Source organism: Rhea pennata, chromosome 18 (genome assembly GCF_028389875.1).
Source record: "Rhea pennata isolate bPtePen1 chromosome 18, bPtePen1.pri, whole genome shotgun sequence".
In the NCBI taxonomy this organism is placed as follows: Eukaryota; Metazoa; Chordata; class Aves; order Rheiformes; family Rheidae; genus Rhea; species Rhea pennata.
In genome coordinates this window covers 4,115,685-4,184,770 of record NC_084680.1, presented here as the reverse complement: position 1 = coordinate 4,184,770, position 69,086 = coordinate 4,115,685, and the positions used below count along the sequence as shown (strand labels likewise).

Below are 69,086 nucleotides of genomic sequence, written 5' to 3'. Positions count from 1 at the left end.
CCGTGGCCTCTGAAACAGCTCTTTGTCTTCTGGAGATGTTCACTGCCACTCTGAGCTGTGCTGCTGTTAGTGGTGCTGGCACATGGCATGGATGGTCTCTAAGGCCTTTCTCCCCAGACAATCTCTCTTGCTCAAGATCCTCAGTTAAGACTTGTATGAGAATAATGCCAGCAAAGAAGACCAGCAACCGCTTGACTAAGTCTTTCTCCTGGCGGCGTGGCAAATGTTTTCTCACCCGGGCTGGGTACAGCACCTTCCTGGCTTTCCTGCTCCACTTTGTTGAAAGGCCTGGAGGTTTCCCAACAGTTCTGACACCAAACATCGGTCTGGATAGACTTTCTGATTTTTTTTTCAGCAGATCTGTGCTGGAGAAAATATCTTTTCCCATGTAAGAGAGCATGTCCTTAGCAGCCTACAGGAATAGCTCTGCAAGCTGGGAGAATTCTATAGAAATGTCTCTTTGCTCAAAGATGGTTTTAATTCAAAAAGCAGATTGATGAAATAATATTAAGAACTATTGCTAATAACAACAGCACTTTTATTCTTTCTTGTTAAAGCAAATAATGCAGAACCCCAGAGCTGAACTCCTGGAGTGATTTATGTGTCTTTTAGAAAGCTCTTCTTTGATTTCTCTGCCTACTCCTACCTGCGCTATAAATACTTACTTTGATGAGTGAAGTTGTCATGGGAGGAGCTCATCTGACTCACAAACTGCTCTGGAATGTCTCTACCCCCGGCACTAGTGTACCTGCCCATGGGCACACTGCTAACAAGGTGTAAGAGCTTGTTCCAAATTTTCTCTTTCCCAGTTCTGCTCCTCTTTATCACAAGACTTAGCTTCCAGACGTTTCAGTGCTTTTGCAATTGTATCCTTCCTTAAAGTTCATGTACCTGCTCTAGAAAACAGAAGCTGAGTCTGAGGACAGGCACACTGTCACCTTCCTCCCATGCCTTCCCAACCCATCTCTGGCCCTGGATTTGGGATACTCCCTCCATTTCTGTTATGACCCTGTGCAATCTCAGCACTATGCCTCAGCAAAACAGGCCACCTCAGCACTTGCTCTGGCAAGCTTGATCTCAGATATGCCCAGAAAAGGAAAAAAGCAACACTTGTCTTCAAGCTGTTCATGCTTTATGATGACTAAACAGAGCCTGAAAGGGCAAAGTGCCCAGGAACCTGCTGGAGAATTCTGCAGCTCTTTGTGGTATCTTTATCATGAAATTAGAAAATTCAGCTGTTCCATTCTGTTTGTAAGTGTAGGGTACCTCACACACTCACACCTGCACCAAGCAGGTGGGAATGAAACATGGACTCCTGCAAAAATATCTTTGACAATCATGCCTGGATCTCTAATGCAAAACCTAATAAATATATTTTAGCTCCAGAGGGCCAGGGGACAGAAATTGCTGCTTCCAAAATCACCTGACCGTTATCTAAGTAAAGGCTTATCATTACAAGGCAACTCCTAAAATGTAAGGAATTGATTCAGGCTGCCTCTTTAGCCACTATCTCTTATAGAAGCCGATCAGAGTGGGGTGAGGTGACGTGTCTTAACTCCAACAGCTAAAGGTGTGTTTAGTAGCAGCATCCTCACTGCACTCCCTGCCAGACCTCTGCCTCTCACGAGCAGTGCAAAATCCTTGCAAAGTCATCATGCAAGTGGTTTAAAAGAAGCACGCAATATGAAAATAATCTGTGAGGAGTGCTGCTGCTTTGCCCTGTGGTGTCTGTCTTTGGAGCCACTCTGGTCCCAATATGTGAATGAGTCAGATCAAGGATTAGTAACGAATCTTCCCACTCCCAGGCCATGGATTGCAGGCTGGCTAGGCTCAGGTCAGAGGGAAACGTCTTATAGACAGCTGCTCAAACGAGGTGCCAGAGGCGTTTGGATGTTGAATGAACTTTGGATGTTAGAGGAAGGCCAAAATCAAATAGTCAGTATTACTATTCAATCATCCCCTATATTTTAACCATGGTCATATCCAAGGAGAGAGAGAGAGATCAGTCAAGTTTCTTCCAGACCTGTCCCATCATATGAGCTGTTTCCATCTTGGTGCAGATAATAGGCAGCTCATGACGGACAGGAGTGCATCTAGGCAGCTGCACGCCAGCAGAAGTTGGCTCTGGCATCAATGGCGTCAATTTGTGTTAACTATCCAAAGGTATCTCAGTGAAGTTTCACTTCACTTGTGTATCTAATGTTTCTAATCCATCTCACTAGCACTACCCAGCACCTGGCGGTAGGGCTTGAATAATAACCCAGCCTCAAAATGAGCCCCAGAAACGGGGGTCTTTGCTTGTAGGGACAAATCCTTTTCTTATTGACAATCATCATTACCCATAAACTTATTATGATTACACAGGGATGTATTTGTAAGTCCCAGGTGTGCTTGTCAAAGCAGGTCACTGGATTCACCTCAAATAAGAGGAATGAATCAGCACTGCAAAAAGCAAATCTTCCTGCCCACCAGGTGCAAGGAGAGGAAAAACATTTTGTTGAACGGGACTCAAAGAACTCTGCAACCCACTCTAATTTCACAGGGCCCAACAGATCCCCAAAGCCAAAAAATAAGCCTTGGATGCGTCAGAATGCTCTGTCCTCCTAGCAAGCCACATTCAGAGGTGGAGGCACTGGTCTTTTGACATAAATGTGTAACCTGAAGGGCCTTGGCATAGATGATGTGAGTAATAGAATCAGTGCAGGGTGGGTTTTGCTGCTGAAAGGGGCACAGCTCTCAACACTGATGAGTTGAGGACACTGGGTCTTCTCATTCCAAAGTGCTCTACCAGGGTCAAACCTCAAAAGATCCAAGAATTGCAATGCTGTTTATGTTAAACGTGTTTTCAGGAAGAAGTAGAAACTCTCATTACATCATCTGAAATAATTGGAAAAACCCCAAGGTCTGAGACACACAAGTCCTTTTTTTATGCTGGAGAGATAAGCAACAACCTTGAAGCTAAGTAACAGCTTTTTCTCAAAGCGAAAGCTCATAACTGACTTGTTAAGGCCCTAGCAGCAGCCAGTTCCCAGAGAGGGACTGTAGGTAGGGCAGGACCATGGTCCTATTTGCACTAGCCAGAGCCTTGGCAGTACCCACCCGCAGCATGGGGCTCATTGGGAAGCTGGGCTTACACTTGAGATGCGGCAAACACTGGTCATGGAGAATCCATGGCCATCAGACTGGCTCAGCATTGGCTCTGAGGACCTCCTTGCCACCAGGTGAGCAGAGACAGTCCTAGTCTCATCTATCAGTCTGAGAAGAGCTGGTTGCCAAACCACTGACAAGCACTTCATAGCTGAGGTGTGACCAGTTCTCAGCGGCTTGGGAAAGAATTTGTGTGAGTGAGAGAGGACCCCTTTAAGGGTGGCAACCCCAAATGGTCCATCACTCAGAAACTGTGACCCTACCGGGCAGAATATAAGAAATCAGCTCAGGAAGAGCTAGGTAGTTTCCTGTGATACATCGAAAACAGTATGTGATGCTAAAGCCAGATAGTATCAGTTAACAGGAATACACACCTGCCAGACCCTTTGGTTATAGCCTCCAAAAAATTGCCAGGAAACTGAGGATCATATTGAGAAAATCTGGAAGCCAGGGAGGGCAGAGTGGAAACACAGTACTGGCATTTCTTGATTTCAGAGAGCTGCATCTTCAGCTCCTTTCATATCCGCACACAGCTCTTGTCAATTTGCTCAGGGAGTTTGAGGGGAAAATCATACATTGCAGGAGTATGTTTCTCTAGAATTTTGAAATTTCTTCTTGTAAGAACAGGCAAGACAGCCCATGTGTCTGATTTAAGTGAAGGTGGATAACACAGCACATTGCAGGAGCAGGAGAGGAGAAAATGTAGAGGTGAAATCGGAGGTTTCGGCTGCAGTTAACACTTTACCTTTTCTTTCAAATATCACTTGCTGGCCACACAAATACCTGCTTTGTACACATCTCATGGGGGTAAAAATGATGGAGGCCTGACTCAAAAAAAGAGCTGTGCAGTGCAGGGGTCTGGTGAAGCATGGGCTCTCTGCAGGTGAGTCCTTTATGCCACTTTATGGCATAGAGTAGTGAGGGTAGCTGGTGCTGATACCAGAAACTACAGGAGTCAAAAACCAAGCAGAGCTGGTGAGACATCGCAGGCCAGAGTGGTGAGGCCAGGAGCTAGGGTTGAGAAGAGCATTCTGGCAATGTGTAACACAGGCAAAAATCATCCCTGTTCTCCAGCCCAAATGCTGAGAAGCGCATCAAAACTATCCTGGCTGGGATCGGTCCCTCCAGGCATGTCCCTGTGGTAAAACTCCAGCGAGGAGCATCATCTGGATAGACCCAGATGTCCAGCTCCTGTAGTCCCAAGCTGCTCCTAGGAAGATGCTATAAAAGCATGACACCTTTATGGCATTTCTCAGATGAAGGAGGAATGAAGATGAAGCTCTGATGAAGGTTGCTGAGTGAGGACAGCCATAAGGCTTCAGAGCAGGGGTACTTGGGGGGTGAGATGTAGTGGTGGTGGCTTCCTTAGGAATGCTGTCAGCAGCATACTGACAGCTGAAGCCATTGCACTGAGGAGTACAGAGAGCTGCAGTGGGCTGGAATAACCTGGGGTCCTCCAGATTGCAGAAGGGTTGAGGTTGGAAGCTAATCCAGATTTACTGGTAAGGAAGAGCTGTAGGTGTCTCCTGGCCTCTGCTTGCCTCTTTCTTTAGAGTAGGAGGAATTTGGAAAATTTTAAGGCCTAAGAGATCCAGGGTTGTCCAAGTGTCTCCACTGCCACTGAGTGCTTTTCACACATTGCTGAGCAAGAAAGAGGGAGGAAGAGGTAGGAAAAGGGGACACCCCTGGACAGTCCAGCCACATACTACCAAGGCTTCATAGCTGCTTCTGGGCATCTGGAAAGGGTGATGCTGGGCTGTGCAGAGGGGTAAGCCTGGCCCAGGGAGCTGCACAGACTTCTCATGGCTCTGGATATGCAAGTCAGCAACCTTCCTGCGAGAGCCCAGAGCACAGGCCAAGGCACAGAGAAGAGTTTCTCTGTGGTGTTTCCCCATGCCTGGCTCCCTGGCAGGCTCTGCCCAGGGCACTGGGCTGGGCAAATCCCAGGTAGACTTAGTCAGACTTACTCAGGATGTCTAAATTAGCATAGATGAATCCCAGCCTGAGGGACTGGGTGATAAAACAGCTCAGGAACCTCAGTATTAATGAACTCAAAATAGCATCCGGTGAAAAATCTAGAGGGTGCCTTTCCAGGCAAGGAGCCCTGAGAGCATCTCTGCGATAAGCCCCATGTCAGAAGAAGAGCAGAAGCAGGTCCTGAGTCCCATGCTGCAGAGCTCTGTCCAGGCATGGTGACCTGAGGACCTCCATGGGCCCACATCTGTAGCAGGAGAGTATCAAGCCAAGGTGTGGGAAACCTGCTCCTTCCACAAGCGTTTCCAGGAGGTGGCCACAAATCTTTTGATGTAGCTGGTGTAAACTTTAATAACTTGTAAAAAAAAAATGGAACTGTTAAGAGAAAAATGTCAAAGGGAAGTGAACAGGGTTCTGCATCCAATATCAAAAAGTTAATCATATGACTAGTTTTAATGCTGACTGATTGCCTTTCCTTCTAGTTCGTCCCATCTGAGAAACCAGCCTATTTTGGGAATTACTTGCTGAGTAATTACCACTGCACTTACCCAGGCACACAGTTTACAGATGCAGGTGCTCGAAACTTTGCACCTAAATCCAGGCACTTTAATAAGAGACAAAATCAGAGATGCAGCTCCCATAGCCCTGGGAAGCTGCATCTCAGCACCTTGCAAAGCTGGACTATGCAGATGCCTAATATTAGGTAGTGGAATTAGATAAATTTTACCTAATCTTATCCCAGCAGAGAGATCCTAAGGCAGAATTAGATCAGGAGAGGGGTCTGGAGCAGGTCCTTGCCTGGTGAGCATTTGAAAGGGAACTGACTGAGAAAGATAATTGCAGAGGGGCAGCAAAACACATGGCAAATCGCCTCATTTGAGGTGTTTCCAAACCAGGCTCATACTCTACAGCTGTGCTGATGCCCACCAGGGAGAGAGGTTATGTCATGAGGCATTTGACTAACTTTCCTCACAGAAGGGTAGTGTTAAATTGGTGTGAGCTCAGTACGGAGAATAAGCACTGCAAATAAGACCAGTTGTGTGCTGGGCAGGAGAAAATTACAGCTGAGCTGTTGACAGGTGCCAAGGGGTTGCAGCAAACTGGCCGGAGGGCAGCTTGTGAGGCCACCGAGGCCAAGCCCGTGGCTCTGGCTAGACCGCTCTCCTGTGTCCCTAGGTTCAGCGGGGGCAACGCTGCAGCCACTCTACTCAACCTGGTCTAGTGCTTCACTGCTACCCCTACAACAGCTTCCTAAAGTTTAACCTAAAATCTCACTTGTTGGAATTGACTCTGTGCCCCGGCTGGCAAACTGAGCACTGCTTTCTCCTTCCTATCAGCCTTTTGCATATCTGAAACCTGTTACCGTGTTTCACCCGAAACTTTTCCTCCCGCTGCTGAACCCGCCTGGCTCTCTCTCTGCCCGCAGCTCGCTTTCCGCAGGTGGGACGGGCTCCTGCGGCTTGGCGCCGTGGGCTCCCTCCCCAGGAGAGCACCCAAATATGGCCACAGCGCTCCAGCGAAGCACTGCTCGCGCCAGCCACAGCCCCGCATTACTTCATTGCTTGTATATGCAACACACCTATTTATACATTTTAATGGCACGTTTGCTTTTCCCTCAGTCCCGTGATATTATTCCTTGTGTGGCACGGAAATTGCCTGCCCCCCCCCCCGGGCCCATTCTTCTTCCAGCCCTTTGCTCCCCATCCTGGAACAAAGCAACATCCTGGGAGCAAATCCCCATTTGCTCACTCCAGCCTGAGCACTGCATTTTGCATTTACATCCTGCTCAGCTGCGCCTTATTTCAGACCTTTTCTCGAATTTGCACAGAGCACTTTTTTTAAACTCCAAACCTGCTTTCCAAGACACTTGCAAGCCTCCCAGCTTTGTTCTCCCCGCCAAATTCAAGAGGTAGGCCAGCTGCCAGCTCTGTCCTCCCCATCATTCATGAAACCGTCGACTAGTGTCCCTCCAGGGCCAAACCCTGCAAAGCTCCTCCCAGTTCATCCTTGCAGAGTGATCATCAACAGTTAAGAGCTATTCTTTGAATAACTTGTTATCCTGGCCAAAAAAAAAAAAAAAAGGAAATTAGAATCTATGGACACAACTAAACTTCAAAAATGATACTAGGTGTTATTTCTCCCTTCTCTACATGCTCACAGGTAATATATTGCTCTTGTATTTCCCCAGGAATGTAAGGTCCGTATTTCCCTGTGCCTCCCTCCCCTGCCTGAGGAGAGGTGCTGCTTGTCCTTTCTCGGCCTTTCGGAGTCTTGCCGCAGCTCCGTGAAGGCTCAAAGGCCGTTGCCAGCTGCGAGCTGGATGCAGACAATTTCTGCCGTGTTCTTGGATGAATTTCATCATTCACCAGCTATTGGAAAAGCTCTAACTCACCTGAGCTGTCCTTGATCTGGTCTCCCCTGTTGCAACCCATATTCTTCCCCTGCTGTCACTGATATTAAAATCCGTTTAGTGAACGCTAAAGGGAAAAAAGCAGTGAAGCACTTAACCTTCTAGGGGTCACACTTAGCTTTCCCTTCCTCGGTGAAGAACTACCCTCCTTCAGCTTCTTGCTACCAGTGTATACAGAGACTGTGCCCCAGGGACACGTGGACAGCAGTAGAAGCAGGCAGGCAGCACGTGGGAGCTCTCTGAGATGAGCACCCAGCAAAGCCTGCGTAATGGATAGCAGCCCTGGCCTCGTGCCATGTGCCACCACCGGAGCATCTTCCCATGGAGGAAAGCAAGCCCAGGCAGGACTTTTGGCCGTATAGCCAGTCTTGGCTATGTCAGCCAGCATCCACCTCTGGAAACTGTTTTAAACAAGCTTGCTTGGATTAATGGAGCCAGCTCAGCTTAGCTCCTTTTTTAGGAGCATTTAAATACAAACTTTTTCTCCTGGAGAGAAATTTCAGCTAGCTGAAATTAGCCAGAGCCCAGTCAGAAGTCCTGCACGTGCAGGCTAGGGCCTGAGCAATGTTCACGGAGAAACACAGCAAAACTAAGCCCAGGCTGTGCTCCTGCGGGCCCCCGCACTGGGCGAAGGAGGTAACTGTGCCCCTGGTCCCGGGGTGCAGGGGTGCCCTAGGTCCTGGGGCCACGCGCACCCGGCACACCCCAACGGCTCCTAGCCACATGCTCAATGGAGAGCTCTGCAAGCAGCAGCCAGGGTAGGGCCTTGCCGTGCAGCTCATGGGCTGAGCTCCTCCATGCCGTGGGCACAGGACGCCAGGCTGGCCCTGGCAGTCCCTCTGCCATGGGCTCTGCGGGCACGAGACAGAGCTCAGCGCAGTTGAGATCTCACGGTTCAGCCAGAGAAGCCTCCTGGCCTCCAGCTTCATTGCGAGGAGCAGCTTTGTCCTGCTCCTTATCCAGGCACTGGGGATTCATGTTTGGCCTCGGGGCCAAGCCTCCCCAGCGCAATCTCTTGGTGTGGGTGAGACGAGCATGGGGTGCAGCCCCACAGCCCCAGGGGGTAGAGGGATGGGAGCGGTTTCACCCGATGTGTGGGCGCAAGGTGCGGCGATGGCTTAGCTGTGGGGAAGAGCTTGTGACTCAAAGACCTTAAGGGCCATCAGCAGCACCGGGAGGAGTAAGGATCACAGCCGGATGAAAGAGGGATGGGAAGGAGGGCAGCCAGGGGTGGGTCCATGGCAAGGCTAGCACCACGCTAGCTGCGTGCCCACCCCAGGGCACATTGTGGGCGAAACCACCCCAGCCAGGCTGCTCACGCACGCAGCCCCGGGCTGCTGCCCTGCCTGCCTCGGCAGGGCCTCGCTCTGCCTCGTGCCGGCCCCATGGCTCACGCCACCTCTCAGAGCGGCTCCTGCCGCCCGGCCAGGAGTCACCAGGGATGCCAATGGCTCTAGACATCGCCCCAGTGTCCCAACACAGCATCCCGCTGGCCACCTCCTGCTCTCGTTGTTGGCCTCCCCGCCCAGCACAGCGTCCATGCTCTGCGACATAGACACAGTTATTTCATATTTGTTTTTTATCCTCCTCCATCATTTTCATTCTCTCGTCCACATTAGCACCTCATCCTCACTACGTACCTATTTGGAATCACTCTGTGTTTCCCCTAAGGTAACTGCAAAAAAGTCACTTGGCCGAAGTACCACACTGCATTCAGGATCCACGCTACCCAGGTATGGAGTTACTCCTGATAACCTTGCAAGCCTCAGGCAGCCAAGGTCCCCACAGACCTGTGGTTGCTTGCCAAACCCTGAAATGCCCTTTCTGCAACTGTACCACTGCCATCAGTGTCATTGCCTGTCCTGACACCTGTGACCAAAAGCCATTTGCAGCCCAGAGCCCAGCAGGCCCGCTTTGGTGGGACCCCAGGGCCTCTCTGTTATAGACACCTTCTGAGCTCGTCTAACACCCTCAACAGCATTTTCAGCTCCCAGACACAGGCGGTGTGAGCACCCGGCTTTCAGCAGTGCCATGCTGCGCATTTGTTGGATCTGGTCCTCCTCTCCCATGCCTGTGCTTGCCATCATCATACCCCGATGAGCTACCAATGAACTCTTCCCTATGTCCCATTCCCAGACTGGGATCTGACTGGCTAAGGGATTACTTTGTCTCTCCAATGGGATTTTTGAAAATACTGTAGTACTCTCCTTGATAGGTAACACACTCAGGACCTCTGGCCTCCTCAAAAAAGAAATACATATTTCACTTAGGTGAACTCGTATCATAGAGAGATTTCTTGGCTCAGTCAGGCAAGTTTATCTCCAGGAAATGGGGCTTAGGAAGAAATAAGGATAATTCCCTTTCTGACATTCCCTCAGCAAGTTCACAGGGAGGTGTTTAAGGCAGGGGAGTAGGAAGTGTCTGAATGAGCAAAGGGCTCTGCTCTTCATGCTGTGTCCACACTACATTGATGTGGTCTAAAAGAAACACCCAGCAAAGCTCTAGCCCTTGCTCCCACCCCAAGATGCACAGCTGCATCAGTCTGGAAGAGGCACTTGGGAGGAAAACCCATTTCAAACATTTCAGTCAAATGGAAGAAATCTACTCTGAAAGATTTTATTTGTGGATTTATTCCTCACAATAGTTCTGGAAGCAGGATTTTGTGATGGAAGTCCTTGGACTTCCTTTATTAGAAAGAGGCAAATCAAACAACCAGTGCAAATGTCCTCACGTTTGATGTATATGGTAGTTCACAGCAAGTTGTAGAAGGGGATCTAGGCACAAAAACAAAACCTGAAAAAGCAATATGTCATAAATAACTCCTCAGTTTGCCTGCTCAAAACAAGGGCACGTGCTTCTGCAAAAGGTGCTTACAGGCAACATGCTCTCCTCTGGGTCTCAATGGTAAAGAACCTTTTTTGGCCTTGCAGGACTAGGAATAAGCCCAGGATTCCTGCTGTACTTGGCACAGAGAGCCCAAATTGTCTTTTCCAGCACGTATTGCATGGTATCTGTCAGTTGCTATTTTGGGCTTTCTAGATAATTAATGTGGTGAAGTGTACCCAGAAGCAAAAAGCAGAAGAGCTCTTAGGACAAGTTGCCATCTCCAGATCTAAACAATCTGGCAGTTATTTGTACACTACCTGGCACCATCCAAGCAGTCCTTGAGGCAAGCGCAAACAAACCTGCACAGTAGGAATCCTGCTGGAGGTGCCAAAGGTGAGCTAAGGCATGAGCTCAGAAGAGCTACAACTTAGGAGTTAATCCAAGGACACAAAAGAGTTTCATGGGAGTGCAGTCACATAGGAACTGGAGAATGCAAAGCACTGACTGCCAGGGCATTTGGGTGACAAAAGAGCCACAGATTCTTCTTGATCTCCCAGATATCCCCTTGGCTGTCAGTATTTGCCTCTGCTCTGCAGAGCCACCCACCTTGCACAAGACCTGCCAGGACTAATAAAAGTAAAGAGGTGAAGACAGTGAGGCCACAGAGGAAAAGAGACAAGACTGTGTACTGCTGAGACAGTAAACCCAAATGTGTTACTATTTCCTCCTTCTGTTTATATTATCCCACAGCATCTGTTCTCATCTCACAAATCCTTCATGACAAATATCCCAAACAAGCATGTAAGGAATAGATAAAGCACCCCTAAATTAATGGGAGGTTGCTATGGCTTCATTGGCCATGCCTCATTCACAGACCATTAGGAATGAGTGATGCATCTGGAGGAGAACAGAGCTCACACAGTGGAGGAGTCTGGGCTGTTGTCCCATCACCTCGAATGCTCTTACAGTGTGTCCACTGGGACGGAATTACAGCTGGCCTGAGAAAGGACACCATGACCACAGTCTGCTATAATGTACTCCTCTCTAAGCCCAGAATTCCGCTGCTCCTGAGAGCAGGATTTGGTCTCTGCAGTAATCCACTACTGTAAATTGACTTTGGCCACAACTTGCTTGCAGCCTGTTCTGGAGTACTGCTTGTCCCCTGTAGTGTAATAACTGAGCTGACTGGCTAAATTTTCAATATGGTTCTGGTCAGGATACAGCCCTTCCCTCCTCATCTCCTCTAGGAAGCAGTTTATGACATGACTCTTCTCCAGAAGAACAAATGGTACGATGTCTGCAGACTTCCAGAGAGGGTGGGCATGGATCAGTAAAGGCTGGATGATGTTCAGCAGTTCCTCAATTCCCCTTTGCTGATGCAGAAGCTCAGTGGATGCATTCTGGATAACAAACTTTGTTATTTCACTACCTCCTATGTTGCTTATTAAGATGTAGATGGCATTGAGGAACTCATTGGTTTGATTGGGTTCAAAGAATCGGCTGAGAGTATCCAGCAGGACTGGAGACATGAGTTCAACCTCATCCAGAATAAACAATGGTATCTTCTCTTCTATTTCAGCTCTTGTAACCAGGTCAGAAATCTTCTTAGACAAATCTATTTGGCAAGTGAGATCATTTACCTCATTTGGACAGTGATGCATCACAAAGTACTGAAGCACAAAGTCATTGTCCATGACAGAACGAAAATGTTTGGCCAACAGCCAGCCAACATGGCTCTTTCCGACTCCTACTGGGCCATTTAAAGAGATTACTAGAGGCTTATTGTGTATGTGGGTAGCCAGATAGTCTTTCAGCAATTCCATAATGTTTTCTACAGCAACACTCTGCCCAAATACTTCCCGGTGCATCGTTTTCTCCAAACCATCTAGATCATATTTTTGGAGGTTATCATCCAGGTTTTCAATAGCGTTTAGAATCTGGAAGAAGATAATGGCAATAAGCAAGAGAAGGCAGCGTTTTGCATTGCTTTTCTCCTCTGTTGGAAGATATCTTTTTGTTTTATCTGGATACAGGACTATCCTAGACTTCCTACGTTTCTTCTTCCGCCTGCGTTTACTCATAGCATACTGGTCCACAGATGTGTCAAAGGTGAAGTATTGTGAATTTTCAAAACTGCTCTGGTTAAAGAAGGACATAGGAGAGCTGTACAGGCTAGTTCGGCTCAGGGAAATCTGCCTTTGAAGCAGTCTTGTTTGGACCAGCTCTGAAGATTTTTCTCTAGGGAGCTCTAAATGTAGACGACTTTTCTTTTGCATCCGGAACTGTCGTCGAAGGCGGATGATCGCCCGCAAGGGAGAAGAAATAGAAGAGATTTTCTTTGGAGCAGCAGGGATCTTAGCACATTGTGCATCTCCTTTTGCATCGCTCTCAGCACTGGCTGTCTCTCCTTCAGTATCACTCTCGGTACTGGGTGTCCCTCCTTCCCCGTCACTCTGAGCACAGGGTGCCTTTCCATTTGTGTCACTCTCAGCACGGGGCATTTCTCCTTCAGCATCATGCTCAGCACTGGGCATCTCTTTTTCAGCATCACACTCAGTACTGGGCATCTCTTCTTCAGCGTTGCACTCAGCACTGGGCATCTCTCCTTCCCCACAGCTCTCCGAACACGGCACCTCTCCTTTTGCCTGTCTCTCAGCACATAGCGCCTCTCCTTCTGCATCGCTCTTGGCACAGGCCACCTCTCCTTCCACATTCTCCGTGGCAGAGGGCAGTTCTCCATCCACCTCAGCACAGGGCAGGTCTCCATCCATCTCGTTTTGTTCTTACAGCCCATTCACATCGTCTTCTCTCTGAAAACAAACCAGAAAAGGAAAATGTGAAATAAACCTTTGTAAGATCAGGAAATAACTGATCACGGTGTATAAGGACCAGGCTACTTAAATGTTAGCAGAGGAAGGCTTAAAGAAATTATGTTTGGATGCAGCCAAACTAGAAAGATACCCCACCTTTCTAATAGGCAGGATTATTTGTAGTGATCATCCAGGGCAGAGTGGCAGAGACCTTCAGACCAAAGCTCGCTTTTTAGAAGGTATTTTAAGCACATAAAAGTTCCTGGGACTGGCATGAGGTAAATGGGTAAAATTGAGATGCTAGCTCCTATCACAGACGCTACACATTTCAAACCCTGAACTTGGCTGACTTGCTCAAAAAACACCCAGGAGATCTGTGATGGGGCTCTCAAAGCTGATCAGCCCCTCGGAGCCCTGGCCTCCATCAGAAAGCTATCCAGTGATATCAGAAACAGTCAACATATTCAGCAAGAACCTAGGAAAGGGCTGAACAGTGGTGTGAGACAATTTGTTGTTGATGTGAAGCTGCTCAGGCCAGGAAGGGCGAGGGCAGACTGCAAACAAATGCAGGAGGGGCACATGAATGTCAGGGACTGGGAATACAAAGACAGAAGAAATTTAGTGTAAATAAATGAAGTGATGCATATGAAGAACGACAACCTTGGTTTCACAATGCAGAAGGAAGACTCAAAGCTGACTCTTCCCCAGAGCAAGAGCCCAGGGACATTGTATACACTGCCACAAACATACCAGCTCAGCCCTCAGCAGCAATCAAAAAGCAAAACCTATGTTAGGTGCAATTAGGAACAGAATAAAAAATTTGAAGTGGAAAACATGATTATGCCACTACACAAACAACTAGTTTGCCCAAATATCGGCTTGTGTGTGCAGGTCTTAGCCCTTGTTGGAGGAAGATGAAAGCAGAACTAGAAAAGGTGCTGAGAAAGACATTGGATGACCAAAGGCAGGGACTGGCCTCCAGACAAAGAAAAACTGAGCAACCAAAAGCCTTCAGCAGGAAAGAGATGGCAGAGGAAAATACAACAAATCTACAAAATTGTAAGTGTTGAGCAAGGATTGAGCATTTGTCCTCTTCTAATACAAGAACCAGCCCATCAGGCAAAGCTAGAAGAAGCAAGGCACAAATCAAAAATAAGGAGGGTAGTAGGGAAGGTATGGGAAGGTAGTTAATCTGCAGACCTACCTGCTGTGAATTCAAAGAGTCTACCCTGATTCAAAGAGAGACAAGGCGAGCACTTGAGGAGGGCGGTATCGGAGGTTACTAAATAGACAAACCACATCAGGCTCCCACCATCAACCAGGCAACTTGAGGAAGTATCGTATACACTTGTCCTCTGCTTGCCCCCTAGGCAGCCAAGCCCGGTCCTGTGACAATCAGGACGCGAGGCAGATGGGCCCTCACTCTGAACCAGAACTGCCATTCATTCTTATTTCCCTATGTCTGCTAATTGTAAGCAACACCCAAAACCACACCTGTGCACCAGCACCTGCGCACATGCATGTACACACACACCCACAAGGAAACAGTCACTCCACTACCCACAGAGAGAGACCTTTCGGGGTGGGGATGTGTGCACGGGAGTAAGTTGCTGTGGAAAAAATCACTCCTTCACAAATATGGCTGGTAGAAAATACACGTACGGCTTACCATGGCATGGCATGTCCTTGGCGGCAATTTTTCCCAGGCCAGGCAAGCAGCCCGGCTGGGAGGAGGGGGCACACCAGGCAGCCCCAGCCCACGCCAGTCGCTGCCGGAGGGGAGGTGAAGGCAGCAGCCAGGCAGCGAGGACTTCGTAGTGAGAGCAGCCGCTCAGCCCTCCCTCAGCCCAGAGCTCCCCGCAGCTCACTGCCAGGGGCACATCTCCTGTTGCCACCGGCCAGAGGAGCATGCACGCCGGGCGGCACGTCCCTCTGGGGTGAGGAGCTCCATGGCAGCGCCAGCTCCCCTGGCCAAGGCCCTGACCAGCGCGGTCCTTCCCTACCGCTCGTGCCTCTGTGTTCAAGCCCCTTGACCATCCGGCCATGCAAGACACCCCAGCACGTGCGGCAGCAAAAGTCTTCCCGGCTCTATCTGCTTCTCGTGTCACCACAGCAAGGCCCCAGAGCCAGAAGGGAAAGCGCGGAGACACGAGCATCCCAGGGAAGAGCCGGCTGTGGGGGAAAGGCACGGACAAACCTCAGTCAGTGAACAAGGAGGAAGAGGAGAGGAGATGCTCCAGCAGCAGGACCTGATGACAGGAGAAACAAACCTGGCAGGGAAGCCCCACGGGAGACAGCGCATCTCCATGTCAGCATAAAACCCAGCGAGTCCAGGCCACGCAGCGCAGGACCCCACGCCCGGCTATTTCCACACGCCAAAATGTCGCTGGTGACAGGTCTGTCCCCTGCCTGGCACAGGCTGTGCCAGCAGAGCTGTGTCACAGTGGGAGGGCATTTCCCGGTCACCTCCGGAGCTGACGCAAGGGGACAGTTAATTGCTGTGACATTGCCAAGCCCAAGAGCAGGAACGGGCAGTGCAATGAAAGCCACTTTCATCAGCCGCCTGGGAAAGCGACCCCAGGTTTTGCCGAAAGCTGAGTCTCCGGGGAGGAGGAGGAGGAAGAGGAGGTCCCGGAAGGGTTTTTATTAACTCACTTCGGCACAGCAGGAAGTGGCTAACCTGCCCCACACTAGATTTCTTGCTCAGGCGAGGGTTTTACTTCCCCCACCAAGGGCCTGACTCACGAGTCCATCCGTCAACACAGAGCACCGCGAGGGCGCCTGGTGGAAAGGCACGTAGAGTCGCCGGCACTGGGAAACGCTCCCAGCCACCTCCTCGCTCCGCCTTGGCTCTTTCCCAGAGCCTCCAAGCTGCAAAATGTTCAAGCACACCGAGCTGCAGCGTGAAATCCTTCGGCTCCTGTTTCCCCTCACCGAAATCTGGCCAAGGCGAATGGCTCCCTGACCACTAATTGCCATAATATAAGCAATGCCAAGGACCACGGCCCACAATTCGGCTGTGCCTGGAGCAGAACCAGACAGACAAGATCCCTGCAAGCAGCCCTAGAGAGGACGCAGCGCAGATGGGACAGAGGCCACTGCTGCTGCCGGGGATGCCAGTATGGGACCCCCCCCCCAGCTCCCCACGCACAGAGCGGAGTTTCACACTTGCCTCTTCTCATGAGTTTCCCCTTGTTCGTGCTCCGCAGATGCCTGAAGGCGACCAAGCGGAGGTCCTTCCCGAAAGCTCAGGGCAGACTATCCAGACGACCCCGCTGCTAACCGTGGGGCTCTGGAGGAGCAAGACCCCGGGGCCACAGGCACTCGTGCTGTCGTTCCCGGGCCGTGGGATTGCTGCGGTTTGCCTGGGGACCAGCTCAACATCTGGGGCAAAACACTCAGCTTCTGTCGAAACACATGGTTCACCTTTCTCAGTCCAAAAACAACACAGGTTCAGACAGGCCAGAGGAAACATTAAGGGGAAGTTATGGGATTTTATGGGACAGGGTTGCTGCTGGCAGGAAAAAATGAGTGAGCACAAATACTTCCCTGCGGATGCTGTTGTGCAACTTAATGCACTGCCCAGCTGCTGCTCCCGGGGCTGGCAGACGCAGGAAGCAGTTCAGTGCTGTCCCCAAGCCCCCTTTCCCACCACCGACAGGGTCCGTGGGAGAAGCCTGGGCTCCGTGCGAGGGAAAAAGAGCACAGGACTGAGCTCAGGGCCGCCCGGGCTCGCAGAGCGGGATGCTGATCCTTCCGAGCCGAAGAGAAGGGAAGCTGAGGGGAGGGACCTACTCCCGTCTCCAACAACAGGTAAATAAATGGGTCCAGTCATGCATATAATAATCCTATTAATGCCGTGAGTCAGTTCCTAAAGCTTGGCGGTATTTACTCAGGATCTGAATTATTTTGTAAGAGCAGCCCTTACTTGCACGATGCCCGACGAGGGCCGAAGCTGGCGTTTGCTGCTGAGCGAGGCCGAGCGGTGGCCCGAGAGGCAGTGCCAGCCCTGGGAAGCTGCAGTTTCAGCACCGCAGTGGATGTCTGGGGAATGCAGCAAGGAAAAGCAGTGGAAATTCAGTCCTCAGCTTCACAAGTGCTCTTGTAAACATCATTAGTCACTTCTCTGGGACTAGTTTTAACAAACTGTAGGAAAACTTGCACTTAGCTCTTGAAAATGGCCCTGAGAGAGCATTCAGATTTCCTCCTTTAAGTTTCCTCTTAGCATTTGCATTTATGTGTCACCCTCCTCCTGCCAAAACAAAGTTTCCACAACAAACGGTCCTGTGTGGGCAGAAGGAGACACACGCAGCTGCCCGGGACGGGAGAGGGAGCTGGGATGCGCCTCCCGCGTACCCCAGGTCTGCTGGCCGGGTGATGGGGCAGACCGAGGGCCATCAACCCTGGAGCAGCACAGCCCGGGCGGCCGAGACACGCCGAAGAGTCTGCAGGCAGACGCTGCGCGCGGGACGGCTTTGCCCGCTTCTGACCTCCAAAAACCTCCTCCGAGCAGGTTGCATTCACAGGTAGAAGTATCCAGCTCAGGTGACATGGGCCCAACACGTGAGCCCTCATCCACTGGAAGCAGGGCCCCTCCCAAGACCAAGCCCCACCACGGCACGTGGACGAGAACTGCCCCGCTGAGGCAGGATCTGCTTTTAAGGGCAGCCCCTCACTACAGTTAACCTGCAGCCGAGCTCCTTGCCAAGCAGCCCTTCGCTGCGGGGTGCAAGTGAAGGCGTTGTGCAGCTCGAGCGCTGCCTGCGCTGCATCCCTGATGCGAGGGAAGGCAAAGTTTGGCCGCAGACCTGCGCTTTGGGGTTGCGTGCCGGCACGGCGGCAAGCTCCGAGGTGGGAGGCAGGTGCGCTGGCTGCGGCGCGCCTCTCCCTTCGTTATCATCACGTTAATTAAGCTCACAGACAGCAGAACAAGGTGTTTTCCAAGGATGGCATCAGAAAGGAGGGAATCGCATCCAAAACCGCGATTGTTAGCACCCCTCGAGGGGAACGAGGCGATCAGTAAAGCTACTGAGATGCTTGAAATACCCAAAACATTAATTCCTCCAGCTGACAGCCAAAGCCCTCTGCCAAAACCAGGAAATTTCTAGTGGGAAAAGCTAAGCAGTAGCAGTTCTTCCAGCCGGAGGAGGCAGATCTGAAATGCTTCAGCCAAAGTGAGGGGCAACACCAGCTCTCAGGACGGCCCGATAGCGTCCCGAGCGCTGGTGAGGCGGCAGCGCCTGGGGCGAGCTCGTGGCTCCCGGACCGACCAGCGCCGGGAAGCCTCCGAATTACCGACCCGCAGCGGCTCCCCAGCTTGCAAACAAGCCCTTCTTCTGCAAAGCGCCGGGACGTGCTGCGGCCGCTTCCCCCGGAGGAAGCGCGGGGGGCGCAGGGGGTTCCCTTCGCCGGGGGCACGGCGCGGGGCGGCTGGCGGAGGCGATGCGAGCGCCCGCAAGCCGCAGCCCGCCAAGGGCCGCTTTCCACCCCAAATGCCCGGCGGACCTGCTCTCGGCCAAAATTTTTGCACTGAGACCCGTCGCGAAGGCGGTCGGTGAACAGAGAGAGCGGCAGGGAGGGCAACCGCCGCGCGGGCGGGAGAGGGACGAGACATGAGTGGTTCGGAGGAGCCAGGCCGGCGGCTGCGGGAAGCGCTGGAGGCGAAGCTGGGACAAGCAAGGCGGGAAGCCCGCGGCGGCGAGGAGGGCCCGCGGCGGCGAGGAGGGCCCGCGGCGGTGAAGAGGGCCCGCGGCGGCGAAGAGGGCCCGCGGCGGCGAGGAGGGCCCGCAGCCGCCATCGCCTGTGGCGGGCACGAGGCCGAGCCGCGTTTCGGCGGAGGGGCGGCGGGCGAGGGGCGGGCGACCGAGCGGAGCCCACGCGCAGTTACCGGGCAGCGTCTTCCTCGGAGCCGAGACAGGCCGTCGGCGCCTCCTCCGCGACCGCCGGCTCGGGACCGGCCGGCCGTCCCGCTAGCACGCTCTCATTTGTATAAAACCCCGGAGCGACCGCCGAGAGGAAGCGGCGAGGAGGAGTGGCCCTGTCGCCGCACTTCCTTCTGCCCCGGCGCGGCGGCGGCGCCTGGCTCCGGCCCGCCCGGCGCTCCCCCTCCCTCCCCGCTCCGCACGCCGGCCCCGGCTTCACCCGCCGCCGGCGCCCGCGAGGCTGCGGTCGAGATGAACGCGGGCCGGGCCGCCGAGTCCGCTCGGCGCGACCGCAGAGCCCCCTCCCGCCTCCACCCCCCGAGCCTCCGGACCCCCCCTGGCCCCGGAGCCCGGAGCCCGGCACGGCCGAAGGCCGCTGGAGGCCGAGGCGGTGCCGCCGTATGTAATAACGCGGTTATCGGCGCTCGGGCAGCCCCGAGGAGCGGGGAGCCGCGGCGCGCATGTAGACACCTTCTGAAAACCTGCCGCTTCCCTGCGGGACATGTTAAGAGAGAGGAAGAGGGAGAAGGAGGTGGCCGAGCCCGCGCGCGGACGGCAGGGCGATGCCCGCGCGTAGGCGCCTGCGCTGGGTGAGGTGCGCACCGGAGGTCTGTCCCCCCTCTCCAGCGGTCCCAAGGGCACGGAGAAGTTTTAGCGGAGACATCTACATCACGGACACCCAAAGCCTCTCGTGCTGCCATCCCCAGGAATCGTTCCCACAAGCAAAACGCCCGGCCGGAGCCCCAGGGGGAGCAGGGGCCGAGGCTGGGGCCACGCCGGGCCGGGGCCGGGCTCCCTCGGACGCCTGCCCCGCGTGGGGCGGCGGGGGGATTCGCCTAGCAAATTTTTGCAGGTGCAGGGATTTCTGTGGGTCACGAGGGGAAACGTCCCTCGCCACAGCGGGAGAGGGCAGGCGGCGGCGCACGGATCCTCGGCCTCGAGAAGCCACCGCGTAAAAAATGAAGCGTAACTTGCCGCCCCAAAGGAGTGGTGGAGGGAGGGAGAAGGTGAGAGGCAGCGGCTGAAGGCATCGCGGATCAAACCGCTCAGCGGCCAGGTACAGGGAGGGTTGGTCTCGCAGAGGTGGCGGTGGTGAGTCCCCAGCGCCGGCCCCAGCACCCAAGGGACCTGAGGAAAGCGCAAGGTGAAAGCGCAGTGGTGCTGGCCACAGGGCTCCTGCCACGCGCAGCCCGGGGAGCCCGTTGCCGTCCCTCGTGGGACAGAGGGTGGCCGAGGAGCTTCAGCGCGGGCGAGCGGAGGAGGATGCACGCAGGAAGCAAGGACGCTTGAGGCTCGCGGACCCGATCTGGGCCTCACCGCTGACCGGCCCCCAAAATCACCACCTCAGCGGGCAGCAGCCACCAAAGAAAAGGCCACCGCAGTGGCCCCCACAGCGAGACACCGTGTGTGCAATGGGGTGGGGGGGTCACGAGCGTGCCAGGCGGGGGTCGGGTCTCTTCCCCACTGCCCCATCCCCAGCTCACCTCGGGGCGTCTGTCGGGGCTGCCGGCCCCGGCCCTCGTCTCCTGCTGCTGCAGGGACGTGTGTGTCGTCCCGCCCCGGGACGGCTCCGCTGCCAGCCCCGACGCAGGGGAAGCGGCTGCCTGCCGGGGGCCTGCGCTCCCGGAGCCGCGATAACGCGGCCGCCGCGGGGCCACAGCCCTTCCTGCAGGGCTGGGCTGGCTGGGAACGCAAATCCCACGCAAACAGGGACGTTGTGCGGGGCCAGGCCTGCTCCAGCCCCGCGGCCCCCGCCGGACGTCCCCGTCCTTTGCACGGACCCCACGTCACTGGCCTCAAGCTCTGCTTTTTGGGGGCTCCTGCTGCTGCTTTTCCCAGGCACTTCCTCCTGGTCCTGGCTGCCACCGCTCCAGGGAGGGCAAATGTGGGGAAGGCAGGGACTAAAAAATAAATTAAAAAAAAGAGGAAATTGGGGGTGAGGAGAGGTGGGAGGCACAGCAGTAAAGGGAGCTGGTGGCCCCGGGTGGCTTTGGGGAGTATTTGGTACCACTGGGTGTTCACTACCCATGGGTTTTGGCCCAGCAGCAAGTGGCATCCAAACGGGGCAGCCGCCAACACCGAGCTGCCAGCCACAAGCTTTTGCACCCTTGGCCAGTTCCACGTTTTCCTCTGCTTCAGGGCACAGCACCTTTTTAAGAGCAGAGACCCGCGTTCAAAAGCTGCGGCCACTGTCCAACCTGGCTGCTCCCAGGCAGCACCGCGGGAGCCGCCGGCAGCAGCGGCACCTCGGAAGGAGGAACTCTGCGAAAAGGGGGAAATCCATCAAAAGAAAATTACAGAAGGCTAAACCAGTCACATGCTTGGAGCTGCTACAAAACCAGTGTATCCGAGGTCAAAAGAAATCTACCCTGTGGACAAAAGAGCCACGGCAGCACCCCATACTTGCATGCCTGCAAGCAGCTGGGCTGCTCAGCCAAGGACGGGGATGTCCTGAAACAGAAAGACGAGAACAGGAAATACTGCTCAGATAAGGGAAATAGGAACACACGAGCAGCTACAGCAGCTCCAACCAAGGAGCCAGCTGGTCCTGAGTCCCATCTCCCACACTGGCCATGAGGGGAAGATTAAAAAGAGCACGAATATATGGAGAACATATCCATCAGCTGAGGGACACCCCAAGCTGGATGAGCCATTATAGAAGCCTCAGTGCAGCTGCCCTCCCCTTATTTCCGTATGAACCATTTTACATTTGTGTACGCTGAATTTCTTCTGCCACCTTAGTACCTGGTCTCCCTCTTGCACAAGGTTGTTCTGCAGTTCTGCAGTGCCAGCCCTCATCTTTCCTACCCTAAACAACTTTGTACTCTAGCAAGAGACACAACTTTGGGCAAGTTTGGGTGTAAAACCATAGAGCAGACCAAAAGGATTTGGATTAGCAACTCTCTACATGCCCGAAAAATTGCAACCCAGCTCTCTGCCCTCGTCTTGCTGAACGGCACTAGTGCGAGTGGTGCGCAAAGGCAAACCGCGGGGAAATGAAGCTTCTCCCATGGTCTCGTCCTGCTGCTGGCCCGGTTGCAGCCCCCGGCCCAGCTCTCGGGCCACGCTCTGCCTGGTTTCACCGTGGCTATTTGCAACTATTTCCAACCTTTGTAAGCAGTCCTGCCTTAACACATCCTAAATAACCCAAACAGTTTATATGCAGAAAAAGGAACAGCCTTTTTGGGGGGGAAAATATATCCTGTTTGGTTTAGCAGGGACCATCTAAACAGTTTAAAAATAGCCCAAGGTAAATGAAGTGAACAGCTTTTCACGAAGAGAAGCAATAGCTCCAGCTTGCCCAAATGAATCGAGGCTCTCGAATCCAAATTCAATTCTTTTGCCCTCTGGTTAAAAAATTGATCTCTCAAAAAATAAAGAAAAAAAGAAATCCTCGTTTTTTTGGCAGCTTCTTTCTTGCCGCAGGCCATCCCCCGGGGTGTCGCTGGGGAGAACCAGATCGCTGCTGACATGCGAAGGGCGTTTCAGTGCCCGGGGACTCTGCCTGCTCCTTCATCTGCAGCGCAGAAAGATGCCCATTTGGTCCGACAAGGATGAGGCCAACGATGCTTCTCTCTATGCCTGCAAGGCTTTGGGGTAAAACTGTTTTTTACATTGGAAAAAAAGCTTTGAGGGGTCTGTGACTTCAAACAGGGAAAGCAGCAAGTGTCCTCAGCAATTCCTCCTCTCGCTGGCGAGAACATTAGGCAGTGACACATCATTAATGTCCCAGTTGTAATTTATTTTGTAAGCAGTGGTCACATAAAAACGATCCTAATACTTTCACACATAAATAAGCATTCACAGAAATAACTTCTATTGTAGTAACAGGAATGTTCGCAAACACTAGAGCAAAGCTAAAGCCATTTCTAAATGCCTAAGGAGTAAAGAGAGGAATTTTAAATGGGTTTTCCAGCCATACAACTTATTTTCCTAAAACTGGAGGCTATTTACAAAAGTGACATACCTGTGACTTTTTGCGTGGGTCTAAAATGTAGGGTTTTATGCTATGTCTTTTATGTCTGCTCTTGCCAGCAAGTGCCGAGAGGCCTTTTCCCAGCTTTCTCAGTTCTGTTTGAAATGCCTCATTTCCAGCTTGTTCCAATTAATTTTAAGACTTTTACATGCCCTAGAAGCTGTACTACTTATTACACTGCAAGTTTTCCTATTGTAATGCTTTGAAATTACCACGCTAAAACTCATCCAGTGGCTCTGACTCAGAACTCCCCCAAGACCTCCAGCAGGCAGAAGAGCCCTTTCTGGCCGCCTCCGCCGAGGCCGGGTGTGCGGGGCAGGGCAGCCTCGCGGCGCGAGCGCTCGCTGCTCGGCCACGGCCAGGCCAAGGAAACCCAGCCGACGCTACGCAAGCCAGGCAGCTGCAGCAGTATTGGGCGCTCCGGTTTCTAGATGCTCCTCAGCCTTCATGGCGAACCATCTGCTCTGAGAAGGATGGGCCCCAAACAGGGCGAGAGGCCACCTTGCAACACCTTGCAGTGGCTCCTGGCCAGGTTCCCAGCCGCAGCCAGCGCAGAGCAGGGAAAGGCCAGAGATCACCACATCCTGTGTTCGCTCCATGGTGTCTGAGTGGACTAGATCCACCATGCAAGGCCACCTCCAGCTGCTGTGCCTGGATGCCATGCCCAGCTCATGGCAGGCAGATGTCCTCACCTCCGTCCCATCACCAAACAGGCTCCACGCTGGAGCCAGACCGGGGCCGCTGTCCAGGTTGCGGCCTCTGATCTCTCTCTCATCCTGCTGGGCACTCGGCCATGGGGACAAACTGGAGAAAAGAGGACAAAGCATCAGGGACCAACCCTGTACTGCAAGGAGATGTCAAAGACATTGGGACTGGTCTCCTGGAGAAGGGAAACCTGATGGGAGAGATGCAAAAAGCCTTCAGATGCATAAACAGGCACCTGTGGGAACAAATCATTCATTGTGGGAGCCAGGCTAGAAGAAACCTGCTTAAATTGCAGCAAGCAAGATGTTAGGGAGTCTAGTGAGGCCTGGGGAAAGGTGAAATCTCCACCACTGATCGGTTTTTAAAGACAGTGAATAGCTGTTTGCATTGGTGCAGTTAATCTGTCAAGCTCAGGCAGGCTCCAGGAGGGGGACGGTGACATCCCCTCTCAACACAGGGCTTGGGTATCGGTATTGTGGGTGAAGCCCTTTGCTCCTTGCCCGGATAGCTTGGAAATAAGGCAGAGCCCAGGGGCTGCACTGCGGCTCAGCTGGGCTCACCCCTCCCACGCAGGCAGGGTGACCTCCAGGTGCTGAGTGGGCACCGGGTCTGTGTGCTGAGGTGTCCACAGAGTAAACACAGTCTCCTGGGAGGGACTGAGTCAGGCCCAGCCCGGGGAGCAGCTTAGGCTGTTGTGGCAACGGAACAAACAAATTCATCACACCCACAGGGCCTCATCCTGCGAGGGAGGCAGAGGAACGGTCAATAGAGGTCACAAGAGGAAGCAACGCTCAGAGCCTTGCTGGCCCAACGCCGCCGTGGGAGAGGTGCTGGTGCTGTGCTGACCTCCATCCCACGTGACCTCCATCGCATCCGTAGGGCAGGACTCGCTCTAATCGCCAGGCAGGTTGCCTACAGCCTCCAAGCAGGTCCAGCCCAGGGAGTGGGGTCCCGGCTCAGAGGCATGGCCACAGCAATTGCCAACGAAGGTGGGCCGGGCTTGGCTGGGGGGTCGGGGACGTGGGCAGAGCTGCAGGGTGCTCCTGAGCCCTTCCCAGCCCCTTGCACCTTTTCTGGGACCCTGAGGGCAGCCTGTGCCACACGTGTCCCCAGGCCAGGTTCACCCAGCACAGGGGGGAAGGGAGGGTGGAAGCAGTGCCATGGCAATCCACACATTCTCCGCAGCGATCAGCGACTCCCCGGGCACTAGGATCCACTGGAGCAAACACATCCTGCCGCAAAAGGTGTTTTCCAGGCCTATCTGCAGATTTGGTCACCTCCCATTCCCAAACCTTGCTCCCTGTTGTCATCAGGGACACAGTGGGGCGGCACCCATCGCGCAAGCATGGCTAGCCCAGCGGCCCACCTGCCGTCGTGAGGTCACCATCTCCCCAAGGGGCCACCCATCCAACACTCCGGGTGATGCTCCCTCACGCACAAGGCCCATGCCGGGTGCTCTGCACCCTCTTCCCTACGCAACGGGCAGCTCTCAGCTCTCCCGGGACACATTCAGGTGGCAAATCCCAGCTAGCACACGTACCCCAGCCCTGCTTCCGTTTGCCCAGCTCGGCAGCCTGGTGACACCCAAATCGCAGGGCAAGTGCGCTCTGCGGCTAGGCCAGTGATCAGGAGAGCTGGGTACCAGGTCAGAGCACCTGATACGGACTCCTCCTACCCAGCCCAAACCACGGGGCTGCCAGCCCCTCCAGCAAGGGAATCCACTTAGCTTTCCGCGTGCATCGAACCAGCTGAAGTGCTGGGGAGTTTTCTCCTCCTTTCCCAGGTGTTACAAGGAGCCAAGGTTCCCAGTTCTTGCTACTTTGGCAGCAGTGGCTGGGGACATCCCCCAGCTGCCACCAGCCCTGCGGCAAAGCTGGTGGTTGCTTTGATCTCAAAAGATCCAAAAGATATTTCCCCTCTCCATTTCAACCACAAGGCAGTCAGATGTCAGATATTTAGGCATTAACCACAGAGTAGGGCTGCGCTACAGTGTGAGTACTGCCATGCTGTGCCCCAGGCAGCGCTTGGCAGGCAGCAACCCCACCACCCCACAGCTGCTTACATTTTTCAAGCACTCCCACTTGTTCAAACCATTTTGTTTCCTGAAAAAAAATTAACATGAAGAATGAGGAGCTGAAAGACTGTTCAGAGGTACCTGGGAAATAGGTATTTCTACCACTGCAGTCCCAGCCAGGCAGCCAGTCATTAAAGTGGTGACCAGTAAGGCCAAGGACTAGCGTAACCCCTGCCTCTTCCTCGTGTGTGACGCGATTCAGCTCCTCTTCCTCACCAAGGGAGGCCCTACGAGGCCTGTACACATCTTGCTCCCTTTCCCCCTGCCAGGGTAGGTGGGTTTTGCATGGACGGCAAGCACTTGTGAGCTGCATTGATTTATTCACTAGTTGATGATTCAATATCTAACCAATAGGATGAGGAGCAGAGCTGGCATTTGAGGGAATACAGAAAAGTCCCCAGAGGACTCCCATGCCAAAAAGACTCTCCTGGATCCAAAACTAAGGAGGTAAAACCCACCAGGACTGGTTTGTGCTCTGAGAGCACAAAGCAGGAGGCAGAGACACAATCCTGCGATAAAACCAATTTGTTTTTCCAGATACTTCTCATGTTCTGCTCATCTGGGTGACAGATGCAGCTCCCAGGGCTCCAAATCATCACTCTGGGGCTGCGGCTGGAATTGGGCTCAGGCTGCCTGCGCCAACTGCTCTCCTCTCGCCCGGAAAAGGTAAAACCTGCGGAGGAGAGCAATGTGCTCGCTCACTTGTCTCCCTAGCCCCAGGGCAGGACATGGATGGCTGCACGGGACAGCAGGTTAAGGCAGACCACATGACAAGGGTTGCCCATTCGAGCGGGCTGGGACACCTGCAGTTCACCTGGACGGAGAGGCAGGCTCGGTGCTGCGCCGTGGCTTCCCCTGGAGCACAGCAGCGCTGTGTGCGCTCTACGCCCTGCCACGTCCCCCCTGCAGTCACATTGGCCTGGGACCCCCTCATGTCAGCCCCAGGAGCCCTTCCCATGTCCCCTTGGTGCCCTCTCTGCAGTGGCTTTCCATTCCAGGCACCAGCCCTCTTCTACTCCGTGCACCCAGCTCCCAACGCCACCCTGGGCGCCTACCACACCCTGGCAGCCTCTGCCACAACTCTGCATCACACCAGGTCCCAGACTTCGCTGCGTAGCGTCCTGTGCCCTGAATGCCAATACTGCCTTTTGCCACACCACAACACGGTCTTATGCGAGCCCCCACCTCCCAACCTGCAGGGCCACCAGCCCCTGGCACCCTCTGTGCACACTGCCCATCCCACCTGCCAGCACTACAAGCTCTCACTGTCACCTCCCAACACCCTTGTGCAAACAGAGATATTGCTGTGTCTCAACAACCGTCCCTCTACCACTGTAGGTCACAATTACTGCAATCCCCAAGCCATGACCTGCCACAACCCCTCAAAGGAGCTCTGGGGTTGAGGGATTCTCAGGGCTTCTCCAACCTGGGTCAACACATCTGAGAGCAAAAGTAAGGTTTACTTACTTTTAGATCTTGGAAAGAGATGATCAACTTCAGGAATAAGAACAGTCTCAATCATTCCAGGTGTAGCAAGATCAGCTGAGCCAAATTCTGTTCAATTTTCCAAGGCACCTGAGCATGGTCAGCAGGACAGCAGAGAATAACCACACCACAGCTGGTATCAATCATGTTGGGCTTCACCCAGAGCAAGAGAGCCAGGTCATCCTGCTGTCATGCTGAGTGGCTGAAATGTTGGTCCGGCTACTGGCTGGGGCACTCAGGTTGAGGGTCACCATGGGACAAACTTTTCTCATCTCCCACAAGCACCTCAAACCAGGGTGTGGTACATATAGCAAAGTGGGGTACGTTGGTCCTAGGGATTACCCCAGTGGGATTTGTCTATTTACACAAAAACAGGGGGTAGGCACGACAGCCCCCATAATGTCCTCAAATTTCCAGACATCTATATCAAATTGCCCAAACTTACCCCTCTATTCTGCCCTAAAAGTCTGAGGGGAGGATTTGGGGCACTTATTCCCTGCTGTAAGGGGGAAAGCCCACACTGTGGCATTTCTGGGCCTTTAAGCATTAAAAGACAAGATTGAACATTAAATACAGGTTGTTTTACAGGTTCCGCAAGTTTCTCATGCATCTGGATCCAGAGCAACACAGCCAGACTTAAAGACAGTTCCTATGATTTAAATTTGGCCCTTTAGTATCCGATTGCCAGCTGCCTCATTACAGTTTGGGTTAAAAGATTCAGCATTGGAGGGAAAGACTTCTTGGGCCATGGAAACTCCTAAAATCTTACTTCTGAAGAAGCAAAGAATGAAGACCCAGATTTCCCCAGTGTATTCTTCTTGATGGGACAAGCAAAACCCACCTGGAAACAGGACTGAGCAACCCTGAACACTTAAGTGGACACTGAATACAATCCTTCTGATATTCATTGCTTGATCTCGTGTCTAGGTTATGGGCATGATGTTTAAACAAAGCAGCTCAGGGATTATCCCATCCAACTGCCTTGGTGATCTCAGTGATGCAAGTAACCCTGAAGCATACCAAGATGATGTGCACCTGAGAGCACCAGTCATGGTGTTTGAAGACATGTATTCATGCCATGGTAAAGTAATCCTACCAGCATCTGGATAACTTTCATATTCCCCAGGACTAGACAGCTTGCCCTGAGGAACTGCTACATTACAGCCATCTAAAGCATTCTTGATCCCACAATAAAATTATCCCACATATCCCAAGAGCCCTGAACAATGGTAAGCCAACACCAGAGTCTGCCGCCTACACAAACCAAAGAAGATAGCATGGACAGCACACTCATTTTTGTGTAGGGTCTCATCACAGCCAGCTGCAACAAGCTGCTTTAGCCACACACAGAGACACAGGCAGCAACTGCAGCCAACAGCCCCCTCAATCCCCAAATCCTTCCAGAGCTGTAAGTAGCAGACTACAGATCAAGGCTGAATGAAAGGAAGATGGTGCCCAGCAGACTGCAGAGTTCCTGCCTGCCCTTTCAGCCTGGGAAGGCTGATGCCAAGAGTGCTCTCCTGAGAAGAAAAGAGTCAAGATCATCTGAAGAAGATGACTGCTGTTTTTAATCAACCAGTGAAGAGGGCCCAGACACTCCTGTTTGGGAGAAGAGCACTCTGGGGAGTGGGCCCAGTCCCAGTTGTTTGGGGTGCGTGCCCAGGTTAATGAGCTATCTCCACATGGAAGAGTGCCCATTTTTGGAAAGAGGGCACAGCAACCCAAGAGCAAAAAAAAAAAAATTACCAAGAAGAATGTAGAGAGCTGGGTGGCACTGAGGAGCTGAATACAGGCACAGGAGAAGTGAATGGACAGAGGAAAGCAGGAACATTTGAGTCTAGCTGCAGTTCTTGGGCAGACGATAGACACCTCCGGAGTAGATGAGCTGCTGGTCCCGGACCTTTTTCTGGAGGAAGCCCTGCAGCTCTTGTATATCAATTTCTGTAACCACCGGGCCTGTCATCACAAACATCTTCAGCATGCTGTGAATCCTCTCCAATGACAGACTCTCTAGGTTGGTCAGCATTGCTTGGATGTACGTCCAAAACAACTGCAAAGGTGGACACACAGGCAACAGTAAATCACAGTCATCCTCAACACAGGAAGAAGAGGAGTGCTTTGACATCCTGTATTCCAAAGGCATAATACAACTGTGATGGACAGTAAGTTCTGCTCTCAGCTATGAAAGTCTGGCCTTTAAACAGGAAGTACTTGAGATGAGCATCAGGTATTAGGATACACAGCTAGAAAGCAGGATTTGGCCTGCAGTACATGCATGACCCTCAGTGGACGAACACAGGTAGAACACTTACGTGTTTCGCACTGGCTCCATACACACAACATGACAGATCAGAGTAGGAAAAGCACTGGAAATGTCTAGGAACCACACACAGAAGACAAAGGTCCTGCTGTCAGGACTGTGTAAGCTTTTTTGGCAGTCTATTTCTTAAAAAACGTTGTTTGGATGAATCCAAATTAGTTATGATTATTTTCAAATATGAATTCTAAAGTCTCAGACGTTCTTATTTAATTGAACAACGGTGTTCAGAGATGCCCAAATGGTTGCCTGGCTCAGCAGCTGGACGCTTTCTGAAAAGAAGACTCCCTTCCAATATCTGCTCCAGTAATTATTAATCAAAAGAAATTCACCTCAAAAAAGCTCTCAAGCTGGCCTTAGTCACTGCACTGTACAGTGCAAATCAAATCCACCACCTGAATCAGACAGACTATGGCATCCGAATGTGGTTTCTTCTGAATTTCAAGTTAGCCTCCTAACAGCTGGGTAGCAGCACCACCATCTTCACTTTCTGAACATACCCAACTCCCTTGAAGGTTTAACCCCTTTCCTAATATTAAAAATATAATCAAATCAAACATTAATCCACAAAACATTTTTCCAGAATTTTAAAGATGAAACTCAATCCTGAAAAAGCCTGAAATCGCTCTCCCTTTCCCAAAACCAAAACCACTCGCTTTTTGCACTGGTCTGCTGATTTCACAAGCACCCAAAGACACACAAGACAGGTACCTGCAGCTCTTCCTCTTTCTGGTCAGCCTGTGACGCCATGGCAGAGTCCCCCTCCTCATCACTGTCTATCAGAACCACCTTCTCTACTTGGTCTTTCTGCTCCTCCTCAATCACAGTGAACGTGCCTTGGGGCTCTTCACGCAGGACGCCCTGCTGCAGCCACAGGGTCATCTTGCGCTTTAGCGACGTCACAGGCACTTTGAGCACTTCACTCAGCTCAGTCAGTGTCCACGTACCTGCGGAGACCACAGATGCCGTGTGGAAAGTGGCAGTCAGCTCTTGGCCACAGTCCTTTTCTATACCTCAGTCTATGAGTGCCCAAACATTAAAAGCAGGGAAGAGTAAAGGACACCAGCCCTCCCCACAGCATGACAGGATTTAATAAGAGGACATGGAAGGCAGGTGAGCCACTGCCAGGAGCAGGCAGTTATATGTAGTGACTGCCTTAAAGCAAACTGGGGGCTCACCTGTGGCCTTCTGGGTCCGGTCCCCTAGGAGAGCTGGAGACCTGGCTAACTTCTGTGATAGATCCAAGTACATGAACTGGGTCTTGCTCCCCTTGCCAGGACTCTCCAGGCCTACTGCCAGCTGAGCAATGTGGCTTTCCCACCCATCCACAGGAAGCACATGAATGCAGCTGATATGCTAGGCCTCTGCCACATCACTCACTCTTGGTCTGGAAGTGCAGGATGATAGCAGCATGCACAGGAGAGACAGACAAGGAGAGGGTGCGATCTGCCAGCTCCACGTCCAAGTTCACCAATCCCAGGTGGTACTTCCAGTTCAGGGTCCTCATGGCCTGCAAAAGTAGGAAGCAGCCACTCACAGCAAATCCCCTAACAGGAATCTCCAAGTTCTGGATTTCTGCAAATATCTCTGCCATCAGGGCCAGATATCAGCTGCTCTCTGCCTTCATCTCTGCCAGACAGAAGCTGCTCTCCTCCTCATGAGGACAGAATTACTTACTTTTGTAGGTTGAGGATGGTGTCAAGTGCCAGAGAGTTAAACAACAAAATCACCCCCAAAAAACATACATCTTGAGGCTGCTGTGTACCTCTCCTAGCCAGTTTCCTGCAGGCACAGATATCAGGTGGCATCCACATATGGCATACAGGTATAGCACGAGAAGAGACAGGATCTAGAGCTATACACTTCCCAGTCTGACGGAATGTACCATCTGATATATAACAAGTTCAAGAAAGAATATGCAATAAACAAGCCTGAAGTGGGGTCAGAAAACAAGCGGGAGGAACAGCAGTACAAGACCCCAAATTGTATTCCAATCAGTTGCAAAGAACCATCTATGTGTACACACAGATACTATGCTGACATGACTAAATGCAAGTTATGCACGATCCAGTGGCGTGTGCTGCACTTCACCAGATAAGCAGCAACAAGATGAGAAAGCCAAGACCACAGCTCTGGAAGTGACTTTTATCTCTCCTTGACTTCCAGGCAAATGCTCCAGCAGCCTAAGATGCTCCTTTTATGAGCCCATTCTGTATGCAGAATGGGCTTGTTAGGTACATCTCCACTCCTGCGTATGTGTCTCTTCCATCTTCCCATGCTATTTATAAAGACATGGATTCAAGTCCTGGTCAGAGATAGTCAAAGTGACCAAAAATGCTTGCAATGTTCACCTGACTCCAGTCTTTAATATTGAATCTCCTGGAACAGGCTTGAAAGGAGATCATTAAAGAGCCTCTTTTCAAGAAGATAAACAGGAGAGAAGAGTGATAGAATGCTGGGAAAAAAGAGGTTCAAGGGGATCAGCATGTCACTTGGGCTCCTATAGGACTTAGATGTTTAAGCCTAAGGACTTATATCTCAGCATCCACATAAACTTTTTACCTGATGGAGTGCAGAGCACACCACTGGATCATGGATAGCTCACATCTATCTCAGTATCCATGTAACTAATAAACACTGGTATATTTTAGAAAACTCTCTATTACTACCGTTACGCAGGCACCCCTAAAGACATAAATCCTCCTTTTAGCAATAGCAAAGTTAGTGTGGCTTCTAACCCTGATTCAGAGCTGAAGGACTATGGCATTCCACCTAACAGTACAGCCATATTAACAGCTAAGCTTTAAAGGACGTTAAAGGGAACTTTGTAAAGGCCATGCAAAAACATGCTGTATAGTGGAGTATGAACAGCAAGAACTTGTTTTAAGGAAGGTTAAGGCTGCCTCACCTTTAATTTCTCATACTTTTTGGAATAGGCTTCCATGGCTTCCTTGACTTGCTCTGGAAGCTCTAGCTTCTCCTCTTTCAGTGGTGGCCAGAACTCACTTGATAGGATTACAGCAACGAGACTGAATGGTGGCCTCTCCTCCTCTGGGAGCTTTTCTTCCTCATCACGAATGTTGGCATTAATGCGTCGTGAATCAGCCATATCCTAAGAAAGGTAGAGGAAGCTAAAGAGGCTCCTTCTCTTCCAGAAGAGTACTGAGCCTTAGTAAAGAAGCTTAAACACGGTATGTCTAACGTGTCTCCAGAGGATGATGGAGACTAATGGAAACCATTAGTGTCCTCTAGTCCTCCCACGTCCTCTAGTGAGGAAGTGGGCTACTCAATGTGGGGAAGGGTGTACGGCTTTAATACCAGCTTACACTGGAGTCCCTCCAGACTGATGACTTCTTCTCACAGTGCCCTAAGTGAATCAAATTCCAGAATCCCTCCCTAGAGGAGCTGGAAAGCCCAGTTCTACTGTCAGAATAGTGTACTTGCAGTGTACTGGCAAGAGAGACAACAGAACCAGAGCAACCGTCCCCCAGAGTCAATAACCCAATGCACAAGACTTAAAGAAAAGACATGATTTTGAATGCAGTTCTGCCTGTCATAAATCAAGCCCCATGCTTGGGAGAGAAAAGACTATCCCGCAAGCCTCTTACCTCAGATACTTCCTGATAGGCTCACAGGTGACTTCCAGGATAACCATGGATCAAGCTCCCGCAAGGCCTTGATGGCCTGGGAACCTCCCTTCTCTATAGGAATGACCCTTTCTAGGTCATTCCTATAGGATGTTCCCCTTCCCCATTGATTCAAGAGCCCAGACAATCAATAGCTGAATAACAAAAGAGTTACTTTTAACATGACTTCACAATAGTGCATTTGAGCTTCACCAAATCGCAGCTTCAGCAGCTCCACATTGCGGATTTCCCTGAAAAGAGAAAGAAAAGATCAGACGCTGGTCCCTCAGACACACTAGTCTGGCCTCCACCCTTCTCAACTGGGCCAAGAAAGGCACTCCTTGATACAGAGGTCCTCTTGCAACTAACACACCTTGTAGGGCTTTTTATCTGAAGAGGATCACTCCCAGAATCTACATGAGGAACACTGAATTCCTCTGTAGGCCAGGGTCTTTTTGAAGGCCATCACATCCCCTTCATTTGGTATAGCATGGCACTTGACCCTCTCACCATCCCTCTTGACAGCAAAGTACAATCCCAGCATTTGGTAAGCCATTCACTTGAGAACGCTCATCAGAGATGTAGCTTTCAACAACTGCATTTCAGGGACAGGAAAACCATTACAACTGTTGAATCAAGAGACATAGCTGGGGTAGAGCTGAAGTCCTTGATGCTTCACCCCTTCTTTCTACCCTGACACTTTCTGCCAAGCCTAAGTAGCCCCTGTATGTGTCAGAAGCACCAGAAGAGACGGGATGGAGCTCAGAGGGTGTCAGTGTCTTCAGTTTCCAACCTGCTGCCCTACTAGTGCAAGTCAAGGGCACGACTGAACAGGGAGATGTCAGCCAAGAGGCAAGCCCATGAAATTCCAAGTTCTTACCTAGAACCACAGAGGAGATGGCCAAAGACAGTCCTGATTCCAGAAATAGCCTTTCATAGGACTGAGTCTGTAGCATACTTTTAACAGGTGGTTCTACCTTGAAAGCCCTAGGGTTTGGCATAAAATCCTCACCTCTCAGCACTGTAGTTGAATTGATGTAGCAGCCGGTCAGCAAGAAGTGTGCGGTATTCATTGATAAACAGATCCTTGCTTCCATAGATGCTCACCAGCAGGCTGATGATGTCTGATGACCGACGCTTGGAATTTGATTTCCCTAGTGAAAGAAAGCAGACAACAGTATAAGATTAACAGAGAGCCGCCCCAGCCCAGCTCTGCTCTGAAGGACTACCAGAAAAGCTGCTCAAGACCACAGAGAGCAAGGAGCAGTGGCCTGCAGGACTTTTGATCTTGGCATCAAACCTGGATCAGCATCAACAGGGTCAGGAACCCAGTCTCCTGGTTCTGAGATGTCATCGTCACTCTCCTGGCCATTCTCTAGTGTCACTGGGTCAGCTTTTGAGAGTTCATTTGCAAGATCACCAGAGCCCTCAGCATCCCCTGTGAGACCAGCCACAATCTGCCGTACTGTGTCTTCCCGGGTCCTGTCAAAAGGCAAGATAAGCAGAGCAAATGAAAGGAAGGGGAGAGGAGAGGAATGGAAAAGACTGTCCCGCAAGCCTCTTACCTCAGATACTTCCTGATGGGCTCACAGGCGACTTCCAGGATAACCATGGAGGGATCAAGCTCCCGCAAGGCCTTGATGGCCGAGATATACAGGGTAATGATGTCAGACGTGTTGACTCCTACAACAGATGGGTAGAGGTAGTCAGAGTCCCTGAGCACATACTAACTGCATGAATGCGGGAAAGACTGTTCCAGGCTCTCTGTTAGATCTAAGGAGATGAAAGCAAAGGTTTCGCTGCCACACTGCCCTAGCCAAAGGTAGCAATTAGGTCCATGTGACTGAGAAACAAACTGCAATGACAAACACAGGCTCAAAGACTATCACAAACCAGCTTAGCCCACACTGACCATCAGAAGTTTAGAATGCACACAGCAGAGGAGCTTTTACCTACCTGGACCAAAGCTAAATTCTAGCTCAGTTCCTCACTGTATTGCAAAAAGGAGGCAACAAGAGGTTGGGAGGTACATGTGTTACTACTACCCACGAACACGCCAACATGGAGAGCACAAGATGCACAGAACCTGACTGCCTCTCATTCAAGTGCATGAAATGAGATGATGGCTCCCAGCAGATCCCCGTTCATGCCTAGATTCCTTACAACTCAATCACATGTGACATATGCAGAGATCTAAAACCCACCAGGATGCAGAAGTCGCATTTCCAGAGCACTTTTCAGGGAGCTGAGCAACTGCTGCCTCTGATTAGTCCTTTCCAGGCAGAACTTGAGGTCCTCCACAGCAGGTTTTGATTCTGGGAAGTCTATAGACCAAACAGTGATTAGAAATAGTGACATGCCCCATGAGGAGGCAAGAGGAAACAGAGGAGCACATTGGTAGGTGAAGACAGATCAACAGTTCAAGCCAAGCCCAAGAGCGAATGAACATGGAATGGGTCATCCCTACCTCGAATAATGCTGAAGAGCTCTTCAATGCGCATGCTGGCGTAGATGCGGTAGAAGAATCTTTGGACATGGCACCTCCAACGTTTCAAGGTGTTGCTAGCTTCTGCAGTGGAGCGAGCCAAGGGACTATCTTGCAGAAAAACTCTGCTGAGCCAGCCAATCACTTTCTCAATCCACTACGTAAGGAGAGGAACAATACAGGGATGGTGAACACTACAACTGGAGGCACAGCCATGTCCCACACTTACCCATCACCAGGCAGTTACCACAGCAAGCTAAAATGAGCAGCTAGCCAAGAACAGGACTACGTCCAGCTGTGATCCAAATTTAACCTGGCCTGGGTTAGAAAAAGTCTCAAAGGGGAAGTTAAGACAATAACTTAGAACAGCTGAACCTCTAGACCTTTAACTGAAGTTACAAGATACAGACTAGGGAGCGATGTATGACAAAATAAGGGGTGACAGAGGACTGCATTTCTCCATCTCTTAAAATTCATCCATGGCTTTGGTGTCACTTTATCAGTAACAACATTCTCCTCCAGAAAGAAGGTTTCTCCCTGAGGGTCAGTGGTTCTGCTAATGCAGGGTCAGCAGCACAGCTCACCTCACTTTCTGGCTGATCTGAGAAACATTTTGCCCTCAGCTGCTATACCCTAAGTATCTGCCTGTTGATGGAAGAGTAGGGCATTCCCTGGGACTTCATGCCAGACTGGCCCCAAACTGTGAAGCCTGCAGATATTGAACTCAGCTGGTCACCGTTCTCTCTAATGTCAAACCTGAGCGCAAGAGTACATTTCTGGAGCTCAGAGCCTCTGCACAAACAACTGAGTACATTCAAACACTTGGCAACATCAGAATATGAACAGAAGAGCAAGTCATCTCAAAGACTCACAGACATATGCCAACCAACCGAACTCAGGTACCTGGCACCAAGACCTCAAATACGAAGTTAGTCACTTACATATAAAAATCCTACAGATTAATCTTCTGATGCTCTCTGATCAATTTTTTATATGATTTAGCTTTCTACAGAAAAATGTATGACTGACATATTTCAAATACACTCAGCTACAATACCCAAATATTAGAGAAACATTTTTCTCTATTTCCCCTTTAAAGTGGCATATATAGCACTAAAATTAGAGTAGGATTTGAGTATTAATAGCTACTAGATGTTAGTATTTTTGGATAACCAAATTTGGATAGTTTGAAACAAAAAGAATAAGTCCGTATCTGTTTTGTTGTTGTTAATTTTCATCATCTACATTATTAAGGAAACACCAAAAACTAAAGGAACACACATGTTTTGATAGTAACTATACGGCAAGACAAGCCTTATAACTGTACAACACCCGGGCATCAGTTTTGGGCAAAACTAAGAAAAGCTGATAAAGAATTATTAAAGAACAGAAAAGCATAGGACTATAATTGATATAAAACAACTCAGTTTTAAAGAATACAAGAATTATCAAACAAACTCATTTTTCCCCTTCCATGAGCTTATTTTCTCTGAGTGCTGCTATTATAGCTTGATTATCAACTACAAACTGCTTCAACACATCTGAAAAGGTGGTTTGCTGTTGGCATCTGTACTTTTAGCAAGCTGTTCCTCAGTCCTCTCATATTTTAGCTTATCAGACTTCTGCCTTAAAAAAAGGAAAAAAAATAATTTTCTCAATTTGGATACCACTTTCACTTTTTAAAAAAATTGTTTTTAATTCTGAAATCCTCCAATATCCTGCAGCTTACAATGCTAGTCTTTCTTCCAAGGAGCCAGGGGACCTTTTACAATGTCTGACAAGTGGAATGCGTTTGCATTTGTTCTGGTGCCCTTAATATGCCTTTAAGTAATCTCCAGGTCATCTGAAAGCACTTTATACTAGGTCCAATAATGAAAGTCTTGCATCAGCAGTGATTTTCTTGCCTTTAATTCCCTTTAAATACTGTGCTTGCAGATGACATGAAAAATGACAGCATAGGAAACAAAACAAGGAAACTAGGACAACCATACAGAGCAGTCTGGTTTGCTCAGTAACCAGACTTCACGCATTGTTGTTCAGAACAGGCAAGTGCCAGGTCATGCACCAAGGAACAAGGAACGCAGAGCAAGCTGGCAGCTTGGAGACTGTATCCGGGAAAAGCAATAACCCTGAAAAGAAGCTTAAGTTCATGCTGGGTAAATAACTCAACATGAACTCAGTACTAGCTGGCAGCAAAAAAACTAAGTGCTGGATAGGTGCAAGGAAGGATTTTAATTCTGCATATAGCTCACTGGCAAGAGCAGCACCAGAATATCACCTTCCATTCTCACTTGCTATTTTAAAGGCATGCTGAAAAATTGGAAATAGAACAGGCAACAGCTACTCAAATTCAAATTACAGGTCCACCTATACAGCAGGAGGGCCCTCTATAGGCCAGATGGAATTATTACAACAGAAATTCCTTCATTAATATGGATATAACCAGGTGAAATGTAATGGCCTATTATGTATAGGTCAGAGTAAGCCTTCCCCTCTGGCATTAAATCAAAAGGGTGAGTTTTAACCACCTCTTCTGCCAGTAATGGTGGAAGTCACATTCACAGGCACGTTCAGGTAGAAATTACTTTCAACTTATGCAGCAACAGAAACAACTGCACATCTCCAAAGGAAGAGAGAGCTCTTGCCACCGGCACACCTTACCTCCTGGAACTCGTTCAAGAAAGAGCGCTCGTATTCGCCCCTGCATCTTTGCTCCATCCTTTCCTCTATCATTCTGTGCAAGATCGTTGTAACAGCATCGGCACTCACTCTCTCCAGCAAATTCAACCGGCGGCTGCAGACAGAGAAAGTGATCTCATTAAGAGTAGCCAGAAGCAAAGGCATAAGCAAAAAAAGGATACTGTCCTATCTAACGACTATCCTACTCCCTGTATGGTAAACAGATGCAAGCGAGGCTCTGAAACGCTCTAACAGCCTGCCTAAAGGCTCTGCATATATAATACATTACTGCCACCCCATCTTCCCCAGAAATTGTATTTTCTGATCATCAAAAGTTTTTTCACTTAGAATACGTTTTCTTCTTTGCAAACAGAAGGCAAGAGGCAGATATTCCTCAGTGGAAGAGAAAGATATTCTCACATCCAGCGAAAGGAACTTTCTGTCAAAGGATCAGTTCTGGTTCAACTACCAGTTATTAGTGCAGAAACCGTGTGGGAGGTTTGCTAGCCAGTACTATGATACAGCCCGACCTCATGCACAACTCCTCTAGTTTTGAAATATATAGAAAACTTGCTGCTGCTCTCCTATCATCTGGACCATAGGTTTGTTCTGTGTGACAGGCTCCACCCCATAACATACGTACAGAATGTCATTGAGCTGCTGGAACTGCTCCATGGCTTTGGGGCACCAGCACTCCTCTCTCTTACTGCTGCAGCCTGCACACAACAGGCTCTCTCCTCCACTCTCCTCTGTATCACTTTCCTGTTCATTTTCACTCATGCTGCTCTCACTCTCATTCATTCCATCTTCTCCTTTTTTCCACTGCCGCATGTATATCCTGAAAGTGCGGCTATAGAATTGCTGGATCATCTCCTGGAAAGACTTTGTAGTGGAGAAAAAAAGAATGGCTTTGAACATGGTGTAGACCTTCTCTTGCAGCATTTGAGCGCCTGTCCCCAGAAGCAAGCCTGCTTTGGTCCATTTCTCCAGAAGTTCCAGACTGTTCAGGTAGGGGTCCAGGCGGCACTTGAGAAGACAAAACGCATCCAGAAGAAGCAAGGAGCACTGAGGCTCCTCAGCTGTATTTTCATATTGGCCAATGCAGTTCCAGAACTCAGGAGCTATATTTGCCTGAAGGTCTGTCTGTAACACTTCGATGAACCATTCTTCTATAATCGAGTGCAAGTCATAACACCGCAGCACTTCAAGGGCTGCCCGCAGGTCATCATCCTTTAGCGGCCCCACAGAATCAGATCTAGACGCTGCCTAGAAATCAAAGGGGATACCAAGTTAAACACACATGAAGTCTTGTTAAAGAGCATTTGAGGCAGAAGACACTGCTTATCCCAGAGAACAGGGACCAAGCACAGATGGTCTCTGCTGTTAAACAACAACTGAAAAATAGTGTTCCTCTGTGGAGACCTGCTGGGCTCTTAACCCACTGATAAAAGGCAAATGGCCATCTCACAAGCCTAATATCCTAAAACTGGCAATTGCTGTCCCTGGTGGTAGTTGCCACAGGACCCACACACTGCTAGAAAAAGGCATTGCTCTGCTGCATTGCTCTGTTGATGGAAGTGCCACGTGCCGCTGCAGACCATCCATTCCCAAGAGACACAAGACTCCAAGGCAAGACTTTCCTCATTTCCACGGGGAGCAATTGGGAAACAGAGCCACAGCATAGACGGAAGCAGCAGCACATCTTTTTGGCTCTGGTGTTTGTGCCTGCCACAGCTCTTGTCACAGCAGCAAACTGCAGCCGGGTGGGGGTTCGGATTAGCCAGCGGGCCCAGAGCCCCGAGGGCGGCTGCAGTGCTGGGGTGTGAGGTCTGCAGAGGGAGGCACGTCCTCCCACCTGGGACCTCTGCACCCCTGTGCCCCACAGGCTGTCCTGGGGGGACCCCTTGGACACCCCACAGCCTACCCCCATGGGGGGGGGTCCTTGACCCCCCCTGCTAGCTATAGCCTGCTGGAGGGGACATCTCAAACCCCCACAGCCCACCCCCACAGGGGGGGTTCCTGGACCTCGGCTAGCCCCAGCATGCTGTGGGGGACATCTCAGATACCTGCACCCCACAACCTGTCCCCACGGGGGGCCCTGGGCCTCTGCTCCCCATAGCCCACCCTCGCAGGGACGCCGGAGCTCTGCGCCCCACAGCCTGTGCTGAGGGGGAGGGGGGAGAACGCCTCAGCCCCTCGCAGCCCGCCCACACGAGGGCCCTTGGGCCCCCACTCCGCACAGCCCGTCGCTGGAGGGAGCCTCTCGGCCCCCCGCACCCCGCGGAGGCCGAGCCGGGCCGCGCCGGGGCGGCCGCGGGCCCTCCCGCCGCTCGGCGGCGGCCCCGGCGGTGGGGCGCTGCCCGCCGCCCCTCGGCGCGGCTCGGAGGCCGCCGCCGCCGCCCCCCGGGCGCACTCACCAGCCCCAGGGCGGCGGGCGGCACCAGGGCGGTGCTGAGCGCGTGCCAGGCCGCCGAGAGCTCGGCGCCCGCCGGCGGCGCCTCCATGCGGGCCGCGCGGCAGGAAGAGGCGGGGCAGGCCGGGCCGGGCCGGGCCGTTGGGGGCCGGCGGCGATGAGCCGGCCGGACGCCGCGCTGGAGGGGCTGATGAAGGAGCTGGGCGAGGGTGAGCGGGGCCGGGCGGCGGCGGGCCGGGCCGGGCCGGGCCGGGCGGCGGCGGCGGCGCTGCCTGACCGCCCGCCCGCCGCGCTGCCGCCGCCGCCGCAGGGATGGCGGAGCTGCGCGCCCGGCGCGACGAGCTGACGCGGCTGATCCAGGGCGAGGAGGAGGAGCGGAGCCGGCTGCAGGGCGAGATCTGGGTGCTCACCGAGAAGCTGGCCCGCACCAACGAGAGCCTCGCCCGCAAGGTGGCCACGCGGAACGACTTCGACAGGACCATCGCCGAGACCGAGGCGGCCTACGGCAAGGTACCGCCGGGCCCGCCGCCCCCGCGGCTGCAGCGGGCCCGCGGCACCGGCGCGCCCCGGCCCGGCGTTGCCGGGCCCTGCGCAGCTAGCGGCGGCTCCTCGCAGCGGGACGCTCGGCTGCGCAGGACGAGGACTCGGAGGCGGCTCTGGGGTCCGGCGATGCGGCAGCGCTGGCTCGGCAGCAGGCCCGCGGAGCGAACGGGCAGCGACGGCCCCGCCGCGCGTGAGGGCTCGCGGGACGCGCTAGGGCCGCCCCGCCGACCGCGGGACGCTGCCGCGACCTCTGCGTGTGCCAAGGCCAAGGCGGATGCTGGAGCAGGGCGTAAGCAGCCCGGGGCCAGCGCCCGGGGTCGCTCCCCTTGGCGCCGCGTGCGCGGCCCCCGCTCGCCGGGCGCCCGGGCCGGCGGGGAGCGCGGCCGGCGGAGCCCGCGGCGGGCCCAGCGCAGCGCAGCGTGCGGGGAGAGATGGCTTCCGAGGAAGGCGGTGGCAGCTACGGCTGCTGCTCTAGAATCGGAGGAAGCAAACCGGAGATTAAGTTAGGCCATGTTGTCAAGTGGCGTCAACGTGGTCTCTAGGAGCCCTAAAAAAAAGCCCAATGTTATTAACCACATCGTTCAGGTGGGGAAAATACAGGAGGAAACCAGAGAAAAGAAAGTGACCCAGAAGACCGTGAGGGCAAGCAGGTAACAACAAACTGGTGATACTCGGTGGCCTATTGGGTGTTCTTGCCTTGATTTCTGATGTATGCCCTTCTTCCATCCTTCTGTATCAGGCAGCATCTGCCAGAATATCATTAAAAGAGGAGAAATGAGAGGCCAGTAAAGGGGTGGCAAGGACATAACAACGTACCAACAAACTTATATCAGTTATTAGGATGGCTCTATCCCTTCACCTTTTTTATATTTGTAAAATCTGATAGGCAGGGACTGTTTCATTCTGTACATGGAATAACATCTGAATTCAGTTTTTAGTTACACACTGATTTGTTTGTTTTCTTTTTATTAAAAGGATCTTTCCAGCTGGCTTGCAGCTGAGAGATGACTTTCCCTGTTTTGGTAAAAACAAGCAGTTTTAGTCCAAGATGACCCTTTCCTCTTTTAGCTGCTGCCTAAATTCTCGTTTTCCCATTTGTCTTTTGAGTAAGAGCGTGACAGGTAGGGCTCAGCACACTGACTCAAGAATACCCTGTGCGTGAGTTACTGTCCCTACAAGCAACTAGTGCAAGCACCACGTCTGCATTTTCCAAAGTCAGTTCTTTCCAGTCAGCCTTTCCAGTGACGATTGGTGTTGAAGCTGGAGCTGTTTCCTTTGCCTACTTCAAGAAATGATGGTTTGAGGTGAAGGAGGGAACTCTCATAAAAAAATAAACAGCTTACAACTTCTGTCGTAAAGTTACGGGAATAAAAAGTGTGTGTTTTTAAAGACTGCTTCCCTGAGATACAAGTCACAATCCCCCCCATCCTACAAATGAGTTTATGTTTATTGAAATTAAAAGACAAAGTCACAGTAGGTAAAAAAAAACAAAAACAAACAAAAAAAAAAAACAAGGTGGTTAAGAGAGGAAATGAAGACATCCTGTAAATAGAAACAAGTAACAAAGTTCCTTTCTTATGGACTTAAGTCTCTTGTCTTTAACCACGCTCTGTGCCTTTCCCCAGCCCGTGAAAGCTGCAGGACTCCGTTCCCCCTACCACCACCTTCTTCCATGGACAAGCTGGCAAGGTTACACCGACTGCCCTTACTGTGTGTTACCAATGAGTTCTACCAGTGTCTCCTCCTGTGGGGGTGCTTAGCTTCATCTCTCCTCTCTGACCACTTAATGATTTCCATAAGTTCATAGGAATGTAAATTATCTTTGGGACTAAAACTATACTGTTGAGGTTTATTAAAATTGTCCACCAGGTTAAAATTGGAAAAGAGTGAGATAGGCAGCAAGATCTACTAAATCCATTTTAGCCATATTTCTAATTTGCAGCAAAAAGGAATGTTAGATTACATACAACATAAACTAAAAATAGAAGGAAAGAAATAAAAGGAGAAACATTTAGTCTGACTTAAGGTCATTATGGAGTTGAGTTATTCTTGAAGCAAGAACCCTAATGTGTGCAATTTTAATAGTGAAAGAAACATGAAACTGGATCAGCGGAGTATAATTCTAATACTGACCTAAAAAGCACAAGTATCAAAATTTCTTTAAAAAGAAAGACAAAACAGACCAAAAAAAACAAAAACAAACAAACAAACAAAAAAAAAACTAAAGTTCAATCTAGAAATTGCTTCAGGAAGTTCTCTGTCTCATGTTATAAGAGATTTAAAATGCTTAGGGTGTTCAGTATTCAGAATATTGGCATGCACCAGAGAAATTCCTCCACAGATATTCTTGTAGTGAGACAGGATGACATGCCATCAAGAATTAGATATTCTAGGGGCTGGAAAATGCCTCATACTCCAAGGTAGATCAACTGAATTCAAATAGAACTCGTAAGAGGAATGCCAAGTTCATGTAAAAATAAGCTATTTTTATTTTCTTCTTTCTCAGATTCTGGAGAGTTCTCAGACCTTGCTAAGTGTCCTGAAGGGAGAAATGGGGAATAGTAGTAAAGCGACTGAGCCAAAAAGCACTTCAAAAGAAAAACAAGCAGATGGACAAAAGCATTCCTAAACTTGCTCTTCAGCCTGGAAAGATCTGCTGGTCTGGGACAGCTGCTGTTCTGGTACAAGGATGACACATTTAATAAAAGTTTTTGTCTTGCAGAAGTACATCTTCCTTTCAGATGCATTTCAGCACTAGAGATCTGCTAAATGTAATCCTACTAAGCTGCTAAAAATCAGGGTAGGCATCCTACTAAAAAAAAAGAACTTTATTTGGAATACAGTGATACTGAAGCATATCTAAGGATGTGACTTACCAGCTAATGCTTTTGCCCCGAAGGCAGCATTCAGCTTGCTTTGCCAAGCAAGAACAAGCCAAGAGTTCATCTGGTACAGACAGGGATTAGAATACAAAGCTAGAAGTGTGAAAGCAGCACTCAGGTGTAAATCATGGCTGCAAGGTAGAGCAGGCATATTGGAAGGAGTAGTAGAGAAATCACTAAAGACCACGTGCTTCACTTGAGAAGCGCATTCCGCACTTTCAGGTATCTGCTGAACCAGTCCTAACCAGAGAAGTCGTAGGCACAGAGCTATGTCTCTGAGCAACAGCACCCAGAGTACGAGAGCAGCATTTCAGTTGGCTGAGGTCAGTGGAACAACCTGCATGGTATTGTTCACTTCCGCATTCATCAGTGATCGATAGCAGAACAAAGTCAGGAACAGTTCAGACAACTCATCCCTAACTCTTTTTCCTTGCAAGCAGCTTTGGCTTCATTGCCTGCAATTTTGTTAAGCTGCAACTCTAGAGATGGGGCTGTCTTAAACAGGCTTGAATTTTCCTACAATAGAAGATGCTTTTTGGGACCTTTTCTGCTAGAAAGGCTGCACTCAACCTTTATACCTCAAAGACAGCCCCCAATCTCCTTTGGCTCTGTGCACAGCTACGGGCTGTGGGCAATGCTCAGTGTTGAACTCCACATATTTGATAACTTACTCTTCCCTCAAATCTGAAAATTCACTTGCAGGCCTGCATTTTTCCTTGTTCTCCAGTCTCAGCATCTTGCTCCTGAAGTATTTCATTACTGGGAGAAGACTTAGCACATGGGACTCACTGCCATGTTCTTTATACTGCAGTTCTGTAACTTCACAGGCATATAGACTGCCAGCCTCATACTCCTCCTGGGAGTCATGTCATCTCTAATTAGCTTGAAAAGGGCAAGTCTTAGCAAGTGCAAGGGAGTGAAAAATATGTCCTCCCTCTCCCTGCCAAAATCTAACAAACTATTGAGTAGCTCAGTTCTTTGGGTTATCTTTTCAGACATATTTGGGCACTGAGGGCAAGTGAAGAGCTAAAACTAGACATGTCCTAACACTTAGACATGACTGTATTTTTCAGCAGAAAAAAATCTCCTACTGCTACAGCATGCACCAAAACAAGGGCAAGGTAAGCAGAGCCATTTTCAATTCATATATCAGTGTCGGCTTGACTAGACATAGACAAACCAATAAAAGTATTGATCAAAGATGCCAGCTTTGTCCCTTGGATAGAGCCACAGAGTGGGGTACCACTAATGTCATAAAGCCCAAGAGGCCATATCTATTCCAACCGCCATCTCTTTTAATCCTAGAAATACAAATCACATTAGCAGCAGTGTTCGGTCTTTTCCAGAGTGCAACTTTGACCCTGAGTTTACAGTAGTAGAACACTTAAGTGGAAGAGTCTAGCAGATTCCTTTGCATATTGGCTGCATTAAACAATTACAATAGAACTATACATGTATATATGTAAAAAAAATAGAAAATAGCATATTCCTTGTTCAAGTTCTGCAGAAGAAAGGAGTGAAATGGCCCTCCTGTGCTTTCCATTAGAGGAGCAAAAAGAGCTTGGCAAGAAGCAAGTCTCTCCAGCAGCCAAGACAGATATATCTTGGGCCTGGCCCCATTAGATGCTAGAACAAAGCAAAAAGCGGAACTAGGCAAACTGAAGCACAAAGGGCAGTTATTAGAGACTGGATGCCAGAGTTGGACACAGACAAATCAAAGCTATGGCCAATGTTAGGGAATCTTCAAGAGGTTCAAGCCAAACTAGACCCTTCTTTACAGATTAGTGCAAAAATGATACCTAAAGCTAACGGCATTTGTTCCCATTCCCATAGAGTGTATTCAACTCCCTTTACACAAATTTAACTGGCACATAAATTCCATGGTAGTTCAGTGAAACTTGATCCAGAAGCATGCTGAGAATAAACCAACCTTCAAGAGTTTTATAAGCTGATAACCACTGTAATCTAGCTGTCAAATCACAACCACTTATGTGAATCCAGCTAACTGCCCAGACACTCCCAGTGCTCAAGCTCCAGAACTGTTCTTCCTTGAGGCCTCTAATGAGAGAAGTGTTTCAAAACCTTCCTAGAGCCCATATAATGCCTACATGAGTGGACTCAGCTAGGCACTGATGGAATCTACATCCATCCTGGGACTAAAGATCTGTTCTTCAGACGCTCGTCTAACCAACAGTTGCACTTGAACAAGGAATATGCAAGGCCACAGGCAGAATAAATCATATGCCTTAAAAGTAGTAGTTAGGTCCCAGAATCCAGTGCAAATATTCTCCCAAGATGCCCAAAGGCATCTAGTCCATCCTTGGCAGGTTCCTATGTAATTTGTGACGAAGAAAGGACCCAGAAGCTTATTTCCGTGGTGCTTACACAGGCATTCAAAAGGTGCACTGCCAGGTTTTGTCCAGCAGCAGCTGCTGCAGGCTAGAAGATGAAGCAATCAAAAATATAGCGCAGGCTCACTGCTGAAGTCGGAGAGTCCACCCTTCTCTGCTGGGGTGAGCTGTGGAGAAAGCACAGTTGAAACAGAAATATCATCAAATCTAAGGCAAATGAGGTGCATGCAATCCTTTGGATGATGAAGACCGAATGGGCATCTTGCCCAGGGCTAATGACTGCATTTAGTTCCCCCTCCAAACATGTCCTAGAGTTCAAAGCATGCTGGCTTCCTTAAGTTTCCCCTACATGTACAGGGAGATGAAGGGTTGTTAGTGGCAGCGGGAGCTTCTTGTTGATCCCTTGGTGTTTTCAGTGTCACCACTGCTCACAAACCCAGGAGTTCAGTGGAAGGCACATCCTGTTTCATCCACTAGCCAGACTAACCCAAAAGCCAGATAAGAGCAAAACAGGACAAAGCCAAGAACTGCTTTAAAGGCTCACCATGACTTGGTTCCCAAGGGAATCAGCTTCTTTTCGGAGGGGTCCTTCAGAGTTGGGCATCTCCTCATACTTCTGCTCCTGCCACTCGCTGAACTTCACGGAGTGCTTTGGGGTGTAGCTGGATAAATCTGCTGAAAGGACACAGCTGACATGAGTATCCCTCACCTTCTCAAAGGGAGGAAAAGTCAGGGTCCTGGCAGGGATGGGATGGAAGATGCCCATCTGCAGGGGCAGAAACAAGCCCATGTTTTGTTCTTTCTAGAAGTTGTCAGTTCCCCTGACAAAGGTTGCTGGCAGACATCATGGCAGCACCCACCCTATTGGTTAGTCAACTAAGCACGTAGTACAAAGTATTTTTAAGTTTTGGACCCCTAACATCTCAGGCCAAAGAGGCCTGTGATTCCCCTGTTCCAGTTCAAGCCCTGTCCCCAGTAAGCCTCAATTCTGCTGTCAGATGATAGGAGATCACCTCCATTATTATTTCCAGCCGCATGAAGCCTCACAAGAGGTTGAAGGATATTTGGATAGTGCCATACACCACCAATAACCCCACAGTGCCAACACCAGTGCCTGGCTCACCTGAGTTAGTCGTACTGGGATTCAAAGTGCTACTTGGGCATGGAATGAAAAAGGTGCAAGTCTTGTCTTCCTCTGTTTCAGAAGCATGTCTTTCCTCCTCCTCCTCCTCTTCTTCTGCTAGTGAGCTCTCTGAGGGGTACTCAAACATGGTCTGCAAACTTGTCTCATTGAAAGAGATCTTCATCTAGACAAGAGCAAAGCAGATTTATTAGAAAATAGAACTAGAAATCACTGATCTCAACACTGGCACTAAAATGAATGCTGCTGGCAAAGAGCACCTCCCATCCCAGGGCTTCATCCTGGTGTAAGGATGCTATTGAGCACTTCTCACACCTTCCCACTGCATACCTTGTGGATTCTCTTACTGCACTGAAACTCAGACAGGCAGATACCCAAACAAATGGGATGGAGTCAGGAGGCTCATAGGTCTAGAGTACTTCTAGGCTTTTTTTTTTTTTTTTTTTTTTTTTTTTTTTTTTGCCCCTTACACACACTTTGCCACCATTAGGATACTTAGCAGCCAGGAGGAGCTGCATGTCCCCCAACTGTAGTCAGTGTTGCTAAGGAGTAAAGAGGATCATCCACAAGCTGGAAAGCTGGTGTCTCTAATGCCTACCAACTCATTTGAGTACCCATGCTCTAGGCAATAAAAATATGGTCAACTGTAGCCATTGGGACTACATTTTTAGGAAGATACCATGACAAAAGCTAGTTAGGCTAGATAAAAACAGAGATTAATACCAGAAGTAAAAAGATAAGCTGCTAAAGGAGAGATGGTAACAGGTAGCATTAGAGATGGAAAATGAAACAACAGGGAGGTCCTTAAGGTTCTATTTTGAAGTCAGTTTTATTTAACATTTTCACTAATGATCTTTGCAAAATAAGTGGAAGCCTGAGAAAACGAAGATGACTCCAACATGGGTCTCAGTCCCAAGGGAAGAAACAGAATATTCTAGGGCTTATTCAGAAAACTGGAGAGCAGAATGCTAGAAATGGGATGATGTTTAAGACCAAGAACTTGCTTTAAGAGCCTATTAAGCATTTTAAACAACAGTGAGAAGTTCATCACCTGTGAATAACTGGAAAAAAAAACTGTGGATTAGTTACAGGACTGTAATCATCACTAGGATGGTGTTTAAATAAACCTAGAATAAAGCAAGGAACTTCCACAAGAAATAGTTCTCTATATCTTGTGGAAATTCCTTGCTTTATTCCAGGTTTCTAACATGATATTCCATAAAATATTTTTAAGACAGTGATTCTGGTATGTTTTATACTAATCTTCCCTTTTATCTTGCAATAAATCTGCCTCTTGTAGATATGATGCAGCCATCACTGAGACACCTTCTGTGTGTATACATGCTTCCCCACCTGCTGTGCTGTGTGCTGCAGTCCGCAGAATCACCGAGTACTTCAGGTTGAGAGGTCTCCGGTTCACACTCCTGCTCAGAGCTACGTCAGGTTGTTAAAAAAAAAGTTCTGAATATCTCCACAGATGTAGATCTCCCTCACTCTTTGGGTCTTTGTTACAGCATTTGACCATCCTTATTGTGAATGATTCCCGCCCCCCCCTACACCTGATCAGAATCTCTCGTGTTGCAATTTATATTGCCTCTTACCTCTTGTCCTTTCTCTGTGTACCTCCAGGAAAAAGCCTGCCTCTATTGTCTCTAACATCCAGTGGGTAGTTAAGACAGCAATTAGATAAACACACAAACACACACACACTTCTCCAGGCTGAACAAACCAGCTCCCTCAGCTTCTCCTCGTATGCTATTCGCTCCAGCGCCAGACCACTTTGGAGGTCTCAGCTGAACTTCCTCCAGTTTGTTGATGTTTTTCCTGTATCAGGAAGCCCAAATCCAGACACAGTGCTCCCGATGTGGTCTTACAAGTGTCAAGCAAAAGTGGAGGGAAGGGATTGTTCCCCTGTTGGCTGCAGACTTACATGTCTTTATTATTATCATCTACAATCCTGCTTAGAAAATCCCGTTACAATGCATTTCTTGAACAGGTAGAGGTGAGGTTTGGCTTGCTTACCACGCAAAATAAAGGTTGAAAGAAAGAATAATAGTGCCTTACAAGTACATCAAGAAAATAAATGCAAGGAGCAGAGAAGAATTGCTGATGCTAGCATACAACACTGACAAACAAGGAGGATAAGCTTGCCAAGAATAAATTTAAGCCAAAAGTAGGGAAGTATCTAGCCAACAGTGGATGAAAATTCAGGACCAGCTGCCTAAAAGGACATTTTGATCTCTAACTACGTTTAAAATTCAGCTAATAGAGTTATGTTCACAATTAAAAGGCCGTGGTTGCTTGTGACAGGTGGTAAGAGCTTGCTGATTCGGAAGAGCTCTTCTAATCTCATGTAACACCTGCCAAGAAGAAAGTGTAGCCACATTTGCCAGATGTGCCATACTTGCAGCTTCTCTCATATACAAAATACACAACAGACTCAGAAATAGCACATGGCCTTAAGCAGGCTACCAAACAAGCCCGCACGAGGCATTTCTCTGCTACTCTTCTGAACAGAAACAAGGGGAACTTGAGTTAAGGCTCAGTGACAAAGCGAGGACCTAATGCCTCCTTTACGCTGCAAATACATATATTGGAGCTATGTACTATTCTGCACGAGTCCAGGATGTACTTCCAACATAGGATGGCTCCTGGCATGTTACCAGGAGAAGGAGGGGCAGAAACAGTAGTGAGGGCAACCAACTGCACTTCCCCATTCCCTGCCCCAGTCCTGGCCGGAGCAGCTCTACCTTCAGCCAGAATATATGCGGAAGGGAGTGATTATATTTTAGAGAACAGGGCTTGGAAGAAAGCAGCCCTGAAAATGAGAATATCCCACTTGCCGTTTCCTGGGAATTTCTCACCCCTGCTGCTGACCTAGATACTCCCTGATCCGAGCCAGGCAGCAGAGCACGCAGCGACTGTTCGCAGTACAACGTCTGTGCTGCGGGACTGACCAACGCTGCGAGGCACAAGGGCCTCGAGGATGGAAGTGCCCAGGACTCCTGGAAGCTCAGAAGCTGTCCCACAGCTCAGCCACAGCACACAGCCTGCTTAGAAGCACCACCAACATACTCTGAAAGACAAGAAATACTTGGCTAAAGCTGCTTCTGAACATGGGAAATAAAGGGGATAGGACAGATGTGCCAGGTTTTCAAGAATTTAAGTTTGGGAGATGGAACTAAGTTTTCCTGGTATTCTGCTAACAGGAGGAGATCTCCAAGAAATATGACTTTGAGTCTATGGTACAAGAAAGAGAAGTGCCAGAAGCACCAGTCACACGTTAGGCAACACACACCAGGCGGCTGCAGCCGCACACATCAGAGTAAGATATGATCCCACAGGGGGAGGCAGGTTAACATCTTGCTCCCTCATGCGCTCCCCTCAGCGTTTTCATGAAAAAATAACAGAACTGCTGGCCCAAGCCAGACTCCTAGTTTGGAGCAAAGCTGTGAATAGCACAAGAAGAGGAAACAGCCCCATCCAGGCAATAAAGCCAAAAAAAAGGGAGTAGACAGCAACAGAAACTAGCAGGTTCAGGAGGCCCCCTACACAGTGCCCAGAGGCAATGTGCCAACAGTACAGCCCAGCCCAAACCCTGAGTTACAGTTCCCAATTGCCCACGGCCAATTCGACTCAGGCAACGCTCGCTCCCAGCTCGCAGGAGCTGAGCTCCACGTCCTCCAGGACCGCTCTTCCAAAGGGATTTGTCAAACACCTGCCGTAGACAGGCCACAGCCTTGTACAAGGCAATACTGAAGCTACAAAAAAAAAAAAAAAAAAAGAAATCGTTAACTACAGCAGGGCCAGTCCCCCACACACACAGGGCCCCAGCCCAAAGGAGAGCTCGTAACACGTGACAGCTGCTGCCTCAGCACCACCTCCGGGACAGCCTACGCGCAGGGCTGACACCAGGCAGTCCTGCTTGGCACCGGCTTACAACGGTGCAAGACTCCCGCGTAGAAAACTCTTGGCAGAACCAGGAAGGGCCCTCGAGCCGCTGAGTGAGAGAACCAGGCTGTAATAAAACACTCGGGGACGCACCCAGGCAAAGCAAACACCAGAGGAACGATTGCTCCCTGGCACGGGGTCGGGCTCTCGCGGGCCAGCGGCTCCCTTCCCCACACCCGCGCCCCAGCCCCGGGGCGCTCACGTAAGCCTGCCCACGAAGAATCGGAGCCAAGCGAGAAGCGGAGCCCAAAGACCAAAGCGACGAGCCCGCAGAGCCCGGCGGCACCGCCCGCGTTCACCACGCAAGCTCTCCTCCTCCTCCAACGCAAGGCAGTTTCAGGGGAGGATGAGGAAGCACAAAGCAACTCTACTTGAGCCAGGAGAAGATGGAGAACAACTACTCGGACAAAACTAGAGGAAATATGGGTCAACATAACTATCTCAAGAAATCCTCTGAGCAGCCGTGAGCACTATCAGGGCAGTATTTAGGGAGCACAGGCAGATTTGATCCCAAGAAGCATCTAAAAAAAATGAAAGCCCAGTAACAGCATAGATAACAGGTCACCATTTGTGCAGCCAGAAGACAGCCAGCCTCTTGCTCGACCACACTGACTTTCATGGAAGCACAAAAGGCGGCGGGGCCATTTGCTTTAGAACAAAAACGTATTCCAAAGAGCCGAGTACGCTCGAGCGTGTCAGAAGAAGCTGCTCATTGTATCTTTGCAGCAATTCCTCCGTTCCTGCTCTGCCAGCAGCTGCTGGTTGTGGAAAAGAGGAATCCTGCACTCTTCAGCTGTGAATGTTTGCAGGGATTTGTCGCTATTTGCTCAACTGAATACTTTACCCAGAACTGCGTCACATAACCGGAGTCCAACCCCAAAACATATACCCACGTATTAATACCCTGCCCAGCAATCAGAGCCACCTTGGAAAGAACAAGGCAGCCTTTTCAGGGAATACTGTGCTGTTGAGCCACTTGATTCTTGTTGCCATAGCAAAACCCCTTGATTTACTTGCTATGATTTTAACAATAATGAGTAATAGACCACCCAGAAAAGAGAAACTAGAGTAAATGTTGCCCAACAAGCCTAACTCTGAAGAGTTATATGTGGCCACTTGGAAATAAAATCAACCTCATTTCAGGGGATGCAAGGCTGTCAGGAAGTTCAATTGAATCTGCACCGAGACTAATGTCAGAAGATCCCCCATTTACAAAAACAGACTGGAAATTAAAAAAAAATAAAAAATAAAGACAACTTATAAAAACTTGCTATATGGAGAATGAAAGTTAACAGACACCTTGCTTCAGAAAGTCAAGTTGGGAAAGCTCGCAAGAGTCTGTCCTTAGTTAATAAAAGCGTGTGTATGCCCGATTGCTTCTCATAAACCCTGAATATCACAACACATCTTATGAGCAAACTATGGGTTTAATTTGCATCCTCAGCTCCACAAGCACCTTCTTTATTGTGGCTTTTCTCTTCTCCAGCTCGTATCCCATTCACTGCTTGCTAGATGTGGCAAAACCAAAGGAACAACGCCAACATAAAGTGCTTTACACCTCGGGAGCAGAGACATCTTTGGTAGGTTGCATCACTAAAAGGAGAAATCACTCTTCTTTAACTGATATTCTACCAAGGAACAGAAAGTCAGGGAGGGACAGCATCTCAGCAGCCTATGACGGGACTCAGAATAGCAGCAGCCCCACATCCAAGCGACCCGTCCCCCTTCCCCAAGCAGCAGGTGCAAATGACTGTTCTCCAAGCCTGCATCTCCCCTGTGGAAGCTGCAAGGGCCACCGCTGCCATCCCTCGCTCAGCGTGCAAAGGAGCTGGATGGGAAGGCAAGTCATGAAGCGCCAGGTGCAGTTTATTCCCGATGCTGTTAACGTGACACAGTCCAACCCAACACGTGCTTCTTCTACAGAGACCAGATATGAGAGCAGTAGCTGCCACAGCTGTGACAAAAGGGATACAGCCGTTTTTCTGTAATGTGGTTATGCTACCCGAGTATTACACAAGATCCCAGGCTGGCCAGCAGCTGAGTAGCACCAGTGATCAAGGGCTGCTTTTTTCAGACACTGATTTCCTATAAACATCTCTTCTCCCCAGGCAATATAATCCTGACATGACAAAATTAAGGGATTGAACTGACTGCTACAGTCTAGGATCCGCATGGGCTGCCAGTGTGCTACTGGCTAAGATTTAAAGCAGCTGGTTTAGCAGCTTTTCAGACTTGGTCAATCAAATGCCTCCTCCTTTCCCAGCAGTATCAATCAGCAGGAGAGTTTCAGCTGACGTATGCAGGAAGTGTGGACAAAAACACAAGAAATCATATCAGGCATCTGAAAACTGCAACAGCAGGCAGCTGGGGGGTGCACCAGGAATCCTGTTGATTTACAGCATCCCATCTCGACTGACAAAATACACTGTCACAAGCCAAGGCAGCAAAGCTTCCAAAGCACGAGAACCCATTCGGTAGGTTGGTTTAGGCTCTGCCCAGTAGAGTTCAGGCTCTGTTCAAGGACGAGGGGTCTTGCAGTTTTAATGAAGAGCAACCACTCGGCTCTAAGCAATAGAACAAGAGCAAAGGACTCTACTCACTAAAATAGCTGGTTTTGAGACCAGAAAGAGAGGAGAGAAGCAGACATTTTACAGAGGACAAAGATCCCAAATGGATCTACCCTGGACCTTCCATGTGACCCAAGCTGGAAATTCTCATGGATCAGCAAATTTAGTAGGAGGAGGAGAAGTTCCTAAACCACATACCTCTGTGGGCACTTGAATTTTTTCACTACAACCTGCAGTCAATAATCTACAAAACTCTCATGTGATGCAGTTTTCTCTATGAAACTTCTAGATAAAGGATCTTTGGGAAAACTAGCCATTTAATACAAGTTATCAGGGAATTTATCTATATGCCTCTACTTGTCCTGAAAGCATGGTCATGTGTCACCCCAAATTGTTGAATAACTCCAGGCATACACAATCTCTATGCATGTCAGCCCCGAATAGTACCCTCGGGGCGGCACACTTGCAGACCAGCTTTGCAAAGCATCAGCATATTAACGAGGCTTTTGCTGTCACCCAGGAGAAGATAAGGAGCTTTTGTACATCTAAAGCCTTTCTGTGACACAGGAAGAAAGTTGAGGCTTTATATTTTTCTTTCATCTCTTTTACTTTTTTTTTTTTTTTTTTTTTTTTTTTTTTTTTTTTTTTATGAAGAGACCAAGTTCCCTGTTTTCACTGGGAGTGGAGGGGACTTGAGACTGGGTTTCTATCAACCTTGTACTGCTAGGGCTGAAGCAGCCTAAGGGACTCCAGCATGCCTGAATAATTGCAGACTGCACTTTGGTAAAGTACTTCCCTCTCATTCTATACAAAAAGAGAGTTTGAGGTCACAGAAGTTGATTGCTCCATCACAGGTTCACTTGATGATGACTCGATGATGCTTTTCCAAGAAGTGTTTTCCAAGAGTAATGCTGAGTTTTGCTCAATGATTAACTCTATAACAGATTCAGTTACTGAACGGAGCTAGAAACACTCAAGCTTTACAACAGTAGCATGACAAGGGAGCACTGTGCTGGTGGCAAAGGAGAGAGTGCCTCCAGGATTGCATCCCAGCTCCCAAGCCACAAGGTAGAACAAGAAAGTCTCCATTTACAACGCAACCCACAAAGCTGGCCCTGTGTAATCAATATGCTGAAGCACATGGTAGATAGGAGCAATGCATGGAGATTCGAAATATTAAACTCCTTGAACAAGACACAGGGAAGTTTCAAATTCCTGATGAGAAGGGATGGTGTAGGGACAGTCCCAGAGAGCATCACAAGGCTGACAGCTCTTTGTTAACTCTTCCCATGACTGCAACAGCCAAGAAGGGATTCGAGTGCCCAAACAACCCGTAAGGCAGTTGGAATCTGAGTCTGACATGGTACAAAGCAGCTATTCACCAGAAGAGCCGCTTCATTCCTTTGCATATCTGCGGATAGAGCAGCTAGAGCCTCTGGCAGTTTAACAAGCAATTCAAATATTTAATTTACTTAACGCATACAAATTGGACAAATCTCTCTACATACATGAAACAGATCTCATCTGAATACACAAAGAGAGTGGGCATCAACAAGATACAATTAGTGCCAAGGCTTGGTACCTTCATAAACTAAGTGCAAAACTCACAGCTAGCAGAAGACTTTGTTTATAGGCAACTCCAATACAGTCAACTCATGGTTACAAAGCGGTGTGGTGTTGGGAAATGCCACCCACAAACACTTCAGTGCAAATCTGTCTGACTAGAGCAGTCAGAACATTACCTCTCTCCTGCTGAAACTGAACCTTCTCCAACCTGGAACAGAACAGAGCATGATTATCCAGGAAATAGGGAGAAACTGGGAAAAGAATTACTTCTTGCTATGCTAGACTTCAGGACTGAAAGGCTGAAATGATGTTCAGCGTGACATGAACAGAATCAGCTGCACTACAGAGTTTATGTCTATCTTGCTCTTTTTCTTTATATTACTAATATGCAACAGACGCTTCTTCAAAGAGAAGCGACTAAGTCTGACAAGCTCACCCGGGAGCTTACAGATATACCCTCAGACCTGCATTTTCACTAGCTGCAAGCTACACAATTTGCCTGAAGCATGCAAGTGTTTTGCCCTCACAGAGTCCTTGAGACAGTTTCTTCAGCTTGCTTATAGTCAATCAAATGCTTATGAAACAGAAAGCAGATCCATCCTGACAAATTCCCAAGATAACTCCAAGGGCACTTCTCAGAAAACTTTATTTTCATGTTCTTTCAGTTTAGATTTTCCCAGGATGTTTGCAGAGTTTTTCTGCATGATACAGATGCTTCATATGACTCTTCCTGCATAAACTGTTCAGAGATAAAGTTACAGCTTGGTGACATACCCATGTCCCACCACAGAGCCCCTAGAAAGAGTCTGGATTTATAAGGAGCTCCTTTACAAGTGCCCAGGTTTCACTCAGCAAAGCGTGCTAAAGCTGAACTGCCGCAAAACACTGGAGGTGCCCAGAGGCTACGAAGATACTGCTACAGCAGGTCCTACTGAGATTCCCTTTGCTGACTTAGGAGCCCAGAAACTAAATATTTTAATTTCTGCCACCGCTTCCCACATATAATGCTGACATATAGGACTCTTCCCTAGTCAGTCTGAGTGTGCCATTCCTAAACCCTTCCAAGGAACACTGCAACCACAGCCTAGAAAAAACAAGGGGGAAAAAAACTCAAAGCAAGACAAGCTGAATATTTGAGATGGAGGAAAATTATAAACCATCACCAATCTGGTCCACAGATTAAGGAAACCAATCAAGATAATGTTAAATGTAATCCAGTGATCAGAATTCAGAGCACAAAGCACTCTAAATCTCCTTGAGAGCTCTGGGGACGAGCTGAGCCCTGGGCATGCCCTAACCAGCTTCAAAGGCAGTCTCGTCTCTTATTTGCGTAATAGTTTCTATTTTAGCCCTTCTGTCTTGTTCCTCATGCTACGGACAGCGGGAGGCAGGCCAGGGAGGGGATAAAGAGAACCATGGGGAATTTAGGAACAACTCAGACCGTTGCTCGAAGCACTGCTTTACTAGGCAAAATATGGAAGCAGCAAGGCTGAGGAGAAATCACAGAGTCACAGAAACTTGCCCATTACAGAGCTGAGATAATCATCACTCACCTGCTCTGCCAGAGGCTGAGGACAGCAGAGCACTGGCATTTCCATGAGCTGACAGGCAGAGAGGAAACAGAGGAAAGAAATACATCCCCCCCCACCAATATTCTCCAGTGCAGTTCGTGAGGTGGCTTAAAGGCCATAACCGCAACAAGCCCCTGGCTCCTTCCGAGGCTGCAGCCACCAACATCAGAATCTAAAACCAGCAGAATTAGAGAAGAGTAGGGAAGAAGTTGCACTCTCTAAATGAAACAGTTCAGCTCAAAACCAACAGTTAGTGGAAATCACCTCCACAGGAGAGGGACCAAGTGTGATCATCTAAGACCATGCATTTTCTGAACAAGACTAGTGACTGCTGCCCTCACTTACCAACAATTCAATACATTAATGTCAGATAAGATATCTGTCGCCTTTAAGGAGAGGCTGAATATTCCGCCCAGCAGGGGCACAGACATGAGTCAGAAAACCCAAGAGTAAGACACAAATGCTCTAGCAACCAAATAACACACTTGTCAACCTGATCCCTCCAAAAACCCAGAGAAGAGGGAATCTACACAAGGTTTTACAAAGAGATTTCTACTTCTATCACTAGGTTAATCTGCTTGTGTTATATCTTGCAAAAAAATACGTCAGGCAGTTACCATATTTAGCTTCCACATTGTGCAGACTTGCTCCAAACAGGTTTGGGCAACAGTTCAAGATGCTCAGCCCTGCCAGCATCTCAAGCCTACATCTAGTTCTCATAGGACACCATCTCCAGCAGAAATGAACAGACAGAAAGCTACAGGGCAAGAAGTTCAGCAGGTGAGACCAACAAAACTGCTGCCCAATCCTATTCATGATGAAAAGCTGAAAGGTGCTTAGAGTAATTTTTCAACGGACTTTTAAGGCATTTGTAAGCCATATTCAGACATTAAGTTGCTCAAAATGAGAGAAAATTGACCATGCTAATCTGGAAGATATGATCTTTGAGGACAGCTTTGTAAAAAGGCAGTAAAGCGTTAAGCTCAGACTGTTTTGTGTCCCACCAATCTTGTTCTTGTAAGCGCTGTTTATACAAGGCTCCAGCTCACCTTCCAGCACTCAGCAAACCGCTTACTGTGACAAGCACAAAATGTTAAAGTCTGATGTCTGATGTCTCCTGGCTCTCCCTTGAGTCCCAGGTCCTGTTATTTCCAGGACTTTCGGTGGCCTGCCTGGAAGTCACCTCTCCTGCAAGATCCCAGAGTGGGCAGACATACTCTCAGCCGGCATGAATCTCAGGAGTGAAGAGACGTACGGAAGGAGCATATTCCTGGCAAACTCCATACATCCAGAGTCCAACCTACAACCTGCCTCTTCGCAAGCTGAAAACATGAAGGCTGAAGACAAACAATGATACCCCACCTAGTTCAGCAGTTTGCAATCTTTTCCCATCACTGGCTCCAACACGCCAATCACATGTTTTACAGAAATCTAGATTTCTATCATGCTGTTAACCTTATGTGTGTTATTTTGGCAGGTAACTAAGCTTTAAGATTGGCTCTTGTCAGTTCATTCAAGCTAGATTTTATTCTACGAGATCCAAAGGATCCACATCCTGCAGCAAAGCCTCCTCTTCCTCCCAAGGCTGCTGTGTTCCCTAGGGGCTGCTACCAGACCGAAGTCCCTTTACTTCTTTAGTAATAACAGAGTACTAAGACGAGCACTGAACAGAGGTTGTCAACAGCATTCTGCATCCTCTCTGCATCCCCAATTTAGACTAAGGGTCAGTAGGTCTCCTTCCGCCCCTGCACACATATCCTGTCCTCACTGTAAGAGCTGAAGTAGCTCAGCCAGCCTTTTTCAGCAGCTGCCCAACGCTCAGCTTCAAAGTACAGTGTCTGTACAAAGCTGCAAATGTTCAGTTAGTTTCCAAACCGAAGTCACTCCCTCCACCCCCGCTTCATCTGCACTAACTGTGCTACGATTTGGAGAGGTCTCTTAGAACAGCTACAGGGTAGATGAAAAGTCATGAAGGTCCTTGTGACAGCATCGTGTGAGCCCAAGAGATCAAACTCCCCGCCCGTACAGGCAGCTTGGCCTCCGTTACGAACGTGGCTGGGGGCTTTGCCTTCCACTTGCAGATCTTGGCCACAGACCATCATACACAACCCCATGTTCATCTTCACAGCCCTCAGTGAATAACTGTCCCCTCACAGCAGTTCTCGTTGCTTACACAAAAGCGTTGGGAAACCACTTTTTATTCTAATACACAAAAAGCTTAAGCCCTCCATAGGTTTCTCTCCCTCCCTCATCAGCTCCATATCTATCTGGGGACAGCAGCTCCAACCCCAAACAGCTCTTTCACACATTTGAACTGTATGGAAGGAACAATAAAGCTGTTTTTCCTGAAAGGCCTTGAACAGAAGCAGCGAAAAACCAGCATCCCTCAGGCCACAGTAAAGAAGCCACTGGTGTAACTTGGTTCTGCAACATCCCCCACCAGAAGCTATGCTTCCCGATCTGAGACCAGGAGGCTGGAGCTCCTTCCACAGAAACCAGAATAACACCGGAACTCCCTCCTGACCAGTCCTAGCTGTCCTCCCACCACCAAATATCCATGGAGGATGTGGACTGAGGCAGCTCCAGCTGCCTGGCATTTCTACCATTGTCAGCAATGAGCAGGCAAGGGGACAGCAAAACAGGAAGCTGACTTTGGCATTTGAAGAAAAATAAAATTTGTATTTCACAGAATAATCAGTGTAAATGCCACAGCTACATTTGTTTGCTACTAGCATATCATTAGACCCAACTTTAAATGCAGATACTTGTCTATCCGTAGGAATATGGAATTACCAAGCTGCATTAGATCTGTTGTTTATCTAGCCCAGGTTCCTGCTGGGCACCAGCTAGCAGGTGAACTTTTCCAAGTAATCAAAGATCTGCTAAAAACTACTTTCACAAGCTTAAAGTATACTTAAAGATCTTTCAGCAAATCCAAGGCAAGGTTCAGAAATAAAGATGCTCTGGCCAGATGCAGGCTCATCTGGCAGCTCTACCTGGAGAGAAGCAACCCCCCAAAACCCTAGTAACTGTTCACTGAAACCAGTATCAATTTTGACCTTGGTACTCCAGTAGTGAAATGCACACTGATTTTACCAAACAGCTAGAGTCTCCAGTTCACAGGAAGTGTCTGCTTCTGTCCAATTCGGGCCAGTTTCTGAAAACTCCGACATATCTACAAAACAAAACCCTTGTTTTTGGCTGGTTTCCTTGACAACACACAGAGATCTCTTGGGTAGGAACCAAGGAATGTGTTCTAATGCTAGCTCCTTCCTTTTCAGGCATCAACAGGCAGCCTTATTATCCAGAGTAAAAGCCACAAACATCCTCTAGCTTTAGAGTAAACAGAAATCTTTCCATTTGCTATAGCATCTTCTAAATCCTGCTTACAAAGTCAAACAGCACTCTGTGCTTGCCACCTTTAGCACAGGGAAGGGAACTGGAACAAAATCTATTATTTTTCCCACTACGACACTATATTAAATTTTATAGGCAAACATATGTTGCTTCACTACTACACTTTAGGCTGGATCTTATTTTCTGAAGGGTCCCCATTCGTTTCAACCTGTTAAACTCTACAGTGTAACTGTAGTTTCTCCTTGTTTTTTAATTTCTTCCTCTTAAGAAACCAGTTGTTTATGGAAGTTCTCACACAGGACATCTTCCCCCACACATAATTCTTAGCAAACCCCATTACTGTTATATAAGGGCCTCACAATGCTTAGCACACTTCATCTTCAAAGTGCCTGCAGAGTAGCACAGTTAATGCTATTACGCTGATAAGTACAGAGGCAGAGAAGCTATATGACCTGCCCAATGTCACCCAGTCCAATACAGAGCAGGCAAAGCAAGCAGAACAGTTGTCAAACAATTTTGTAGACCTATATAATATTTTAGGATGGGAAAAGACCTCTGTAGTCCAAATTCTTGCTCCACATGGGTCCTACTAGATCAGACTGCTCAGGGTTCTGCTCAGGTAAGCTTCAAATAGCTCCAAGGATAGAGATGCCACCACTTTTCTGAGTCCCAGTTCCAGTGTTTGGTCACTCTTACAAAGTTCAGCTGCTGCACTTGCCTTGTCTTCTCTCTCTCCCTTCTTTTTGTACTGTTTAATGACAGCTTCCACTGCACTACATTTAATTATTTTTGCTTACTTGAGGCTTTGTTTTCTTACAAGCTAGGCTATCCTGCACAGAAAAATTAGCTCCTTCAGCTCCATTACAAGTTGGGCTTACCTAGAGAAATGTCCCTCAATGTTTCCTCTATATTTTCTGCTCCATCCAAAGACCATCTGTAACTATAACATGTCTTCTTGATATTTTCACCATTTACACTATGCACATCATACCCGATTTGGTACTGATCTGATTTCTACCCCAAACTGAATAGAGCCAAGAAAACTGTTAGAATCAACACAAGGCAGAAGGTATTTAAGAAACAGAATGATTCCAATTTGACCAAGCACTTTCCTGCAGCAGGACAAGGAATAACTGCAGTAACACTAGGCAAGAACCAATGTTCATGCTTATTTGCTTTTTCTGATGCAGCACTCTCCTGCTTCAAATCTGCCACCTGCATTAGCCATGAACAAATTAATATAGCCTGCATGCTCCTATAAAGGAACATAATAGCATTAAGCCACGAGAAACAGCACTTTGCTATCTCCCTTGTAAACACCATATTCAAAGGATTTCCTCAAATCATAATGCTTAGTGCATCAGGCACCCATGCGGATTCAGTCCATCAAATATTTAGTCAGATTGGGGTAACAGGATGTCAAACATCTCTTCCTGCTTTGGAAAAACATGTCATGTCCCAAAGCTAGAAACCAGGATTTTTAATGACATAATCCCTGTGCTGCTTGTCACCACAGTGTTCTGCTTTGGTAGCAGAACAATTCACGCCTACTTCTTCAGCTCAGCAAAAGAATCCTCTGTTTCAATACGACTATGTCTTTATCACATGCAGCTGCACGTCCTGAAGCCATACAATGATTAATTCTCAACTTAAGGTTCACAAGGATCAAAGTTAGATCCCAAGCGGCGAGAAAATCTGGCACTCACTCCAAAAACGCTTGGAGCAATAGATGCCTCACACTTCTTCAGGGACGAGCAGCAATTGCACACCATAATGAACAGACAGGTGGTGTAATCATATCAAGAGGAGTTAAGTTATTGTTGATCTTTTTCTGCCTAACAGAGCCCTAGTTCTTGAGCCTCTATCAATAGATCACTAATCCAGAGAAGATGCCAACATCACATTGCGCACTGTACCCTGTGACAAGCCAGGCGGTGAGCACAGGGAGTCCAACTCATCTAACGCTCATTAGATACAGTGAGCAGAACTGGAGAGAAAGAAAGTTTACAGCCAAACCCATGCAACCTGCATCACTTGCTAAATCCATAAAAATGTTAGTTTTTGTTATCATACCTCTACTTAAAAGAAACCAAGAAGAGATCGTAAGAGAGGCACTGTAGCTATCACAGGCCGTATCTCACTCTGATATATTTAATAGAAAAGGATCCAATCCTTTTTCCCCTCAAAAGCATCCCCTGGCTCTAAAATGGATCAGAGGCATTACACAGTGCTGCCCATCTTCCCACCCAGATGCCCACAGAGAGGCTCCTGAATCACACAGCTCACAGATAAGACAAGACAAGCAAAATAAGATGCTCCTTTTAGCATCATCGTTCAGGAAGAGAGGCACCCCCGGTAGTTACCTTCTTCCGGCGACCTGTTTTGCTCATGCAGGACCTCTCCAGGGACAGGTAGCCACCAATCACTTCAATCTCATTCACAGTGGGGTAGCGCTTTTTAAGAGCCATCCCCGCTTGGGACGCATCGGCATTCTTCACAGCTTTGCCTTTTCCTTTGTTTTCCTCCTCCTCGTCATCTTCCTCCCGCTGCGGCCGTCCGCTGGCCTCAGTCAAAGTCTGCAAGCCCGAGGCCACGGGCTTCCTTTTGGGCACTACAGTGAATGTGTTGCCTCCTCGCTGATGGACGGCAGGGGAGACAGCGTGGGGTTTGTAGAGGGGCACAGAGGAAAACTCCATCTCCAGGTCAGAGACAGCTGCTCGAGGCTGGTCTCCCAGGGTCCCCGTCCTCACAGGCGAGCCACCCTTGGGGGAAAGCTCCCCGCTGTCTGGCTCCACAATGTCATCAATGTAAGTCACAGGTACCAAAGGATCCCGAGGCGCCGGCAGGGACGCAACAGGCTCTTCCTGCTCCTTAGGGGAAGCCCTCGGCTGCTCCTGCCGGACCTTCTGCTCCAAGGATGGTGGTGGCCCCGGAGGCTGTGGAGCCGGGCCTCCCTCCCGGCGGGGCACGAAGAGGAAGGAATTGCGTGAATTCAGGCGCAGCTTGGCCAGGGCCTGCGCCTGCAGGTCATGGGCAGGGATGGCAGCCAAGTCCGGCTTGGGGGCCGGGAGGATCTCGAAGGAGCCCCCAGCCTTGGGGGCGGCGGCGGAAAGCGGCTGGGAAGCGCTGGTGGCACTGGAGGCCAGACTGGCACTGGGTGGAGGCGACACAGCCGCTTCGGCCTCCTCCGGCTTTGGCCTCCTGGCGTTGGCTCTGGCATGGGAAGCGCTGGCGGATGGCACTGGCGGCCCCTTGGGCGGCGGAGCCCGGTCAGCCGGGCCGGCGGTGGCCTGGGGGGCTCGGCTGCCGGGGGGCAGCCCCCGCGGAGTCACAGTGAAGGAGTTGGAGCCGATCTTGTGCAGAAAGCAGTTGGCCTGGGGGGCCGCGGCCCGGGGGGCGCCGGGCAAGGGCTGGGGGGCGGCTCGTAGCGCGCGGGGGGCCGAGGCCGCGTCCCCTTGCAGGGGCCGGGGGGCGCCCGGCAACGGCTGCGGGGCGGCCGGTACCGCGGCAGCGCCCGGCGCCGCCTGTGGTGATGGCGGCGGCGCCGCCCCGGGCGCTGCGGCCGGCGGGGAGCGCGGTCCCGCCTGAGGCGGCGGCGCGGCCCGCGGGGAGCCCGGCGCGGCCCGCGGGGAGGCCGCGGCGCCGCCGCCGGCGGGGGCAGGTGCGGGCCCGGGCGCCGGCAGCGCCTCGCCGCCGCGGCGCCGGCGGCCCCGCGGGCGCTGGCCGAACTTCTCCAGGAGGCGGCTGACCGTGCCCGGCTCGGCCGCCTCGGGCGGCTCGGCCGCCTCGTAGATGAAGACCTGCTCGGCGCGGATCTCGGCGAGGGCGGCGCCCTTGCGGGCCAGCAGCTCCCGCAGCGGGTCTGGGCGCGGCGGCGGCGAGGAGGCGGCGGCGGCGGCCGGGTCCCGGCGGCGCCCGGGCAGCGCGTCCCCATCGGCGAAGCAGGCGGCGGCGTCGGGCTGCGACTCGATGATGAGGATGTTGTCGGCGCGGATGGTGCGGATGCCGGGCACGGCGCTGTACAGCTCCAGCAGCTGCTGCAGCGGCCGCGCCGCGCCGGCGCCGGGGCCGGAGCCGCGGCCGGGCCGGCCGCCGGGCAGCCCCTGCCGCAGCCGCCGCCGCTCGCTCTCCAGCCGCATGAAGGGGTTCTCGTGCAGCGGGCCCAGGCTCTCGGCCACCACCAGCCGCTCGCCCGGCGGCACCGCAGCCGCCGCCGCGGGCTCGGGCTCGCCGCCGCCGGCCGCCCCGGCCAGCTTGGCCCGCTTGCGCTCCAGGATCTCCCGCTTCCAGGCGGGCTGCGCCCGCGGCCCGGCGCCCAGCGGCGGCTCCGCGCTGCTCATGGCGGCGGCGCACGGGGCACTGCGGCCGCCGCACCTGAGCAGGCCCCGCCGCCGCGCGGCGCCGCCCCGGCCGCGGCGCCGCCCCCGGGCCGCCCCCCGCGCGGGGCCGGGCCGGGCCGGGCCGGCGAGCGCGGCGCCGGGCGGCACGGACGGGGCGCGCCGCCCCCTCGGCGGGGAGCCGGGGCTCGGGAGGACGCCGGCGCCGCCGCAGGGGCAGCGCGGCCCGGCCCTGGCCTCGGCTCTTGGCCCGCCGGGCCCGTCCCGTCCGTGGCCCCCCCGGCCCCCCCGCAAGCGGCGCTCATGCGGCTTCCGCGAGCGAGAGCGGCAGAAAATGAGCCCTGCCGCGAAGCCCTGCGCCGCGGCCCCCCCGCCCGGGTTCGCCTCCTGCGCCGGCTCACGTCGGGCGGGAGGAAGCGGCGGCCGCGGACGGGAGCGAGGCCCCGCTTCGGGGCTCGCCTGCCCGCGGCTCGGCCGCGTCCCGAGGGGGGCGGCGCTGGCGTCTGGACGCGAGCGGGGAGGGGGGGAGGAAAAAGCGCCGGGCGCTGCGGGGAGAGCCGGGAGCCGTCGGGGGGGGGGGGCTGCCCCGCCGCCTCTAATCCGCCCCGGCGCGGGCAGCGCTTCAAGGAAGAAGGCGAGGTGGCTGCGGAGCTGGGCCGCAGGCGCCGCGGGGGTTCACGGTGCGCCGTGCCCCCGGGGGGGAGCGAGCCCACGCCTGAAGGGAGCAGCGCGCTGCTGGGGACCGGTTCGGCACGAACAGGAACACCGGAAAACATTCGTCATGAAGCCTTTGCTGCTCGCTGACTGCTGCTCGTTATGCGCAAAACCGCGCGGAAAAGCATCTCTCCCGCTTTGTTTCCAGACCGTGCCTGTTATCAGCTGCCGCCAGCTTTCTCTGGGACACCTGTGCGGCCAGGAAGCAATTGAGAGCTCAGGACTTTCCCATTCATCAGATAACACTGTTTGTGCTCCGAAAGCCTCCGCTCGGCCAGGCGCTCGGGAAAGCGTTGCTGGCACGCGTTACGTAAGCAACCTTTGGCCAGAACTTGCCGCGGGACCAACCCGCCCGGCAGCTGCGGAGCCGCACCCTGGCGTACCGTACTGCTTCAGCACGAGCGGTTTTACTCCAGCGTCTGCCCGGACTCGGGAAAACACGCGTCTCTTTACTGGAAGAAGCACCACGTCCTGCTGATAAGGCTCCTACCTTTGCACCGAGCCTATTGCGCTTCCTTCGGGTGATACGTGGAAATGAACGTGCCGTGATATTTTGTTGCCGATGTTCCCGGCGTGCTGGGAGCTGTACGATGGCCGCATCCTGCCCTCTAACCCAGGAGCCACTGTGCTGAGCGAGGCAGGGCGGTCAAACCCAGGCTGCGCGCAAGGAGGCAGCTCTTCACAATTAGGCCCAAATAACACCAGAGAGGTTTGAGGTTTACATATGACCCCATCCTGGCTGAGACCATGGTCCAGCGTCACGACCCCCACTGGGGGGGCCCGGGGTAGGGAATAAGGCCAGGGCAAGCGGCCGCTGACATTTCCCAGCTCTGGTGACTCATGGCTCAGGCACTCACGGGGCTGACAACGTGTCTCTGTGCTCGGGAGATCTCCACGGGTTTCTCTTGCAGGATCTCTAGTTGGCTTTTGAGCCCACGAATGAATAATAAATCCCAGAGTTTGCCCATACCTGGTGCAAAGAAAGCACCTCCCTACGTGGGCATATCTGCAGGTTTCCCTGGCTGCCCGCCAGCCTTTATAAATAAAATTAAACCATTATTCATCTCTGCTGCTGTCAGCTGAGGTTTTAGAGCCTTCTCCCATCCTTGCTGTCTCTCCTAGGCTGTCACCAAAGCAGCAGCAAGGACTGGAGAGTGAAACTTGGCCAGCAGCTGAAGGTGTTGCACCTAACCCTCCGCCTTGCTGCAGTTACGCCTACGGTTCGCACTGAAGCAGCGGCCGAGCGCTGTTACCGGGAGGCTCCCGGGAATCCTGCATCCGAGCCCACCATGCATGACAGCACGAGGGGAGACGGGAGAAGCCGGTAGAGCTGGCTGATGAAAATAACCTGTTACAACTGGCCTTCTGTAACTAACTTGACTCGGTACCCTTGTGCCATCCTGCTTTAAAAACAGCATTATGCGAACCCTGAATGGCCCCAGAGCGGGGAATAAAGGCCACATTTATGGCCAGCTCGGTGGCTCGCTGAAGGCCTAGGGAAGAACTGTGGCCAAGTCTCTGGCCAGAAGCCAGCTGTGCAGGTGGTGATAAGAGGAAAAATGATTTGTGTGGGGGCCCTGCTGCTGGCTGCTGACGTGTCGCGCCTGGCCGTCGCGGCTGTGCATGGGGGAGGACGTTCCCAAGCGGGGAGGGTGCCGAAATGAATGCTGAAAGGCTTCAGAGCTGAAGGAAAATGCCTTCAGTGACGGCAACGAATGACATGAGTTGTCCAGCCCAGTTAGCTCTGTCTCGCTTTTGCTCAGAGTGGACTCGGTTACAGCACTTAGCGGAGGGCGAGCACACAAGCGCCTTGCAGAGTGACGGATAAAGGGCAAGACCGTAGCTGAAAGTTCAGGCCAGACCTGTTAGACTTCAGAAATGAAGTCAAACAGATTGGGACAAAGAAAGTAGCCTACAGGGTATTTTGTGCCCTTTGCCTTCCTGAAAGGTGTGCTGTGTTCAAAGGTTAGGGCAGGGCGCAGCAGTCAGCCCGGGCAGTAGCGTTTGCCTGAGCTGCCCTGGTGCCTGCAGCCAGCGGGACCCTTCCCACCTTTAACCCCGAGCCAGGAGAGCTGCTGGCAGTACAGGAACATCATTCCCATGCGGCTGGATTTGCTGCCTTCTCACACAGGCGAACATCACAAGTCCTGCACGCTGGGTTGGGTCGCCATGGGGCCTGGACCTTCTCACCCTGCTGCATCTGCCCCCAGCAGCCTCCCCTTTTGCACTGATTGGAGGTGGAAGAGCTCCAGCAGCAGCTGCCCCCAGCAGCAGCCAGGACTGTCCTACGCTACACAGCCCGTCTCATCTCCACTGTGGCCCCAGCTTGGGAGAGTCATCCGAGGCCTCCACCGGACCACAAGGCCTGAGCCTGGACAGGTCACCCCAAGCGCAGCCACCCCATCGGGCACAGCTGCACCGGGGTGGGGGGGTCTGAAGGCGTCAGGACGGAGAAGGCCTGCAGCACGAGGCTGTGGCTGGCGGCGGGTTTGCTTTCAGAGGTACCCGCTGCACTGCAGGTCAGGGCCTGTCCGTTCTCCCTCCCCTGTTCAAAGGCTCAGGAGTTTTACCTTTCTCCTCTTTTACCTGTCCGACCTGGCGCTGGTCCCTGGGACACAGTGCTCGTCCTGGCCTTTGGCACCTCAGTACATCTGCTCTTTACCTTCAGCATTTACCTCCCTGTTGCCATTTCAGAAATGCCCACCCTGTTTCTCCTTCGCCTGCTAGCACAGCAAATGCATCTGCCAAACGGCATTTCCTAGGTTATGAACTCAGCCAGAGAACAAAAAACAAGAGAAAAACCTGTTTTCCCAGAAATGTGTTTTTATTAAATCACATCTTAAAACCTAGAAACATTCATGGATTTGAAACCTGGCTATCATACACAAAGGAGCAGATAGTCTCAGAGAAACACGTTAACATAGGCAGTAGGGATGGCAGATCTATCCTGCATCACAGCCAGATACGTCCCACCCCTAGACAGCAGGGAGCCAGCCAGAAACTGTGTCTAAAATTTGGGTGAATGCCTTGGAATAACCAAATAACTAAAGAGGGACCCATCTGCTCAAAGGCAGCACGGGCTGGTAGTTGTGGGAACGAACGGAGCAGCGCAGAAGTAGCCCCCAGAGCTTTTTCTCTGCATGTGATTTGGTCACACGTGGATACTTTTAATTATTTTGACAACTATGCTTATTTCTTCCCTCTTCTCATTTGGATAAAAGCAGTTTCTTCAAACAGCTCACAGTTTAAAAGCACGAA

The 69,086-nt window shown here is 50.7% G+C and overlaps 4 protein-coding genes across 6 annotated transcripts; 1 reads left to right on the top strand and 3 right to left on the bottom strand.

The window, feature by feature from the left end:
* Nucleotides 1–10,131: 10,131 nt before the first annotated feature.
* TOR4A (torsin family 4 member A) lies at nucleotides 10,132–20,638 on the bottom strand. 3 transcript variants are annotated; one of them, XM_062590800.1, is made up of 2 exons: nucleotides 20,573–20,638; nucleotides 10,132–13,167 (listed from the first exon to the last, which is right to left on the bottom strand). In XM_062590800.1, the coding sequence occupies exon 2, from the start codon at nucleotides 13,126–13,128 to the stop codon at nucleotides 11,458–11,460; it is 1,671 nt and encodes a 556-aa protein (XP_062446784.1). In that variant the 5' UTR covers nucleotides 13,129–13,167; nucleotides 20,573–20,638; the 3' UTR covers nucleotides 10,132–11,457. The 3 variants fall into 3 exon arrangements, with proteins under 3 accessions (XP_062446784.1, XP_062446782.1, XP_062446783.1); XM_062590798.1 differs by lacking the exon at nucleotides 20,573–20,638 and adding an exon at nucleotides 19,055–19,159; XM_062590799.1 differs by lacking the exon at nucleotides 20,573–20,638 and adding an exon at nucleotides 15,438–15,842.
* Nucleotides 20,639–28,872: 8,234 nt separating this feature from the next.
* Nucleotides 28,873–40,959, bottom strand: ANAPC2 (anaphase promoting complex subunit 2). The gene is made up of 13 exons (XM_062591334.1): nucleotides 40,853–40,959; nucleotides 39,079–39,701; nucleotides 38,418–38,550; nucleotides 35,739–35,913; nucleotides 35,476–35,595; nucleotides 34,837–34,954; nucleotides 34,572–34,753; nucleotides 34,284–34,425; nucleotides 33,447–33,522; nucleotides 32,554–32,757; nucleotides 31,026–31,155; nucleotides 30,357–30,592; nucleotides 28,873–29,378 (listed from the first exon to the last, which is right to left on the bottom strand). Exons 1-13 carry the CDS (start codon nucleotides 40,937–40,939, stop codon nucleotides 29,166–29,168), a joined length of 2,439 nt encoding a protein of 812 aa, XP_062447318.1. The 5' UTR covers nucleotides 40,940–40,959; the 3' UTR covers nucleotides 28,873–29,165.
* Nucleotides 40,960–40,964: 5 nt separating this feature from the next.
* On the top strand, nucleotides 40,965–44,115 carry LOC134148831 (microtubule nucleation factor SSNA1-like). The gene is made up of 4 exons (XM_062591337.1): nucleotides 40,965–41,057; nucleotides 41,159–41,358; nucleotides 43,017–43,143; nucleotides 43,898–44,115. Exons 1-4 carry the CDS (start codon nucleotides 41,006–41,008, stop codon nucleotides 43,951–43,953), a joined length of 435 nt encoding a protein of 144 aa, XP_062447321.1. The 5' UTR covers nucleotides 40,965–41,005; the 3' UTR covers nucleotides 43,954–44,115.
* Nucleotides 44,116–45,548: 1,433 nt separating this feature from the next.
* TPRN (taperin) lies at nucleotides 45,549–65,117 on the bottom strand. The gene is made up of 4 exons (XM_062591336.1): nucleotides 63,141–65,117; nucleotides 47,748–47,931; nucleotides 47,169–47,299; nucleotides 45,549–46,791 (listed from the first exon to the last, which is right to left on the bottom strand). Exons 1-4 carry the CDS (start codon nucleotides 65,115–65,117, stop codon nucleotides 46,729–46,731), a joined length of 2,355 nt encoding a protein of 784 aa, XP_062447320.1. The 3' UTR covers nucleotides 45,549–46,728.
* Between the last annotated feature and the right edge of the window lie 3,969 nt (nucleotides 65,118–69,086).

What these genes read in the sequence shown, in the direction of transcription:
- TOR4A (XM_062590800.1), bottom strand. Translation starts at nt 13,128, where the DNA reads ATGGATGGAGACCTGCCCTGTGCTGAGGTGGATGGAGAACTGCCCTCT.
- ANAPC2 (XM_062591334.1), bottom strand. Translation starts at nt 40,939, where the DNA reads ATGGAGGCGCCGCCGGCGGGCGCCGAGCTCTCGGCGGCCTGGCACGCG. An exon ending in AATGCGACTTCTGCATCCTG is followed by an intron (nt 34,955 to 35,475) that starts GTGGGTTTTAGA and finishes CATCTGTTGTAG; the next exon opens with GAGTCAACACGTCTGACATC. An exon ending in CCCTGTTGATGCTGATCCAG is followed by an intron (nt 34,426 to 34,571) that starts GTTTGATGCCAA and finishes TTCTTTCACTAG; the next exon opens with GGAAATCAAATTCCAAGCGT.
- TPRN (XM_062591336.1), bottom strand. Translation starts at nt 65,117, where the DNA reads ATGAGCAGCGCGGAGCCGCCGCTGGGCGCCGGGCCGCGGGCGCAGCCC. An exon ending in TCCCAGTACGACTAACTCAG is followed by an intron (nt 47,300 to 47,747) that starts GTGAGCCAGGCA and finishes GTGTCCTTTCAG; the next exon opens with CAGATTTATCCAGCTACACC. An exon ending in CCCTTGGGAACCAAGTCATG is followed by an intron (nt 46,792 to 47,168) that starts GTGAGCCTTTAA and finishes CTTTCTCCACAG; the next exon opens with CTCACCCCAGCAGAGAAGGG.
- LOC134148831 (XM_062591337.1), top strand. Translation starts at nt 41,006, where the DNA reads ATGAGCCGGCCGGACGCCGCGCTGGAGGGGCTGATGAAGGAGCTGGGC. An exon ending in CCGAGGCGGCCTACGGCAAG is followed by an intron (nt 41,359 to 43,016) that starts GTACCGCCGGGC and finishes GCCTTTCCCCAG; the next exon opens with CCCGTGAAAGCTGCAGGACT. An exon ending in CAGTGTCTCCTCCTGTGGGG is followed by an intron (nt 43,144 to 43,897) that starts GTGCTTAGCTTC and finishes CTTCTTTCTCAG; the next exon opens with ATTCTGGAGAGTTCTCAGAC.